General features: G+C 39.9%; 2 protein-coding genes across 2 annotated transcripts in view; one reads left to right on the plus strand and one right to left on the minus strand.

Annotated features, from left to right (window-relative positions):
* The window catches only part of NBAS (neuroblastoma amplified sequence), a 381,012-nt gene extending 379,990 nt beyond the window's left edge, over window positions 1-1,022 (minus strand). Inside the window, exon 1 of the mRNA XM_026655553.2 lies at window positions 889-1,022. Within this exon, the coding sequence (XP_026511338.1) occupies window positions 889-1,017 (129 nt within the window). The 5' untranslated portion in view covers window positions 1,018-1,022. The remainder of the gene's footprint in view (window positions 1-888) is intronic.
* A 3,646-nt stretch (window positions 1,023-4,668) lies between these two features.
* DDX1 (DEAD-box helicase 1) lies at window positions 4,669-38,676 on the plus strand. The gene is made up of 26 exons (XM_024198619.3): window positions 4,669-4,862; window positions 8,226-8,277; window positions 8,968-9,031; window positions 10,736-10,765; window positions 11,647-11,743; window positions 12,639-12,686; window positions 15,536-15,619; window positions 15,945-16,028; window positions 16,505-16,581; window positions 17,845-17,917; window positions 18,011-18,087; window positions 19,062-19,176; window positions 19,825-19,963; window positions 22,450-22,510; window positions 25,334-25,432; window positions 26,814-26,903; window positions 28,150-28,338; window positions 31,150-31,201; window positions 32,384-32,530; window positions 33,133-33,224; window positions 33,949-34,021; window positions 34,612-34,684; window positions 34,782-34,824; window positions 35,080-35,175; window positions 37,199-37,319; window positions 37,987-38,676. Exons 1-26 carry the CDS (start codon window positions 4,847-4,849, stop codon window positions 38,115-38,117), a joined length of 2,223 nt encoding a protein of 740 aa, XP_024054387.1. The 5' UTR covers window positions 4,669-4,846; the 3' UTR covers window positions 38,118-38,676.
* The last annotated feature ends 17,597 nt before the right edge of the window (window positions 38,677-56,273 follow it).

Consider the following 56,273-nt stretch of genomic DNA (forward strand, 5'->3'; position numbering starts at 1 on the left):
GACAAGCTCTGTAAACACACCAAGTATTTTATGCCCTCCCCACTCAGTACACATTGCACATGTATCAAACCCTGCCAGAGCTTTAATACAAAATAATTTCATTTGCATCATACACTGTTTACTTGACAGAGGGCCTGGTTTTCATAAGAACTCCCACTGAGTCCTTTGGTGCTCTGAGCACTTAATATTTCTGGAGATCATGCCCAAAGGAAATTACACAATGAATACTTCTCCCTGACAACTTTCTGTATGTTTGTTAAGAAGTAAAAATCTAATCAATATTTGTTAATTTTAAAAAAATACCTAAAACCATAGGTGCTAGTACTAACGGTGCTGGGGGGGAAGCAGCACCCCCTGGCTTGAAGTGGTTTCCATTATATACAGGGTTTACAGTTGCATTCAACTGCTTTCAGCACCCACACTATAAACATTTGTTCCTGCACCTGGGACTGAAACAGCACACATGCCAAAGTGAGATGACAAACTGGAGGGAACTCACTTCTCCCTCTCACTGGAAGCAGCATTCAGCGGTACGGTACAGGTGTTTTGTCCGACGTGCCCTGGCTGCTCGTTATGGATTTATGATCCGCTGCATATAAGGGTGGCCTCAGCAGCTTGGAGAGAAGGAATCCCCGCACTCAGGATTAATGTTAGGGCTTGGTCTCATTTTGTCCGGCTGAAGGGTTTTGCTGCGTGCCTACAAATTTCATCCGTGCAAGATGCCTCGACGTGATCCCGAGCCCCCCCTCACCGCTGGGGTGGGGAGACCCCGCCATCCACACGCCCCTTTCCCCTTCCCCCCGCCTGGCAGGGCTCTACGTGGCCATCCGCCTCCCCGCCCCCACCTGCGGTCATTCCCACCCGGCGTGGGGGGACAGGGGGACTGACCTGCACCTCGGTCTCCGGCGGCCACTCGGTGTTGATGAGCAGGTCGTAGAGGATGTTCTCCTCCTCTTCCCCACTGACATCGGCCGCCGCCTCCACCTCCTCCTCCCAGCTCCCCCAGGCAGCGGCCATGCTCAGCCCGGACCCGGATCGCTGCTACAGCCGCTACGGCGCCCGGCAGCGGACAAACCGGCGGGTGGGGGGGGAGGAAGAGAGAGGTGTTTAACCCTTTCCGCTCTGCTGCTGTCTGCGTAGAGCAAGTTGGGCTCGCCCAAAAGCCTTTTGCTCTGTAAGGAGATGGGGCCAAAATGCTTTCCAAAGGTCCCAGCATGTTTATGGAAGAGAGAGCATATTTATTTGAGTATTTAGGCCCCTACCTCCAATTTCATTGGGAGTTAGGGGTCTGAATACCTTTCAGGAGCTTGGCCTCAGGCCCCAGTGTATCAGCAGGGCTTTGCTTAGGCACAGAGGTCTACCACCCCCACCGTCATGCTACAGGATCAGCACCCTAGAATGCAAAATCATTGGGACAGGTAGCATTAATTTAGGAGCAAAACACAAAGAAGTTAATAAATTAAATGGCAATTTAAAAAAACAATTGTGTGTATAGTATTTTTCGATAATGAAGACTTCTTAGGACAGAACGAAAATGAGCTCACACCTCACTGCTAATCTTATTTTCTATTTTAGCATGATTTTAATAACCTCTTTTTTTAATTTGTAGTTATCTGTGTGGTCTAGTTTTAGATACTGACAAAAGTGTGAAATTACAAGACCTAGCATTCTGTGCTGTTAGATAGCTTGTGTTAAACATTAAGGAAATAGTTCCATTTGAGAAGAAATTACTACTGATTTATCATTGTTTATTTTGCTGAATATTTTTTAGTTGAATTCTGTTTAGCAAGGTAAAATGGTAACATCAGCAGTGTATCAGTCCAATGTTCATAGTTTACAGGAACTATATGAAGTTCACAGTAAATTTCTCCTTCAGAGCTATAGGCTCCAATCTGTCAAGGAGCTCTGCAAGGGCTTCACATGGGCACTGCATCTTTTAAACAAATAATTGCATTAGTATCATATCTTATGATCCAAAAGCAAGGCAGAACATGATGATGATGATGATGAAGAAGAAGATAGATTAGATAGAAAATGAACTAACCACTGTAATGTACATGTTCAAAATAAGAGAAACCAGAAAATAATTAACATCATACAAACGAACTATATTAAACTGATCTGATCTGAATATAACTGCAAAAATATAGCAGCGATGAAACTGATGCCCCTTTGAACCTAGATTCCATGGCCTTTGGTTACTATTAAAAGACAACTCCCAAAAAGGACTCAAAATAATACCATTGATGACACAAATGAAATCTGGTATTAAGGTACTAATATACTTATTGCATTATTTCTAATATAATACTTCCTATCTCATATGTCATCAGCATAAGCCAGTAATAATCAGTATGCCCCAATGGTAACACACTTGGACAGAAGGCTCTGAACTCAATTCCCATGACAGGAATTAGTTTAGCCACCATTCATGATACAATGCAGTAGGAGATGCTGCATTGTTACAGATGCTGTCTTTCGGATGAGATCTAAACCAAAGTGCCTTTTTCCTCTCTCTGAGGACAGTCCCAATGGAAGTTAAACATTCTGTGTATCAGTTTAACAACAGTAGGGAATTACTATGATGCTATGCTCTCTCTTCCATAAACTAACTTATAATGGGCCAAATTCACCACTAATGTAAACTGGTGAAGTGGAGTTACACTTGTTTTGTTCCCAGTCTGGCATTAATCTTATACTTACTTCTTCAGTAATATGTTACTAAAAACATGTTAGAATTCCATATGTGTAAGTAAAGATACTTTCAAACAAACATGCTGTTATAGAAGATTAAATAACTATGAAACCAGATTACACCAGTCCAGTTGTCTAGAGGTGACAATAATTGCATAATTTAAAGACAAAATACTCATTGTAAACAGATAGTTTGGGTTTAGGTTCAAGTAAAGAGTTCAGTTTCAGATTTGGGTTAGATGAGCAGTGTTACTAATTCTCTAAATTTTATTGCAATTCTCATTATATTTGGTATTTTTTCTTAAAACCCTAGCTCCCAGAATCCTGTGATTATGTGAGAATCTCAGCTTTAATTTGAGTGATAAAAGTGTGATTCTAGCTCTCATGGTTATGGAAAAAAGTTTGAAAATTTGATCTGAATATATACTAAAAGATAAAAAACAAAGGGCAAATAAAAAGTGTGACAGATAATACAACTTCCTGCAATATCTTTGGAAGACCATATTATTTTATGTATCGTTTATGTATTATTTTGGGCTGCGATTGTATGTAACCCCTCCAGAGGTGAGATGTGACAGATGTGAGACCTGGGAGTTCAAAAGACTATATTTAAAATATGCCAGACAAGTAGGGTGACCAGGTGTCCGTTTTTTTACCAGAATACCCGGTCAAAAAGGAACCCTGGCGGCTCTGGTCAGCACTGCAGAAGCTAGTCCCATCCTGTCCTGGGGCACCATGCTGCGCCCTGGAAGCAGCCAGCCAGTCCGGCTCCTAGGCGGGAGGGGAAACAGGGCTCATGCACTGCCCGAGTACCGGCTCCGCACTTCCATTGGCCAGGGGTAGGGGCAGTGCCTGCGGGTGAGAGCAGCGCATGCCACAGAGCCTCCTTCCCCCGCTGCCAAGGAGCCAGATCTGCTGGCCACTTCGGGGCACAGCATGGAGCCAGGACAGGCAGGCAGCCTGCCTAGCCCCACTGTGCTGCTGACCGGGAGCCACTTGAGGTAAGGCCGCGCCTCAACCCCGAGCCCTAACCCCTGCGCTCAGGGGGGTGTTTTTTCACACCCCTGGGCAAGAAAGTTGCAGCGCTGTAAAGTGCCATTGTAGACAAGTCCATAGACTAATGAACTCATAACTAAGGGGGAAACCCAGTTGTGAGTTTTGAAGGACTAAAACTTACCAGAGCCCTAGGTTCGAGTTGGGGGTGACTACTAGTAAGCTTTATAGCATGCATGTAGATAGATTTTATTATTGTTTTAATGTGTTTTCTCTGTAAAATTTTTATCTTAAGAATAAATGTGCTTGCTTAGAAGAATCTGTGTGGTAACTGAAAACTACAGGCCATAGCCCTTATCAAGAAAGTGAAGTGCAGGCACTTCCCTTTTTAGGCAGTCTGTTTTGTAGCAGATATCACAATGTACAACATGTGTACTGCCTTAAAATCCGTTAGGAGGGAGCAAGACACCAGTCTCTGCCCAAGAGAGATGATGACTTGGAACACAGAGTGCAGTTACCCTGAAGTTGTGGCAAAAAGAACCAGTTTTTAAAATTAATAATTTCAGATTGGGAGTCTGACTCTTCAGTTTTGAACTCTTGGTGTGGGCAACACTGAGTCTGACTGAGGGTTCAGAACTTGGGCTCAGTTTGGTTTATGGTCTCAGGCTTACCAGCCGATTTAAAATCCATGTCATGGTCTTGGTTTTGGATTAGGTACAGGGTTCATGATCAGGGTCAGTCTGGGCTGGTGAGGGTTCATAGTTTGGACTGGTCAGGGGGGTCATGTCCAGCCCCAGTCCGGGTGAGGGATAGAGTCAGACAGGACAGGGTACTGGGTGAGGATCCGGACCAGGAACTCAGCTTGGGGGTTGGTCGGTAGCCAGCGATCCGCGTTACAACTCAAGCCACGGGCTCGCTCAGGGAGCGGCTCGGATTAGGCTCGGGGTTTGGGTCACGGCTGGAGCCCCAGGTCACGGTTCAGGACAGACTCAGTTAGGCTGTTTGGGGATTCAGGTCGGACTCACTCGGCCCGGGTGATTTCCGCCGCCGGAACCGGTGCGGTCTGGCCGCGGAGCAGCCCGGAGGGATAAAGCGTGGGGACCGGCTCTCCGCGCTCTAGGCAGCGGGCCGCTCACGCAGCAGTCTGCGTGGCGCCGAGATGGCGGCTTTCTCCGGTATGTGGCACCGGGGCAGGGGGAGGCCAGGAGGTTTCCCAGGCAGCGGGTGCGGCAGGGGCTGCTGCTCGGGGAGTGGGCCGGGGGGAGGCGGGCTCACCGAGCGCGACCCTGGGCCCAGGGCCCAGCCAGGAGGCCAAGGCAGGAGCTCGCGCCGGGGAGGGGGCCGATAAGGAGCCGCGGACTCCCTTGTTACATGGTCCCCAAGGGAGCCGGGCGTAGGTGTCGCTGTCCCCCGAGGAAGCAGGATCTGCTGTGGCTCAGGCCCGTCGCGTAGGGGCCTATTGCAGCCCGCCTTCCTCGCCGCGCTTAGCGCGGGGGGCTGGTGCAGCTCACAGGCTGCTACCCCCGAGGAGGGGAGGGGGACTTATGGGGGTAACAGCTTGTGATGAGGTAAGAAAAACAGTAAAAGTCGGTGTCAGTAACAGCTGCCTGTAGGAAATTGCTGCCCCTCACTGCGCTACAGCGGCCCTTTGCCCTTGGGTTGAGGATGGCGAGTTTTCGTCACTCACAGGAGTCATAAGGGCCTAGGCCAGGCTGGCTGCAGTTGGGTGTGATATTCCTTACGTAATTTGACTTGTTACAAATTAGTGTTAATTAAATTAAGGGGGTAGCTTTTCACATAGCATAGAAGGGCTGTGAGTTTTTCAAGTAGGTGTTGACTATAAGGTTATACCATGTAAATATTTGTCAGATATTCCTCCTCTCTCTCCCCCCTCTTCCCCACTTCAATGTTCTGTAAACTGTGTTTCATGATAGCTGAATTCCACACTACAGTGGACTATAGCTATTTTTTTATTTTATACTATTAGGTGTCAACTCCTGGTCTGAGCACCCTTCCAATAAATTAAAATACATAATTTCATGGAATCTTAAAATGTGTTTATATTGACAGATGAAAATTATCAAGCTAAACAAAATCATATTCACAAGAAGACTTTTGATATTTGGTACTTTAGTTCTACTTCACTGCAGAGATTTACTATAGACTCCTTCAGGGCTCTCCTGTAATGCTAACTGTATCTTTGGACACCACGGAATAAATCAGAAATTCTTCTCCATATCATGAAGTTTTCATAACTTTAATCCAGGAATTAGACATAATGATACAAAGACGAAGCTAAAATTTCATGGCTCTATGACAGGGCCGCCCAGAGGGGGGGCAAGTGGGGCAATTTGCCCCGGGCCCTGCAGGGGCCCCCATGAGAGTTTTTTGGGGCCCCTGGAGCGGGGTCCTTCACTCGCTCCAGGGGCCCTGGAAAACTCTCGCAGGGCCCAGGCCCCCGGAGCTTCTTCCACTCAGGGTCTTTGGTGGCAATTCAGCGGCGGGGACTGCCGCCGCTGAAGACCCCAGGCCCCCGGAGTCCTCTGGGCAGCCCTGCTCTATAATGTACTTTATGACGAGAGTTTAGTTTGAAAAATCATTTCTATTTTGAGGGGAGGAACCTACCATTGCTGTTGTGAAACCTCATTACTTGAGACTGACACGTTGTTTATGTGGTCTGCAATTATAAATTTCAGATTAGGTATATCTCCATATATTAATTTTTTTATTATATAACTATCTCATAGAGCTGGAAGGGACCCTGAAAGGTTATTGAGTCCAGCCCCCTGCCTTCACTAGCAGGACCAAGTACTGATTTTTGCCCCAGGTTCCTAAGTGGCCCCCTCAAGGATTGAACTTGTCACAACCCTGGGTTTAGCAGGCCAGTGCTCAAACTGCTGAGCTATCCCTCCCCCTAGAACTAGATACAATCATTATAGTGCTTTGGTACAGCTAAGCATTGCCATTCCTTGCAAGGAGTTTGCACATCTTTCTTGAGTCTTGTAGTTTGCCTCAGAATTCTTTAAATCCCGCATCAAGTTTTGTGTTGAAGCAACTAACAGTCAGAAGTTTATGAGCAGGCAACTTGAAAATATAGTTAGAATTTCAAATTGAGTGCATTTTATTTAACTGTTCAGGAAATTAGGGTCACTTTTTATTTTTCAAAAAGAAATGTAGAATATTTCTATTTTTTTTCTTAAATAGAAGTACCTTGGTTTAAAAGGACACTAGCAACTTAAACATAGCACTAAAATACGAAAGTGGCTTACTCAAATATCAGTGGTGCTGAGATGCAACAGTGATTAGAATAGTTTTAAAACTTGGTGTTGAAGGGAGGGAGGTTTTTTTGGCTGCTTAAATGTCATGGGTCAAGACTGGCCTACTGTGAACCCCCAATTAGCCAGGCCCCTCCCTTCAGATAACTGTTTATGCCTCTGGTTCTTAGCCTTGGAAAGTTTGGGCACGTTCCATGATTAGATAGATATAGAATTAAGCGCAGAGCACTTGCACGCAGAGAGGTGGGCCAGCAGCTGAAGAATCAGGTTGACAACATGATGCAATCAACTGGTTTGGTTAGATCTTTGCATCTCATTCACCTTATTGAACTGCATGAGGGAAGGTAATGGAGTCCATCCATCAACTTATGAGTTTGCCCTGTTTGCTTGTGCATAATTCATAACCACCAGACACAGAAGTTGGTGTATATTCTGATAGTTTTCTTTTAAAAATCGTTTGTAGCAGAATTGGATGTGGGCAAAAACTTTTAATAAAGAATTTATTTCACTCTGACCTATCAGCATTGGTAAACTCACTGCAACTCTGTTCCTGTCTTCATGCTGGAGTAATGAGAGTTTGGGACGTGAAAGGAAACAGACCAAGCATTGTGTTGCAGAAATGTTTTTTTCATTTTGGCAGTGTTACTGTAAAAATACTTAAATGGAGCCTCTGATGTTAGTTTACATTTAGTTGGACAAAGCCACTGTAGAGTGATGTGATATATGGTGTTTCCTATTTTATGGCTGAGCTCCCTTCAGTGGCAGTACTCCTGGCCTCTTCTGTCTTGGCACATTTAGTGCTTGCTATAGGAGGAGTAAAGGTCTGAAGTCTTAAAAACCTGAATCCCCATATAATATTGGTAGCTTTGCTTGTCAGAAAATAACTTGCATCTCTGTCATGGTCAGAGTTGAGATTTTGGAGCATAGAAAAATTCTACCCTCTGATATGCACATGTAGTTCATATTGATGTCAAAGTGGAGATACGCTTGCACATCAAGGATAAAATTGGGCACTAAAAAAGGCGGGGCTAAAGAACTTGGAGTCCTGCCATCTTCACTTTACCTTGTCAGCCATAACAGAGGAAATGGACAAGTAACATATTTCATGCAAAACATTTTGGTGCTAAAGAAGACAGTACTGTGTTGACAAAAATATAAACACCTTTTTTCTTTTTGAACTGCATGAAGGGTTGGCATTTGAAAATAATGCCATCAGACTTATGATGAGAGATCTAATGCTTTTGTTTGTTTGTTTTCTGATAGAGATGGGTGTTATGCCAGAGATAGCTCAAGCTGTGGAGGAGATGGACTGGCTGTAAGTATGAGTGCTTAGATATCTAATAAGCAGGAGATCTCCATCAAGATTTGGTCTGTCTCTCAGTGATGTGTAATTTAATTTCTGAAATATCCAGTCTCTCTATTCACTTAACAGCAAAGATGCATGTTTTCCTTTTTATCCGTATCTTCAGTTGCATCTCTTGTATTCCTTTTATCATGAATGACTGAAAAATCTGATAAATGTAATTGCAGAGCTGATGTTAGCCAGGTTGAGGAAGTCAGCAGTAAGGTATTGATTGCAGCCAATGTTATGATGCCTTTTTCTCTGCAAAAAGCTTTTTTCTCGCCTTACTTTCATTGTAATTATGGTGAGCTTACTGAACCAGATAACTAGTATATCTTAATCACTGAAGTTAGTGGTTTTCGAACTGGGGTTTCAGGTGTTAGGCAGCTTATTTGCTAGCTTGTCTCATTCTGCTGCCACTGAAGTTGGATGGTTGCATAATTGTGGCTTCTCCCTGTTTCTAGCTTCTAGTTCAGTTTTCTTTGAATACATTTCCGCTTGTATGGACAAAATTCATACATTGCAGGTTGAACACTTCATGACATTGACTGAATTGGTTAATTTGACCTCCTTTTGCAATTATAATCTTCCCGTAACCTGATATGCAAGAGGACTGACACTTTACTCTGTCAGCTCTTGTGTTTTACGCTGAGGGTTTTGCAGTCTTCCCACAGATATTCAAGCTGAGTCTATCCCGTTGATTCTAGGAGGTGGTGATGTGCTTATGGTATGTATGTTAAACTGTTCAGTTTGCATAGAAATAAAATTAACGGTTTTACAGTTCTAAAATGTACAGTAGAGGGATTATTTAAATCTGGTAAGTAAGCACTGACAAACGAATTTGGAGCATATTTTGTGAAAGCTTAGTTACAGTATGCAATTAATCTTTATCAGAAGGTATAATCAAACAGTCCATTTACTCAAAAACTCACTTTTTTTATGTTCTGTGGATTGTATTACAACACACTTATGTAAAATTGCATTTAATTTAGGGATGTCAATTAATTTCAGTTAACTCAAGTGATCATGATTTTTTAATCTAGTTAATTTTTTGCATTAATGAGTTTTAATCACACTGTTAATAATAGAATATTAATTTAAATTAATATTCTTGGATGTTTTTCTACATTTTCAAATATATTGATTTAAATTACAACATGGAATACAAAGTGTTCAGTGCTCATTTTATATTTTTCATTACAAATATTTGCACTGTGAAAAAGATGAAATTGTATTTTTAATTCACCTCGTATGAGTACTGTAGTGCAATCTCTTTATTGTGAAAGTGCAATTTACAAATGTACAATTCTTTTTTTTAACATAACCTTAATGTAAAACTTTAGAGCCTACGAGTCCACTCAGTCTTACTTCAAGAAGCCAATAGCTAAGACAAACAAGTTTGTCTACATTTGTGAGATGCTGCTGCCCGCTTCTTATTTATGTTAGACATAATGATGCATTAGTTTACTAATGTTTTCAGAGCTCTTGCTCTGAAATGGTGAAACAAAAGCAATAATAATGGAGTCATCCTTTATATCGTATTTTGTATTGTCAAAGGAGCACGAAGAATATAGGATTTGTCCTTATATTTTAGAAATCTAAAGAGAAATAAAAAATTATAAAACTTAAAATGTGTCCTCTTTTAATACACCACTATTTTGGGTATTTTTTTTCTTGGGCTCTTAATTTTTTTTGTAATTGATTAAACTCAAGCTTTGAAGATGTTGCTTAAATTCATGCATCTCTAAAGAATTCAGAGTGCTTTAGTACTCAATTATTTCTGGATAACTAAATGAGACTATCTCACAAGTAGTGTTGTTCATCCCGCTCATCTACGCAGTCCCTCTTGGGTACCTTTAGTAATGTTACATTACACACATGCAGTGGCTTTCATTGTAAAGGACACCAGAGCACTTCACAAACTACATGCATGCAGTACAACAATATTGGAAAAACCAACACCTTGAGTAGTGAATGTCAGACAAGCTGAAAAATAGTACATTACAGTGGAAAGAGGAGCAATTAAACACTTGCAGTTGAGGGAATCTCTTCTTACGGAGTACTTATTTATCATGTGTTGGAAGTGTTCTCAAAAAGAAGGGCCTTTCCTCATAACCAGATCAGTACATTAACAATGAGTTAAATTATGTTAAAAACAAACCTAGTCTGTAGCACCTATAATCACGGAAGAGCAGAAAATCTGTTGGAAATGTTACTGTCTTGCTCTGCCTTACATGGAAAGCATTAACCTATACTGATGTGTACTATAGAAAACTTTAAACTTATGCCTTCACTATTTATTTTAAGTGGATGTGCTATAAATTTTAAAAAATTGGTATAGTTGTATTATGGAGCAATATTTAATGTAGCTTCTGAAAACCCTCTTTTTTCCCCCCCGCCTCTCTTCTCTCTCCCTCCCTCCCCCCCCCAGGCTGCAGAAACTGGGAGTGGAAAGACTGGTGTAAGTAAACAGGCTTAATTTGAGTATGTAGATGAGAGATGAAAAGGCACCCTGGCTGCTCCGGTCAGCACCGCCAACTGGGCCACTAAAAGTCCAGTCGGCGGTCCTGCAGCACCAAGGCAGACTAGTCCCTACCTGTCCTGGCTGGCACCGCACTTTGCCCCAAAAGCAGCCAGCAGGTCTGGCTCCTAGGCGGGGGGGGCCCATGGGGCTCTGCAAGCTGCCACCCCGCCCTGAGCAGTGGCTCTGCAATCCAAGGAACAGTGCCTGCGGGCAAGAGCAGTGCGTGGAGCCTCCTGCCCCCTCCCCCCTCTGTGCCCCTGAACCCCTCATCCCCAGAGCCTTCACCCCCTCCTGCACCCCAACCCCCTGCCTCAACCCGCAGCCCCCTCCCACACTCCAAATCCCTCAGCCCCAGCCTGGAGCCCCCTCCCATACTCTGAACCTCTCATTTCTGGCCCCATCCTGGAGCCTGCACCCCCAGTAGAGCCCTCACCGCCTCCTGCACTCCAACCCCAGCCCAGTGAAAGTGAGTGAGGGTGGGGGAGAGCGAGCCACCAAGGGAGGGGGAATGTAGTGGGCGGGGCCTCGGGGAATGGGTGAGGGTAGGGTGTTCGGTTTTGTGCAACTAGAAAGGTGGCAACCCTAATGTAGACTAATACAATTCAGATGTGAGAGGTGTGTTTTGGTGTGTTGCAGTGTTTGTTTACTTAAGAATTAAACATTTCTATTAACAAATAAAATGGTTTACAACTAGACTAGACGGCTTTGATTTTTAAACAAGGATTGGAAGATAACATTTGTCTTTTGTGCATAATTTATTTTTTGTGGCTTAACTTTTGATACTGAAGAAATACATCAAATGATCTCTGTATTTTTAGGCTTTCAGCATCCCAGTTATCCAGATTGTTTATGAAACACTTAAGGACCAGCAAGAAGGCAAAAAGGGGAAAACAACTATCAAAACTGGTGGGGCAGGTAAGTCCGTTCACTTAACTACATAATTCTTGTGGCATTTGAAATATTGGAACTGAATATACTTCATTCTATTTCTTAAGTCATGTTTTAGTTAAAGTACAGCTCTTTTTTAATAAAAAAAGAATTTGGGCCTTTATTTAACTAAGTCCTATGTATAGTATGTTCTACAAAATGTAGGGATGACTTTGGAGCTGTCACAATGTGTTTATGTTGCAACAGTTTTCAATCTCCAATTATGATTTGAGCCCCAGATGCACTTGGGACAGTTCAAGTGCGTTGGGGGAGGGGAAGGAGGGAATGGTCCTACTTGAGAACCAAACCACTTTAATGCATGTGGAAAGGACTTGTAGACCTAATTGCCATGGAATTTTGTTTTTAAACTTTTTTTTTTAATGGCCGATTTAAACCTGCAAAATACAAGATCCCTTTTTATTGTAGTATGTGCACAAAGTCTTCACAAATAGCTTTGTGTGTCTGCAGAATGAAATCAGAAACTTGACTTGTTACAGCTATCTCTCTGAAAGATACACTAGAATATAAATAAAATGACACTGACTGGAATATTTACTTTAGCCAATACAAGATACCTGAAAAGTGAATACTCAGCATATACAGCAACAGCATTCAAAATTCCCTTCTTATGTTTTTAGAATATTTTCTGTATGACCAAAACCATGACAAAAAGCCAGGAGGTTTGTAAGATCTAGGCCTAACAGTTCAAGAACTTATTCTCTGAACTCAAATGCAGTAAGACCATGTACCAAAATACCATTGACTTACATATTTACAACTTGTAGATTTTAATGCTAACTGTACTGACTGACCTTATTGGTGTGGGGTGTGGTGGGGTTTTTTATTATTTATTTATTTTATTTATTTTATTTATTTTAAATAGTGCTCAACAAATGGCAGATGAACCCATACGATAGAGGATCAGCTTTTGGTAAGTTGTCTTCTCAATGCTGTAAGAGTGAGTAACAAATACACCTCTACCTCGATATAACGCTGTCCTCGGGAGCCAAAAAATCTTACCACATTTATAGGTGAAACTGCGTTATATTGAACTTGCTTTGATCCACCGGAGTGTGCAGTCCCGCCCCCCCCCACCCCGAAGCACTGCTTTACCGCGTTGTATCCGAATTCGTGTTATATCGGGTCACGTTATATCGAGGTAGCGGTGTATTATTAAATTGTAAAATGCAGTCTGTAAATAGAAGTATAAGCTGATTTTGAATGTAACTGGAAATAAAAGATCTAGGCCTGCATCTTTCATTAGAATCCTAGAATATCAGGGTTGGAAGGGACCTCAGGAGGTCATCTAGTCTAACCCCCTGCTCAAAGCAGGAAATTCCCAACTAAATCATCCCAGCCAGGGCTTTGTCAAGCCTGACCTTAAAAACTTCTAAGGAAGGAGATTCCACCACCTCCCTAGGTAACCTAGAGTAAGTAGTTTACTGATTTCAGTGGACTGCTTAAGGGCTCTAGGGTTCTGACCAAAATCTGTAACTGCTGTTTGGTATCAGCTGCAGGACTTGGTTTTGGGATGGAGTGTGGCATGTTTCTGAGGTATTGTATGGGTTATTTATTTATTTTATTGTTACTCTAAATGTTACACGTTAATTTGACTTTTAATATAGACTCCTTGTTCTCAAAAACAGATTTACAGAAAGAGCAGGTTGGATATGGTCCATGGGAAACATTCAAAATTATAATTCAATCTGAAGTGCTTCATTTTTAGACTCACAAAAAAAGAAACAGTTAATATTGCTGTATTGGCCATGTATATTAAGGGGAAACTAATGCAGATACGATAGTTTGTGAAATGTGGACCAACAATACTATATTATCTTTCTAGTCATGGGGTATTACTAATAAAATAAAAAAACCTTTTAAAAGTTCAGGCTGCCTGTCCTTGAGAGGGTGACTTTTTCCATGATGAAGGAAGATGTTAAATCTTCCTCTGAAATCAGGATGATGTAGATTCCCTTCAGTATATCAATTTTATATAGTGATGGCTCAGAACTAATTTTTAATAAGGTAGTAAGTTCATTATCAAGACCGAGGAGGCGGAGTTTAGCACAGAGGGCTTTAAGGCAGATAGTGCTTATGAAATGTGAGTAGAATGGTTGCCCACATTGGATCTACCATATGGCAGTTCCAACGGATGAGTTATAAGTAGTGAACATGGCAAGGGTTCAGCAAAGGGTTCAGCAAAGAGAGATGAGAATTATTAGGGGTTTGGAATCATGCCTGTGGTCAGAAACTTTTTTTTTTTAATAGTTTTATCCGAGAGAAGGTTAAGAGGAGATGTGATCAGTCAATAAGGTTTATAAGTACCTGATTTCTGATAGTATATTTCTCTGTTTAATCTGGCAAAAAAACAAAGGCACAGCATAATGACTTGCAGTACTTGGAAGATTAATCTAGACACATTCAGACTAGAAATAAGGTGAAAAATTTTAACAGCAAGAGTAACTAACCATTGATACTACTTGCCTAGGAGTATGGTGGATTCTCCAGCATTTGAATCCTCTTAGTCAAGATTAGGGCCTGGTCTAAACTAGAAAATTTAAGTTGGCTTAACTGCGTCGTTCAGGGGTGTGAAAAATCCCCACTCCTGAGCAGCATAGCTAGACTGACCTAATCCAAGTGTAAACAGCACAAGGTCGATGGAAGAATTCTTCCTAACTTCCACCTCTGAGGGCGGTAGATTACTTACACCAACAAGTGAAGCCCTCCTGTCGGCATAGGTAGTCTCTATGCAGCAGCACAGCTGTGCTGCAGCAGTGCTTCTGTAGCATTTTAAGTGTAGTAGACATACCGTGGATATCTTTCTAGGTAACTTCTGTTTGAACTATGGCATATTATGGGCTTAATGTGGAGATTAGTGTCTGAAGTTCTCTGGCCTGTTATGCCAGAGGTCAGACTAGGTGATCATACTTGTAACAGCAGAATGCACCAGCTATAAATTACTCTTGTTGAAAATTGAAGTGTCAAAGCAATGTTCAGATACAATCCTGGCCATAGCATTTCTCCACGTGGGTTCGTTGTAAAAGGCTGAATCAAGTTTCTGTCCATTTTAATAGTGGATTAGCAATGTGAAGAAACTGCAGTGTTTGAACAATTTTTAAGCACTATGTATTTTTATAAAGCAGCATTAAAGTAGGATACAAACTTTTCACAGTCTGATACTTGCCTTCCATACTGATGTTGTCAAACGTCAACTTGACCTAGGTTGAAATGGAGCGGAGTTTCATGCTATGCTTGTTGCAGGGCAACCATTCGTGTCTTTGCGAAGTGAATATATAATTGTTGTACTGTGTGCTAAGGATTGCATTGTCCGTGTAGCCATAAATAACACTGGCACGAGAGAATTCTTGCAGATAGAACCATGTTAACAAACATCATATGAGTTGTGATGAATTTGTCTGTTTTCTTAACAATTGTAATAGAGGATAGGCTAAAACTGTCCAACCACTAACAGTTCTTGTACCACATACTTGGAGTTGTGTGCACATTTGCTGTACCTATTCACACCTGAAACATGTCTGTGAAGAGATGCTGGTTAAATGCCAGTTAATACAAAATATCATTGAACTATGATTGTTTTCCAAAGGATAGGAAGCTGATCAAAATATAGTGGGTTTTTTTTCTTTGGGAAGGAATAAAGAATAAATTAGATTCAAGTTGGGGCATAATTGCTTTTCAGATCTATGGTCTCGCCTGTAGAGAAGAAGCATTTATGAAAGCTACTCTAAAATGTTTAAGTTCTCATTGTTTTGTCTTGTTCAGCAATTGGATCAGATGGTCTGTGTTGCCAAAGCAGAGAGGTAAAGGAATGGCATGGATGCAGAGCAACTAAAGGAGTGACTAAAGGTAGCTATAAAATGATTCAGTATGCATTTTGAAAACAATGTGAGTTTCTGAAACATGAATATCTTTGACTTTCTACCTTGTCGACTATCCTCCGTTTAAGTTGGTTGCATTCAGAATAGTCACTATGGATCTGGCTGTACACTGGCTCATAGTCTTACACAGATTGAAGACCTTAAGAAGAAATGTACTTTTGCATATTTAAGTTCAGTTTTACTAATATCTTACCAAAAAAATCCTTCAGTCTTCCTCTTGAAGTAATGAAGCTGAACTGCTTTGATGAAACTGAAATTTAAATGTTGTATGTGGTGGTTTTGTTTTGTTTTAGGAAAATACTATTATGAAGTATCCTGTCATGACCAGGGCTTGTGCAGAATTGGGTGGTCCACTATGCAGGCTTCACTGGATTTGGGTGAGTTTTCTTCATAAAATAGAAAATTCGGACGTTCAGCTGGTCTACAGGGGTTCGTGTCATAGAGGGCATATAATCTCCTGCTCCAGTCTTCCAGAGAACAAGTAGAGGGGACATCTGTGTGGATTGCTTTGGAGGGAGAGCAAGCCCATGGATGTGCAGCTCGTTTCATCCAAACACTGCTAAGCATGCAGGAAGAGATCTACCTGTAGAGGGTATACACTCTAATTTTCTGTTTCTATTTTCATAGTTTATTAAAATGTAGATGAGTAGAGACTGAAAAAGTCAGCATGCGATCTTAGAGATGGTGTTCGAGAGTGCACCAAGGCAATGAAAATTGTTTAAGAGCAAGTGTTGTTCCCTTGCATGATGGCAATCCAAACAGTTGAGTCTGACATGGTTTGAGATGGTAGTGAAAAAGGATCTGTGATCTGCAACCTGAACAGTAATAATGATATTGTTTAATTTGAGTTTAGGCACTGACAAATTTGGCTTTGGCTATGGTGGAACTGGAAAGAAGTCCCACAACAAACAGTTTGACAGTTATGGTGAGGTAAGTTTCAATCACTAAGTGGCTAGAAATGTTATTTCTAGTAAATAACAGCATCTGTTTTAGAAATTAAAATATTTGTGTTATACACATACTGTACCATGTGTATAATATAGATTGCTGCTTTAAAAACCAGGCATTGAATTAGCACAAATCTGGAATTTTTATGTTTATATTATTTACACAAACATACTGACCCAACACGCCCACATCTTAAAACTTACAGCTATGTATAGAGTGAAGAAATAGTCTCATCTTCTGGACTTATTTCTGGGGCTTTTCTTTCCATTGGCCTCTATGCAACTGACCTACTTATGGGTATTCACCACCACCACCACCACCACCACAATGAGGACCTTGTATTGCATTGAGCAGTAATTAAGGAATTTGTCTCACATTACCTTATTGCTTCACTTACTGCACTCTTTTTGTCACACTATACCAATACAATGAAGTCAGTCAGACCTAAACCTTTTACATCTTAGCTGTTCGGTTGAGAATTGGATTTTTGTTTCCCCTTAAAACTGGTCTTTCCTCTTTCCTGTTTCTGTTCTAGCCTTTTTGAAATTGTAGTTAACTTCAGAAGCTTACATGCCTATCTGAATTCCTCTGACACAATTTATATGAAGCCAAGTAGTTCAGCAGAAACCCAATTTTAATAATTCTTTAATATTATTGGTGAACTGTCCAAAGCTTATGCATTGCAGCTTTTGCAGTTGTTTAAAAAAAATATATACTTTCTGATTACTAAAATTGAAGTACTTTATAATAACCCAAGGGTGATTGAAGAGGTGCTACATCAAATATTTTTGAAAGATGTTCAGTGCAATCTCTTGTTTGTACCTGTATAAATTGGCATGAACATAGGCTTGCATGTTTGTCATAAACTGAGATTGCTTGTCTAATAAATCCACATTTACTGCACTTCCACTCAGACTTGAATCTAATCCAAAATATATTTTTGGTTTTATGAACAAACTAATTATGTAAAATCAAACTTTCTTGTAATGTTAAGTATGTTAAGATGCCAATTTTGTCTGTTCTAACACACTTATTTTCAGGACAAGTGTGTGCTGTTCAGAGAAGAGGCTTTGTTTGTTTGTTTAATCAAATTTAAAATTGTATCTGCTTTTGAAGCTGTTTGGGTCAGATAAACTATGAAGATGAATAGAATCTGAGCAAAAAAAATTTTTATTTATTTATTTTTTAAACAATGTAACTACTCTAAATCAGTTTGTTCTGTTCTCAATCTGTCTTCCATTGTAGGAATTCACTATGCATGATACAGTTGGATGCTATCTGGATATAGACAAAGGGCAAATCAAGTTCTCCAAAAATGGTAAATTCAGATTTTTATTTATTTATTTTTCTCCTTTTGACAATCTAACTGAACATTTCACCCTAATTGTGTTTAAATGTATTATGTTCCCAGGGAAAGACCTTGGCGTTGCATTTGAAATCCCACCACATATAAAGAGCCAAGCACTCTTTGCAGCCTGTGTTCTGAAGGTAACTTATGAATCTGTCACAAATATATATATCACATGTGAGAATTGTTCCAATCCAGTTTTAAATATCAAATATTTATCATATTCCATAATGACTCTTTATATAAAATCTTGTGCATTCTTGCCTCAGTTACTATCTCCACCTCATTGGCCACCCTGCCCCTTGCATCTTTTCTATCAGCAATCTGCTGATGAAGTTGTTCTCTCACAGAAATGAAGTACTGTGTAGAAGGGTTAGGGTTTTAACTTTTCTCAGATTCAGTAAGCAAATTAGTGTAAGTTTGCATTTTACAATGTTAAAGTTAAACATTTAATTGTCTCAGCACTACTGTCTTGTCCACCTACTCTATAACACAGTTCAGTAACTTAACAGTTAAAAGAATAGCCAGAAATGCTAGTGTGTAATGGTGAGAAAACTTTAAGAACCTTAACTCTTCAATTTAAATTCTCAACCCTAATGTTACAACAGTGCATTAGTGTAGCATTCTCCACTGATTTATTAAATGTTATAATAATTGAAAGCATTTATATGATGCCTGTCTAATGTATGAAGTCCCTTCAGTGGAACTTTCAGGACAGCCAAAGACTGAATCATATCTTTAAATCTATTGATGCAGTTTAAAAGGCAGTACTACTCAATGAGTCGGGCATGGTTAAAATATTGAAGTTCACAAGGGGCCTAAATCATAGTTAAAATTGGAGACATTGATTCAGAAAACCAATATCTTAAACACCCCACAAGTAAGAGCAGGAAGTAAACAAATGAATCCAAACTCTCCATCAGACAATTTTATGTTCAACTTTGTTTACAACTCACTTTTGGGGAGATGTGTTTTTAAAAGATGAAAAAGCTTTACTGTGTTACTATAAGCTTATGGCTGATTCCCACCGGAATTTTTTTATGGAAGTGTTGATAAAGACAATATATATCTAGAATCAATGTCTGAAATGTTTTGTGAAACTTACTTATTTCAGAATGCTGAATTGAAATTCAATTTTGGTGAAGAAGACTTTAAGTTTCCACCAAAGGATGGATTTATTGCTCTTTGCAAAGCTCCTGATGGAAATGTTCTGAAATCGCAGCACACAGGTATGTTTTTGCAGGGATTAATATTAGAATTCCTCACGGATAGTCTGGAGACTAAGTGGGATTTTTCAGAAGGGCTTTGAATTGGCCTAATTGTGCCTATTAAAGACACTTGATGCTTGACCATTGACTTCAGTTGGAGCAGAATTAGGTTAACATGGAGCACTTTTGCAAATCTCATCCTAAGTCTTAACTCTATATATAGTCTAATACTTAATGTGAAGTTGCCATGTTTTGGCTATTTAGTCTATGCATATCCAACTCCTAACTTATGGGAATTCAGCTTAATTATAAAAAGACACCCACTTCAAGAATTAGCAATTTTCCATTAAAGGATGACCAGTGAATGGTTCATGCTATATCGGTAATATGAACATTTGTCTTGGTCTGATTAGTTTTTGAGTGGGGAATTACACTTTTTTCAGTTCCAAATGTATATCTGGAGGTGAAATCTACTAGCTGCAAATGAGTAAAGTTGTTGGCCATAGCAATTATTTTTTTTTTTAAATGTAGTAAATAACGCCTTTAAAAGTTGCATTCTCAAGATTTTTTTTTTTTTTTAACTGGGAAGTCTGGAAAATTATTTCTAACAATGAATTTAAAGATGTGAAATTTAACTTTTCTCTCAACTGCAAATGTTTTCTTCTCTAGGAAATGCACAAGTGGCTCAAACAAAGAACCTTCCTAATGCGCCAAAAGCATTAATTGTGGAACCATCCAGAGAGTTAGCAGAACAAACTTTGAACAACGTAAAACAATTCAAAAAAAATGTTGATAATCCTAAATTAAGGTAACAGCTCTTCTAATGTTATCTGCAATCCAGGTAACATTCCAGTTACTTTTGGTCTGTATGGATGATGTCATAGGTTGTATAATTTCAGGGTCAGCCTTAAGATTCATGTGCCCCCAAGATGAAGCAGATGGAGACACGGACAGATTGTAGAGAGGAAATTTGGGGGATAGTTGCAGCATCAAGGCTAGATCATCAAACAGTTGATATTTGTTTAGGCCATCTCTGTCTGATGTGGTGTGTGTTTTGGGGGTTTACATTTGACAACCTCAGGTATGTCTAATGCTCCCTTAAGTTTGAAAAATGGAAGAAAGAAAACCAGTAATTACAGTATCATAGAAGTGTAGGGCTAGAAAGGACCTCGCGGTCAAGTCCCACTTCCTGCTCTGAGGCAGGACCAAGTATACCTAGAGACCATCGCTGAGAGGCATGTTTTCAGCCTGTTTTTAAAAACCCCAATTATAAGAATTCCACAACCTTTTAGATAACCTGTTCCAATACTTAATTACCCGTATAGTTTAGAAACTTTTCCTAGTACCTAGCCTAAATCTCTGATGTTGCAGATTAAGCCCATTTATTTATTTTTCCTAATATCAGTGGACCCTGACAATTAATTGTTGTTCTCCTCTGGACTCCCTTCAGTTTGTCCCCACCTCTCCTAAGGGGTGATGCTCCGAATTGGACACAGTGCTCCAGCTGAGGCCTCACTAGTACCAAGTAGAGCAGGACAACTACCTCTCACATATGACACTCCTGCATGAATACAGCCCAGAATAAGAGATTTTTTTCACAACTGCATCACATTGTTGACTCATTCAGTTTATCCACTCTAGCCTCCAGATCCTTTCCTAAAGTACCACCACCTAGCCAGTTATTCCCCAGGTAGTAGTTGTGCTTTTGATTTCCGTCCCCCACCAAGTATAGTAGTTTGTACTTGTTGAATTCAGACCAATTCCCCAGTTATCAAGGTTGTTTTGAATTCTAATCCTGTCCTGCAAAGTGCTTGCAACCCCTCCCAGCTTGATGTCATAAGCATATTTTATAAGCTGACTCTCCACTCCATTAGCCAAAACATAAATCCACTAGGCCAGTAACCTTGTCAGAGAAGGGAATTAGGTTGGTTTGGCATGATTTGTTTCCAGTAAATCCATGCTGATTATTCCTCATAACCCATTATCATCTAGGTGCTTACAAAATGTTTAATAATTTGTGTTGGTATGTTTCCAGGTATTGAAGTTAGGCTGACTGGTCTATAATTCTTTGGATCCTCTTTGTTCCCCTTCTTATAGCACCTATCTGTGTTTGCCCTTTTCTAGTTCTCTGTTTCAGCTAGTTCCTTAAGTATCACAGGATGAATTTCATCAGGTTCTGTCTCCTTAAATGTAGATATAATTAACCTAAATGTTCTTTTGACCTTTTCTTTCCCTATTTTTATATGTGTTCCTTCCCCCTTGTTAATATTAATTATATAGAGTAAGTAGCCACCATACTTCTTCTCATTGAAGACTAAAGCAAAATAGGCATTAAGTACCTCAGCCGCCTTAATGTTATCAATTATTAGTTCTCCTTGTTTTGCTTTCTCAAGTTATTATAGCACCATTATAAATGAACTAGTACAATAGACCTATGTTTCTTTTGCTTTAATGCAATCCGAGCAAAGTCTCTTGGTTTGTATGTGGATGCTCATTGTGGTGGTGGTGTGGTTTTAAGTTGGTGGGGTTTTTTTTAACCTACAAAATATTTTCATCAAATGAAGAAACATTAGAAATCTCAAGATTACATTTAAAAAGAGGGAACTGAATTGTAGAGCTATAAGATATGATTAGTGTATGTATAGCTCACTGCATTCATAATGATGCATTTGTTTCCTAACTTCTGAGAACATAATTTAACATGCTATAAAAAGTTATATAGTGTACGTTTTATCTTGTACATCTCTTTTGAAAGGATAGGAATATTTAATGCATTTGTCACTCTTGTAATTTCACTTTTTTTTTTCGAAACATTTTTGCTACTGTTTGACATTCATGCTCCTGGAATTCAACAAAATGAATCACATTCTGGTCTTTAAATATGTGCATATGTATTGTAGGCCACAGTTTTGTCCAGTGCTATTAATTGTTTTAAACTAAGCATCAAGGGAAAAAAAGAGTTTCTTTAAACGTATGCAGTGTTACAGCTGTCTTGGTCCCAGGATATTAGAGGGGCAAGGTAGGAAAGGCAATATCTTTTATTGGACCAACTTCTGTTGGTGAGAGAGACAAGCTTTCAAGCTCACATAGAGGTGAAGAAGAGCTCTGTATAATCTCCTTAAACACAGTTCTCTAGCGTAAGGTACATATAGATAATGGTGTACAGACTACCAAGCCAGCTGGTTAGTTACTCTGTTGGATATGCAAAGGTCTACAGTCTGGAGAATAAGATGTCTAGAACATACAAATATAAAAGTTTCAAAAAATTGTTTCCTATTTTCTGTTCTATTTTAGGGAGCTCCTAATTATTGGTGGTGTTGCTGCAAGAGATCAGCTTTCCGTTCTGGAAAACGGTGTAAGTTGTGTGCTTATCACTAACTTAGTTTATAGTTGTGGTGTTCCACAGCCCAAATTCCCTGACAATGTTGCACTCCATATTGCTTCTGTAAATCTGATCAAATGAAATGAGTGGTATGTTGCCCAACTACTGTGGTATTCTAGTGTTTTATTTCCCTTCAGACAGAGAAATTGATCAAATTAAGCCAGGTAAGGCAAATAGTTTTTAATTTGTATTAAGCCTGTTAACTTTGGTCATTCAGTTCTTGAAAAAAGGTTTTTCTCCAAAAACCTAAAAATTCATAGCTGTAGCTGTGTACCCGATATCTAAATGTGTACTGCTTTTCAGGAATTGTGTTCTGTCTCTAGATTATTTTGGAAACTGCATCTATTGGTTTTTCACCAAAAAAAGATCCTAATTTGTCATTTCCTCCTCCCTATTTCCCCTGTTTTGGAGGAGATGTGAGGAAGGGTTTCATTAGATAAGCTTTGCTATCATGCTGTTGTTGTAATACCCATGTAGGCCATGGTAACGCTGGCTTACTGTAACACTAAATAAATAGTTTTTTGCTTTGGGCATTGAGACACATGGGCCTGAAAACTTAGAGCCTTAATTGGGTGCCTGGAAACTAGCAGAATTAAACCTGGCGGGTGGTTGGGCGGGGGAATACAAACCTTACGTTCTGTAAGAAAAGCTGGTGCATTGATGAGTAAGGTAATTCATAGACCAAGACAGAATTGTATCGCCTCCAGCCATAATCCTGTCAGATCTCCTAAGCTAAGTGGCATCATTCTTGTCAGGGATACATTTAGGGAAAATATAGGCACTGAAGGAAATGATGGTTTTTTTTGTTTTGTTTTTTTGTTTTTTTTTCTGAATTGAATCAGAACCTGAGCCCCAGCATGGTGTTAAACATTGTGCTGCTGAAAATACCATCTTTCAGATGAGTTGTAAAAACCAAGGTCCTAAGCACATACAGTAATTAACAGTCCTATAGCACTGTCGTTATTAGTGTCCTAAAGCTGTTCTAACTTCTATAAAGCAGGTAGAGCATAGTAAATTTAGTGAAAAGGACAGTTTCCACCTCTTCAAACACAAGAGACTTACAAATTCTAATCCTCTTTCTGGTGCATACTAATAGATACAGTATCTAACATTTTGTTTGCCTAAATGTTCCCTGCAGTCTATTATTCATTTTCAGTCTTAAGCTTTTGTTGTGTGTCTGTGCTAACCTGCTACTGTTTGACCCCAGAACTGACTACAATTCTTGATGGGGGAAACAAATCCCATATGTATCTGTAAAATGCATTGGAATACATTTGGCTTTGTGCCTAGAGAGAACAGCCTCATTCATTACTCCACCCTGGTGCATTCCCTGAACACCATACATCCTGCTCACTAAACAAGGCTAGGATCCTGTGGGGAAAAAATAGTGTGTGGTCATGTAATTTAAATACTGTATTGTATAATGCATACATACCAGGGGGCCAAATAAGGTTGCACAGGCAGCCTTAATGCTGGCTTTTCCTGGCATTTGGGTACTTGACTTCGCAATCTTTATATTAATAAAAAAAACTGAAAAAATGGAATTTCTATTGTGTAGGTTATAAACCGTGTTTGAACCCTTAGAGGCCACAGCAGACCTTCTCCACTTAAGCAAATGGAGGAACTGATAGCAGAAGTGGATCAGCCCCTGGGGGGGGGGGTGCCATGTACAGTTTATGAATGGGTTTCACAGGTATTTGCTGACTGAGTGTAGAGACTGAACATTCTTGGGTTCAAATTCTGGCTCTGTAGGAGAGTGTGCTCTATAGCCAATAGAGCATTCTGCCCAAGTGCTATCATCTGGCCCCACATCCCCTCAACTCCTATCCAAGCCCCACCCCCATATTACTCTCCCATCAGCATTCAAACAGGTGCTTTCTCCTCCTTTTCCTTGCTGCCTGTGCACTAGCATTGAGAGCACAATAGAGATGGTTTCCCTGCTTTCAGTTCCTGTGCCCAGGGCACCAAATAGCCCCAGCTGATGCAAGGAGCAATTGTAAGGAAAGTCCTGCTTGGATGAAGTATGTTCAGCCATTCTTTAGTGGATAGCATGGATACAGTATGTCTGGCTGGTGTATATAGGAGCTTTTTGGTGTGTAGATGAATCTTCAGTGAAGTTAGCTGCCAACCTCTAACAGGTCTCTACAAAGCATGTGTTAACTGAGGTGGGTTTGGAGCAGAGCCCGGAGCTGGAGCGCAGAGCAGCTCCGGAGCAGTGGAGCTGCAGGTTTTTGCCTGGAGCTGGAGCAGAGCCGGAGCACAGCTCCAAAGCCCTGTTAAGGGGCTTTTGTTTTTATTGGGAGGGGTGGGGGGTGTTTGTGTTTTTTGGCTTGGCCAAATTTTAGATATATTGTTAGAGGAATGGCAAAAATCATGTCGCTGATCACAAAGGTGATTCTCCCCCTTGTAAAATATCCAATCTCTGCATCAATGCATAGAGGACTTGGAGCTTCTCAGTTAAATGACTGGCGGTTGTGTTTTTTAAAAAAAAAAAAAAAAAGTGGGGGGGGCAATACCTCTTAAGCTCATCAACCTTGTTGTCTGAAACAGCTGAACCATTGTAGCTGAAATTTTCCAAAGATATTCCGTGTGAACCAGATAGTGGGAATGGCAAATTTCAGCTGATATGATTAAAGCTTGGCAAAGTTATAAGCAACTGAAAACCGGGCCCTTCAGTGGGAAGGGTTGTGCTACCTTAATCACTACACTTGGCTCTGCATGGAACTTCCTAAATTTAGTATTCATGTTAAATTTTGACTTGCTAAATGTACTTAAAAACCCTTTTATATTTTATAGGTGGACATAGTTGTGGGAACCCCTGGAAGATTGGATGACTTGGTGTCAACTGGAAAGCTTAACTTATCTCAAGTTAGATTCCTGGTTCTTGATGAAGCTGTAAGTAAAGAAAATAACTAATATTTAGCTTTATACATTGTGGTATTGTTTGTAAGAACAAAACTTATCTGTGGCAATTTGATTTACTGTTAGAAGTTAGATGAAGGTTTTCATTGCCCTAGAGCAGGGGTCGGCAACATTTGGCACACGGCTTGCCAGGGTAAGTACCCTGGCGGGCCGGGCCAGTTTATTTACCTGCTGACGCGGCAGGTTCGGCCGATCGCGGCCCCCACTGGCCACGGTTCGCCGTCCCGGGCCAATGGGGGCGGCGGGAAGCGGCACGGGCGAGGGATGTGCTGGCCGCGGCAAGCCGCGTGCCAACGTTGCCAACCCCTGCTCTAGAGTTAAAGCAATTATGTATTTAAATGCATTAGTGACAGTTCAACATCCTTGTGTTTCAGGGTTAGTTATCCTGGTTAGTGTTTTGTAAATGCAGCATGCTCAATGCCTGCACTTGCATTGCATCCAAGGCGTGGACTGAGCTAGTCATCTACCTGAAATGGGGAGACCATGAGTGGTCACAAGGCTTTCAAAAAGCTTCACCTTCAGAAAAACTTAAATGGCTACTCTCCCTAAAAAAAAAAAAAAAAAAAAAAAAAAGTCATTTCACCTTGTAACAGAGGAATCTTGCATGGAAGTAGCAGCCTCAAAGGCAGCTTTGTGAACGTACAAAGCCCTTGGGTAGAAGCTGGTATCACAACATTTGATGTGGTAATACGATTTAATGCCAAATTCCAAAAAAGTACTATGGAAAAATACCTAATTTATTAACTTTGAAAATACTACCTAGGCTGAGTTTATACAACTGCAGTCACAAGCGTCGCACGTCTGACTTTAATTCATCTTCTAAATCTAGCTTTGACACTAATTTGGGTGGTTTGAAGGAAATTAAGATGGCCCTTTTTTGTATTTTTTTTTTTTTTTTTTTTTTTTGGAAGTGGGTTTTAGGTATTGATTAAAATAAATTAGTTTTTCCTAATTGTTGGCTTCTTTTTTTTTGTTTTGTTTTGTTTTTTTGTTTTCCCCAAAACCTGATTTTTATCAGCTCTTGGAATTGTGTGGGCTATTCTGAACTTCTGCTCTACTCAAAAAGCTACAATGGTGCTATTTCAGGTTTCCTAGTTCACTTTATTTAAGTAGAGTAAACTTTAAAGTGCAGCAGCTGGTCTGGAGGGTTTGTTTGTGTCCACCCACTTTCATTTTAGTCAAGATCCACTTTAAATAAATTTGAGTTTTAGGATTCTTCCCTTTTGGTAATGCTGTCCTAGCCAGACAAGAGAGTTTTAAAAAGAGCATCAAAGTCTATATCCTAATATTTGTTTGTCTAATTGAGTAGATTAGCAAAAGGTGTTGTAGCTTCTCTTTTTGATTCCCAATGTAGGATGGCCTCCTTCTCCAAGGTTATTCAGACTTCATAAACAGAATCCATGGTCAGATTCCTCAGATAACTTCAGATGGAAAAAGACTGCAGGTATAATGCTCTCTATTGTAATCAGCAATCATTTTTAACATGTTACAAGATGTTGAATATAACAGTTTCAGTGTGATGCACTTTTTTCTTTTATGGGGTAATTAATACTTTTCTGTTCACTTTCTCTTTTATTTGTTTAAGGTTTGTTCGCAAGTTGTTGGGCTCAACACAGGGGTAACTGGGTACTGCTTAATAGCCTGTGATATACTGGCATACAACTCTCTGAATCTACCACCTTCCACCATAAGTGGTTACCTACTTCTATATTTTTCTAACAATTTTTTATAGATGACTGTCTGCTAATTAAAGGTATAACGTGGGATTTTATTTAGAAAGTCAGCAATTACTATTTCTCCTTCTTAGTGTTTACAGAAGATACTCTGGGGTTTAATCTGCTGGTCCTTCATGGCTTTCATTGATGGGCTGAAATGGTTGGTTATCTTGAGTAATTTTAAGATGCTAGTTTTGAACTGAACTAAAAAATGTAAAGCGAAACATACATTTTTACATTATATTTTTATTTTTAATATACTCTTACTAAAGGACAGCTTTCTTTCGATTTGAAAAGAAAACATTTGTAGGCTAGAAACTACCTACAATGCCATCAAGAGTTGTGTACTTCCTCATTATGAAAAAAGAGCATGACTTTTCCCTTTTCTCTTCTCTTCTTTTGCCCGCGCGCGCGCACACACACACACACACACACACACAACTATAGTCTGCTACTTGGTTCTAGGTGTAACTCAAATTAGGAGTGTGATAAAACAACTTTCATAATCTGCAGTATTACTGTAGGCATTTTGATATGAAAATTATACTTGAAACAGATACATGACAACCCTGAAGTCCACATTCAGAAATCTGTAAAATTGTAAAGTACCCATGTGATGTATATATCTGAGGAATTGTTATATTTCATTTCTGCTCTGTGTTGCCTCTTTTTCAGCTGCCAATAATGCTGCTTTCCTTGACCAGGAATGACTGGGCAGTTGATTTTTAGAGAAAAATGGAGTAATTATTTGACTTGGCCAGAAAGATCTTCATATGGCTGGTTTCCATCAGTCTCTCTAGTGTCAGAAGTAGGGAGGCAAAAAGTTCTCTGCATGACACCACACTACTGTCACCAACCCACAAGACCCTTCTGGATTTTATTCTCTCCACCTAAACTCTTGACCAGTAAGAGTCACCTGCTATGGTGTTTGTGGCTTTGGTAAAACTTCCCTAAAGTGCCTGTATTTTTCTTAAGGTTATTGTGTGTTCTGCAACTCTACATTCTTTTGATGTGAAGAAACTGTCTGAGAAGATCATGCATTTCCCCACTTGGGTTGACTTAAAAGGAGAGGATTCTGTCCCAGAAACTGTGCACCACGTTGTTGTTCCTGTGAATCCCAAAAGTGACAAACTATGGGAAAGGCTTGGCAAGAATCATATCCGGGTAAGTGGTTTGTAATTACCTATTCGACCACAGTAGACGAAACTTAATTTAAAAAAAAAAAAAAAAAACACTCTTGCTTTCAGGTTACACAGTGACTGCTAGAACCTGAACTTAACCATATGGGACCAACTGCCACTGTAGCCTGTTGAAATGGCTGCATGTATCTGAATATAGAATTTGGCATATTGATTGTAGCGTGAAGTCCATGTTGTCAACATAATATTGTAGATCTAATAAAACTCCAATTCTGCAAGACTTGCAATCGCAGTGCTTGACTCAAATAGAAATCTGGATGAGAGACCAGATTGCCAGCAAACTTTAATGAGTTTGAGTTGCAGAGGACAGCATTATACCTGATTTTTTTGCTAGTGTGTTCCATAGCCCCAGACATGTGGCCTATATTATCTTTCATCTGTGACTGGTCAGAAGTCTGTAAATAAGCCTTTCTAATGTAGACCTTGCTGTGGTGGTCCATGCCCTTATTGAGTCCAACTACCCTAATGGGCTTTACAGATGGAGATTGGCAACTGCCATGTGTTTGTCAATGTAGCTGAAACTTGCTTTTAAAGGTCATTCCCTAAATTTACTGTGTGTGTGTGTGTGTGTGTGTGTGTGTGTTTTCCCCCTCAACTTCTTGTTTGGCTCTTTCAGAAGAAAATGCTTTTAGAACACAAGGATTTTCCCTTTTGCCTACACACTTCTCCATAACTAGCATACCTGTATACTTTTTTGAATAGGTTTCTACAAACTCCATGTTAGGGGGCTTATTCCTTCACCCTCTCACTTCCCTGGTCCTTCTTGCATGAACAGAGAGCAACAATGTCCGAAGGTGCAAACAATTCAATGTTTATTTGGGTGAACTTCCAGCAAGCATGATTCCAGTTTCCTTCCTCAGTGTCCTCCTTCCCAGCTCTGACACCGCAGAGCTTTGCCTGTGTCCCTGTTCCCAGTCCCTGTTCCTATTCTCTCCCTCCCCCCTTAGCAAAACATGATTCCAATTTCCCACCCCCCACTTCCTGATTTACTATATAGTGTGCTGTCAAACTTGAGTTCTGCTTAGCTATACCTTAACCAATCATTTTACTGAAACTTAACTAACCAATCCTAACATATTGTAACATGATTATCTAACCAATTATATCCCACCACCTTAATTGGTTTACACCCAACAAAATTAATTATACAGCAGACAGAAACAATCACAGAACCAGACAGAGACCATGCAAATAATAGCAAAGTGGAAACTATAATAATAAAACAATACAGAAGTGAGGATTTCACAACTACATCTATAAAGACATAAGGGTTTCCCAGCTGTGTCTATTGATAAGTGAGTTCTTACCAAACAGAAAACTATCAAACTAAACTTCCTTTTACATCTTCTAGGCTCTTCCCTTTATCTGGAGGCAATAGATCGAATCACCTTTTTAACAGCCCAAAACTGCCTTATTTCACTGTGACTGGTGAGGACGTGATCGTTCGCTTCCCAGCTTATGGCTGCCCCTGCTGTTTAGCCAAAAGCCTTAGCCTAAGAACAAGGCTTTAGACTATCCTAGTGAGAGAAGGCCTATAAACAGGCAGACTGTGATTTTGATTCTTGTTTTGTACCTCTATAATTAGCTAAGTGATAAGAATACACCTAAATTCTTAAAGTGTAGGCCTTTGCAGACAGGCCTGAATATCTATAGCCTAACACTCCGTAAAAATAAATACTTGGCAATGGTAATATAAACTTTCCTGTTGCTCTCGTGTAGCTGGTCATGGTGGAGTTGGGGTGTGGTGTTTTTTTGTTTGTTTGTTTTTGTTTTTTCTGCCTTGGCTAGAATTAATGTGATTATCTCAGTATTCAGCTTTCAGGAGAGTTGCTTTAGTAACCAATGTGGACTAGCTTACCTCACTACTTATTACTGGCTTCTCTAGTTGAGTATTTTCTCCTGATGGGCTTTGTTCTGGTTTAAAAATAAACAAAGCTGGTTTTGACCATTAGCTTTCTTGTGTTTTTTGTTGACTTTGAATTTTACTCTTTTTTTTGTATTTAAGTACTTCCAAAAAAGTATATCTTTAAATCCTGAATCAGCTAAATTTGTAACTCTCTTCCTCAAAATACTGTAGTTTCCCTTTCAGCAGTCACAGAGAAGCAATTTAAGTTAGAGAAAGGAGCATGGGACTGAAAGTCAAGAACATGAGAATTTTAATTCCTGCCATGCAATTGATTTGCTCTATGTTCTTGGACTAGGTAAACCGAAACATAGAGGTAAAGCAATATCTATAAAATAAGCATTGACTTTGAGAACTTGGAATGAAAAATTCTGTAATTGTGTGCATTACACACTTAAAAAAACAAACACTAAATGTCCTCAAATTAAAACTACTTTTGGCCTAGAGATAGGAAAATTGATCTGAAAACTCTGTGCAAAAATTTCACTTCAGATTAAGTTGATAGCAATTAGTGTTGCCAATTTTGGTTGAGCATATTCCTGGAGGTTTCATCACATGACATAATCTTTAATGAAAGATTGATCTTTAATTTCTGGAGATTCCAGCACAATCCTGGAGGGTTTGCAAGTCTAATAGCAATACTCCCATTGATTCTATTGGGACAAGAACTTCACCTGTGGTGCTTGCTAATGTTAGATAAGGCCTTTGGAGCAGTGGCTGTCTTATTGTGTCATAGAACACCAAGTATATTGTTGGTGCTTAATAAATTAAATGCAAATAGCAAACTATTGATGAGATTGATGCTACTTGTGTATACTATCGTAGTTATGAAGGCACTGCTATAATTAACTTTTTTTTTTTTCCCCTTTCTAGACTGATGAGGTACATGCAAAAGATAATACAAGGCCTGGTGTTAACAGTTCAGGTAATTGAACTTACCTTGAGGTCTTAACAACATTTGGTATCCAAGCAATGGCTTTTTAAATAGTATTCTTTAGAACAGGGGAGGGCAAACTATGACCCATGGGCTGAATCCAGCCGGTCAGGGCTTTCAATCCAGCCTGTGGGATTGCCAGCCCCATGGCGCAGCGGGGCTAAGGCAGGCTCCCTACCTGCCCTGGCCCCGTGCTGCTCCCCGATGCGGTTGGCACCACATCTCTGCAGCCACTGGGGGAGGGGGAGCAGAGGGCTCTGTGCGTTGCCCTCGCCTGCAGGCACTGTCCCCTGCAGTTCCAATTGGCCAGGAATGGGGAACCGCAGCCAATGGGAGCTTCAGGGATGATACCTGCAGGCGAGGGCACCGTGCAGCGGAGCTGCCTGCCCCGCCCCACCCCACCCCACCCCCAAGAGCCATTGCCAGACATGTTGGCCACTTCCGGGAGTGGTGAGGGGCAAGGGCAGGCATGGAGCCTGCCTTAGCCCCATTGCGCGCTGCTGCTGCTACCCCAGAGCCACTCAGTGTAAGCGGCGCCAGGCCGTACCCTGCACCCAACCCCCTGCCCTGAGCCCCCTGCTGAACCCCTCCTGCACTCCAACCCCCTGCCCCAACACTAAATTCATGGTCCTACATACAATTTCTCTATCCAGATGTGGCCCTCGGGCCAAAAAGTTTGCCCACCCCTGCTTTAGAAGATATCATGAGGCAGAGTTGGGCTGCATTGAGAGAGAGCGAGAGAGAGAGGCCCTACAAAAAGGTATAGCATATCTCAGCTCCTGGAGTCAAGTGATTAGGTCATAATCAAATGGGGAAAAAAGCTTGAGTTTCTAGTCCTCAAGTTTGCAAAGAAAAGCTTGAAAACGAAATCTGAATATAACTGAGGCAGGGATGTCTGCCTGAGTCTGCAGACACCTTCTCTCAGCCACTCAGGTTAACTTCCCCATGAGAGGTATTTAACTCTTGCTGGGGGAAGAGAATTCTTTGCCCTTTTTCTTTGGGGCAGGAGAATGTGAGTGCTGCAGACTTGGCCTATTACACCCATCCATACTAATATACCTGGTTTCCGTGATAAGTGTTCAAAGCAGCCTTCAGAAAACTGTATAGTAACAAACTTGGAAAATAGCATTTTTATAAATGGTTTGAGTGAGAAACATCTCTTGTTATACTCAGAAATGTGGTCTGAAGCTATTAAAATACTAAAGGGAGAGTATGCTGTTCGAGCAATTAAGGAACACAAGATGGATCAAGCAATTATTTTCTGCAGAACTAAAATAGACTGTGATAACATGGAGCAATACTTTATGCAACAAGGAGGAGGTAATATTTCTCATCTTAAACTTATTTAATCCATTTTATTGATGTCTCAAAATTGACTGTTTAGGCTTGAAATAGTCTTTCACTTTTTGCTTTCTTTAAAGAAATACTAACACTTGAAGATGTTTATATCAAATGGTTTTTTTTGTTCTTTCAGAGTGTTTCAGATCTTAATTATAAAATTTTCTGAAAGCTGTAACATTACAGTTAACCACTAGTTGCTCACCTGTGTTGATGGCATACTGTGATCACCAAACTTTTCTTGGCCTCTTGGCACCTGAGATCCATGTACTGTAAAACGTATTTAGATGGTGATAAAACTTACTTGCTGTGTCACTTATACCTGCCAAAAAAAGGCTTAAAATGACAGCCCTGTAACAAAATAGTATGTTACTGTGATATGTCTGAACTGTATCTTCTGCCTGACATTTAAAACCTCTTCTCATAGAGGTCATCTTTGTTTGTACAACATCTGAATACTGTCACCCATAAGTTTTGGACTTAAACTTCTATACATTTGTAGTATGCTGTCAGTGTGATTATTGAATGGTTTGTATATTTTATTCTCTGTTTAATAGAATATTAATAACCTAACTTTTTTTCAGGCCCAGATAGGAAAGGACATCAGTTCTCATGTGTCTGTCTGCATGGTGACAGAAAACCTCATGAAAGAAAACAAAACTTGGAAAGATTTAAGGTAAACCAGGCTATGTTACGGTGCTTCTTAGTCACCAAAAAATCTGAACCAGGATGACTTGATGTGGAACTGCAATACTCCCAGACCACTGCAATAAGGGTGTTTTATTTCATATGAGGATGTCTGATGCCAAAGGGCCTTGTAATATCTGGATTGAGAGAACAGTATGCGAAGTGTACCTGCCATTTTGCCCAACTACTTCTCCGTTTCATGCTACTCAGAGTTCCGTAGAGGGGTGAACAAGTCCTTCACAATGCAGTATGGAATGTGGAAAGATTACTACTTTTAGTAGCCTGCCTACTTACCTGAAGTTATAAGGAAATAGTTTGCTCTTGTGGCCATGGGATAGGGCTCGTAATGTCATGTGGTGTCTTATTAATAACATAAGCCATGCTTTAAGGTGTATGGCCAGTCCTCCAATTTTAGGAGCATCCACATTAAAATGGCTCATCAAGCCAGAGGCCCAGGATGTAATTGTTCACTATTGTCTAAACCCTTGTGACATGTTGTTAGTGTAATTGATTGTGTATAGCTTCTAAAGACTAGGACCAATTTCTTTTTTTTTTTTTTTTTTTTAAGGAACCTAACATTAGGCTAAAGAAGTAACCCAATTCTCAAAGGATACTCTATTTAAAGGCCATTGCAGTGACTGTGAGGTGGGAGGGGAGGATTTTTGTTTTTAAAAACTGTAGTGGGTTTAACTATGAATTCAATTTTTCCTTAGAAAGGAGATGTCAGATTCTTGATCTGCACCGATGTAGCTGCTAGAGGAATTGATATCCGTGGTGTTCCTTATGGTAAGAAGTCTAAATATGATTAACACATGAATTTTAGCTATGGAACTCTGTAAGGATTTGCTTAAGTATGTGAATATGCAAACTATTTAAACCGAATATATAATAACTACACTAAGAGAACTTTAAGGTTACAAAATGAAGCACTTGAATATTAGGAAGTGCATGGGCAATCGTAATTTGGCCATCTTGTATTTGTATGTGTGATGTTGCAGTCTTTAACTATGAAATCACTTATATTTTTCTGGGGGGGCCCAGAAAACAGTCTTATACTGTGAAGTGTTGAGCAACCTTAACTATAAGTGTTGCTACCTGAGCTGGCTACAATTTTGGGGGGCGGGGGTTTGAAACAAGAAAAAAATACTTTATTTTTTTTATTAAAGGTAACTTGTCCTGTCAACTGTTTTGTTACTCTGTAAAACTGTGTGTTGCATATGCATGAAAAAGGGATTCCAGCAGAGTTGAGGCAGAATAAGTTAACAGTATGTATGATTACTATAAGTAATTAGTACAACCTGGGTTGTGTGCTCCCGCTATGAATTGTCATACTTCTGTATGTGGTAACGTCCACGCTTTTTTTTTTTTTTTTGCAGTTATCAATGTCACGCTTCCTGATGAAAAGCAAAACTACGTTCATCGAATTGGGAGAGTAGGCAGAGCTGAAAGGTATGTTGGAACCTTCATCAGTCTTATGGGGTTTGTTTAATGCTTCAAATGCACTTTAGAAATATTTATTTAAGTACTTTTTTTTCAAACATTTCAGAATGGGTCTGGCGATTTCCCTCGTGGCAACAGAAAAAGAGAAGGTAATTCTAATCCAAAAGCAGAGGCACTGGGCAGAACAAAAGTTGTTTGGGTGAAGTTTATTGTGGCTGATATCTAACTTAATCTCTTGCTTTGGAAAACACTGGTTTGTTTAGTATACAAACTTTGGTTTAGTGCATCTGTATCTTTAACTGAGTATTGCAGTTCTTACACTGGATTTAATGAAAATAATAATGCATTAATATATGTGATTAAATTGTTTTTTGTGTGTGGCGTATTTTTCACTTCTTGTCTAGGTGTGGTATCATGTTTGTAGTAGCCGTGGAAAGGGTTGCTATAATACCAGGCTGAAGGAAGATGGAGGTTGCACTATATGGTACAATGAGATGCAGGTAATCTTTCGTTTGGTTTTTATTCAAAAATATCACCTTTTTATTTAAAAGGAAAAATAGCTGATATTAGTTTCTCAAGGATTGAGAGGAATGTACATTATAGTTTGTCTTGTTTAATTGAAGCATAAATCATGTTAGTTTCAAAATCCCATGGATGAAGACTTTAAAAATAGTTTTATATAAAGTGAAAATTGTGGTGGTTGGGAATATATATTTCATTTTAATCTAAAAATTCTGAAATTCATTTTGATTATTATATTATCCTGTTAATAATGATATCCAAGAACTCTTTTTTTTTTTTTCCCCTTCTTCTATTGTCTTAGTTTTGGCACTGACTTACATCCAGTGTCTTCACAGATAAAATAACTCTGGTGATTCCATTGTGCTAGGCTATTGCTAGTGAATGTTTAATTGCATCTTAACTGTCCTTTTTAAAAATGATTAATACATAGTAGAAAGCAGAATGTCTCACTTTTATGGTCTTGTCAAATAGACTGGTGACGATTAGTTTGCACGTCCATTTCAAGAATGTAATATCGCTTCATACAATAATTCCCAATCAGATTTTGATAACTTAAAGTGCAGCTGATTATGCTGCTATTGCACAGACTGATAGAATCTTTTATTCTCATCTTGCATTCAGAATCTGCATGTTATTCTGGATATGGATTTTATCACCTTCCTAACCACATGCTGTGAACTGTTATAAAATGGGATTAAAAATCTGATATCATTCAATTCATTTCATTTACTAAGATGAAGTATCTCTTAAGACTACTAATCTGTCATTCCTCTTAACCTGAGAATATCACTTTTATACAAGTACAGATTTTTGAATGGGATACATCCAATATGAAATAGCTGGAAATTCATGGCAACTTGCACTTGTGAAATATAATTAAATACCTTGTATGTAATAAAATAAGCAGTTAGGTTTAGCCTACAAGTTATTCTGTGTGGGTCAGCCCCATTAAAGTCAGTAGGGAAGGGGTTCTCAAACAGGGCATCACGATCCCTTGGGGTTGCAAGCTGTCAGCTCCATGGGGCTGATAGCCCCGAGCTCCAATTAAATTACCTCCCCTCCCCATTTTAATTTATAAGGGGGAGTCCCAATCAGAGGCTTGCTGTGTGAAAGGGCTTACCAATATAAAATGTTTGAAAACCACTGCAGTAGGGGCACCGTATGGATGTAGGGGTCTTCCCATAGAGAGTTACTTGTAGTCTCAAAGGTGCCTTGATTTATAACCGTTATGGTTATTCTGGGATGTATTAAAAGGAGTGTCATATGTAAGACACGAGTGGTAGTAATTCTCCTTTCCTCACCATTGGTAGGGCCTCAGCTGGAGTACTGGGTCCACTTTTTGGGCACCACCCTTTAAGAAAGATGTAGACAAACTAGAGAGAGTTCAGAGAGCAGCAAAAATAAGAGGTTTAGAAAACATGACCTGTGAGCAATGGTTGAAAGAATAGGCCATGTTTAGAAAACACGACTTTGGGGCGGTGGGAAAGAAGTCTTCAAATAATGTAAAAGTTGGCTCTAAAGAGAACAGTGATCAGTTGTTCTCTGTCCACTGAGAGTAGAACAAGAACTAATCAGCTTAGTTTGTAACAAGGGAAATTTAAGTTGGATATTAAAAAGTGTGGGGGGGAGGGGAGGAGATTGTTAAGCAATAGAACAAGTTACCTGGAAAGGCTGTAGAATTTTTGGCACTGGAGGCTTTTAAGAACAGGTTAGACACAAACAGCTGTCAGGGATTGTCTAGAGAGAGGGACTTAATCCTGCCGGAAGAGGAGATAAAATCACAGAAGTGAAGGGCTCGAAGGGAACTCAATAGGTCATCTAGTCCAAGCTAGTATGGATACACTTCTGGGCCTTTATTCCTTTCAGGGCAAACTCCGTTCTTGGGTGTATGCCACTCCTGTTGGAACCACTGAACATAATCACTGGTTTAGAACAATATAATATCTTTTGTTTCAGAAATGGAAGAATCTTTAAGACTGAATTGTTTTTTTTCTTTCTTAGTTGCTGGGTGAGATTGAAGAGCACCTGAACTGTACTATTTCCCAAGTTGAGCCAGATATAAAAGTACCGGTGGATGACTTCGATGGGAAAGTTACATATGGACAAAGAAGGGCTACAGGCGGTAAGCAACTAATTAGTGTTTGGTAGTCTAGTTAAGTTTCGGTCTATTAGCGGAAACATTTGAAAGAGTGACTTAATAACGGTAATAAATTGACAAAATGGTCCCTATCCTAAGCCTTGTAATTTTATGTAACCACTCTATATGTAACCTTTTGGAAGAGCCCATGTTGCTAAACAAAGCATCCATGATTATTTTCACTCCGCCGCCAATATCTGACTGTGATACATGGCAGGCCATCAAATGTAATGTACCCCTGTGTGGTAATACAGGATCCTGTTTTTTCAGAATAGAAATTTATATAAAAATGTGGCTGCTCCCACATAAGGACGTGGGTTCTTTTCAGGCAGTTGCAAGCGCGGGTATGTATTTATCTATGGCTGGGAGCATGTGTTTAACCATCACAGAAATTTGGTTAAACAAACTGACCTTCTAAACTCTGATTTTATTAAAGGTATTTTTATTGGTTTTTTTCTAGATAATTAAAATTTTGTTTCTAGCTTAGTTGCAACAGATAGGATTTACTGTGTGTGGTGAGGGCTGCAAGTTTGCCAGTAGCAAGTTAGTAAGGTTGGAATAGCTAACTTTCTGAACAATTGCAACTGAACATAAGTACTGCTGACAAGTTATTTCAAGCATGTCCTTTAGAGTGTGGTTCTTTTTTTGGCAGGTGGAACCTATAAAGGCCATGTGGATATTTTGGCACCTACAGTACAAGAGTTGGCTGCCCTTGAAAAGGAGGCTCAGACATCTTTCTTACATCTTGGCTACCTTCCTAACCAGCTGTTCAGAATGTTTTGAATGTGCCACACTTTAGGCAAGACTTGAAGAAGAATAAAATAAGCTTCACATTGAAAATACTATAATCTTGTGCTGCCTCTCGGCAGTAGTATTTACAATAACTCTTAAAAACAAGGCACTGTTCTTGCATGTCAAGCAACCCTGTTCAAGAATGTAGACTCCCATGTTTTAGCTGTCATAAATGTTGGCCTAATAAAAGAGAACTAATCTAAACTTGTGGGGTTTTTTTTTTTACATTTTTTCCCCCCTCACCCTTGAGTGAGTTTCCAGAATCACTAGTTATGTAGCGTTTTCATTTACTAAAAATGCAAATGTAATTTACCCAGTTGAGTGAGAATGTTAAGTATCTTTGTAGTAAATATAAAATGATTTGTCCTGGTACTATTTTGTCAGATTAAATTCAGTTTTCAGTCAGTCAACCTTGACAAAAACTTTTGTTCACTTGTGTTCTAGTTCTTTTTAAAAAATACAGGTATTTTTAATGCATGTTATAACAAACAACTGTGACTTTTTTCACAAAGTACATTGTTTTAAAATAAATATTGTGGGGAAAAATCCATCAAGTTTCTTTTAAGTATCTTAGAAATTAGAGGTTCTGACTTGTATCTACAAAACCATGGAACTTAGGTCCTCTTAAAGCATCCTGCTTTGCTTGAATATTGCAGAACATTGAGTCTTCTGCAATTTAGCATATGTAATCCAGTTTATTGGGGCAAGTAAATGAACACTGAATTCACTTGGCTAAACAGAAGTCCCTGGGACCAGGAGCCTGCAGCATTAATAAGCATTAAAAGTGACCGTCTTCATCCTGCAGACCTTATAAATGGTAATAGTTGAAAGTGCTAGTAGGGAGGCTTTTCAATAGCCCTCTGATATCCCTGTGGATATCCCCCCCTTTTTTTTATAGTAGTTATAAATTGCATGCGCACATATTCAGGTAAAAATCTGTCTAATAGCATTCCATTTAAAAGTTCGGATTTCTTCAATTTTGTGGCTTCAGGTAAAAACCTTAATGTTACTTTAAAATTATTTTCAGCGGCTTAACAAAGGAATTGCTGCTTTGACACTTACAATATCAGACACTTCCTGTAGCTTTGGCTTTTTATGTGTGGGGGCATGTGTGAGTGGTGGTATTGTCCTGTTCCCCTGAATATCTTCTCCATTCTTGTGAGCAGAAAACCAATTTCCAGAATTGGAGTAATGTCCCTGCTTCCCAGAATGGAGGAAATGGCCCAGTGTGCACTGGGATGAGAACCCAGCAGCCTAGATTTTGTCAAGTTGTCCCACAGAGAAATATGAAGTATTTCAACATAGAGGCTATGTTGTGAGAGTGGGACCGGGAGAGGGAAGAGAACTTAGTTATTTTTGTCAGTAACTTAAAACTGATTTGCAAAATTGATCACAGATTCATTAGAACTCGATACCATAACTGAATTGAGCAATGGCCTATGAGTTCTCTTTTTATCTCTGAAAATCTTTCTAGTATTCTTGTACTTGATACAAGCAAAGGTGCCACAAGTCAGGCAGGCTATCACCAGTGTGCGTTTCCATGTGGCAATGGAAGCCCACCATGTGACTTCACATCAGTAAAGGTAATAATGGTTCCCCTTCCTCATCCTCAATATGACCTACACAAAGCAGGTGCACTTAACTGAACAGTGTGCCTTAAGTACTTCAAAAATTGTAGGTGTAAGTGAAATTTTCATTTTGCAACACTAAAATCACTTCATACAAACACACAAGCATCAGAATCATTCAGTGGGTGGAGATTTTTTTGTCAGTAAAGTTGTTCCCTAAACATTCATCCAAGTGTAAAGCGCATAAAAAATTTCTGAACAGAACTAGCAAAAAGACCAGATGTCTCAAGCAAGAGCCTTGTTTAGGCACCAAAATAAAAATGGAGAGGCATTAAATATTCACAATTCTGAAGTCCAATCCTAAAACTGAAGATGGCTAAATAAAGCTTTAAGTACATAGGTTTTAGGCACTCGGGTTTGGAAAACATTGGCTTTCTTTTTCCAGTGTCAGCCTCTCCCTTATATTTAAGAGGTTTTTTTTCTGGTAGTCTCTAAGTATGTACTCTCGAAGACTGCAACATGACTTAGTGAAGGATTCCCGACTATGGAGTTTATTCCCTGTGGTAATCCTTCAGAACCTGGCTATGCTAAACAGAACGTAGTGCAAGGTGTACAGCTTTCTTAGTAGGCATTTATGTAGATTGTTGCTGGGGGCAGTTGTGTGTTTTGTTGAGGTGGTACATTGGCAAGGCGTTTGTGCTCCCTGTTACAAGGAATTAAACTATTGCTTATATTAAATCAGGCTGCCGGCTACAGCAGTGGTAGTTTATAATGTTACTATAACTTTTTTACTGATCATCTATCTCAGAAGATAAATAAGACCACCTTTCTAGTGAGTCCATAAAGCTGAGAAAGCTGAAATCAACTAAGATGTTTAGGTTTTTTAATCAAATTAGCTTGCTCTATTGACAAATAAGAGCAGGTGCTTGATGTTGGTTGTAGGTTAGGAGTCTTTGGGAATAGGCAAAGACTGATGCTGTATAGGCAAGCAACCCAAGCTACCTAGCCAAGGCCCCAATTAAGTGCCCTTTTCAAACAGGGATTCTTTCTGAATCAGGCAGTGTTGATTTGCTTTTGCATCTATGGCTGAGAGATGATAAAGATAGGTTTTTGCCACCAGTCTAAATCTGGAGCAGTTCTGCTGGTTTTAAGTGTAGTCACATCAGTGCAAATGAGGTCAGAATGTCTTGGGGTTGGGTGTTTGTTTTATGTGTTTTGTTTTAAGTTCATTGCTAAAAACAAAATCTATTGACTGCCTCATGGTGGTGCTAATGTTTCATTGATGCCTAAGGGGCACAAAATCTAAACTAGTCTGTTACTGCCACTTGGCGTCAATGTATTTTTTTTCTTCCCTTTTTTTATGGTGAAATTGTTTCAAGCTAAATTTTTTTTTTTTAATCAAAAATATTGGATCTTCATGTATGGAGCTAAACTTAGTGTTCACAATGAAGAAACTTTGCTTCATTAGCTGACTTGTTGCTACAACAGGATTAAACATGCAATTTAAACTGTCAATATTTTTATCCACCACTAACTATTTAAACAGTCTGTACCTTGTTTTGGGTACAATATGAATTCCTGCTGTAAACAGATCACCTGTACATGTCAAAACTGTTCATGTTCATTGCTGTTCTCAGTAACTCTAATAATCAGCATGGAATAATAAATGTACAACCCTGTATGAGTAGCTCTGTTAATAAATGTCTTTAAATTTCAGAGCTATGAATGAAGAGGTGGTAATGTTGGCCAGCAAATCAGTACACGTACACACTAATTGTTCCTGGCCAAAAGTGAGTTGTTATATTGGATTTTAAAACTATAGTAAAATTTAGCAAAGAATACTAGCTTTCACTTTTCCTGAACTACTTGTTTTAGAAAAAATTTCTTAAAATGGGTGTAATTGGGAGGAGTAAAATGTGGAACTGTGTATCACAGTTCCACTTATTGGGCACTTTTGTATAGTCAGAAATAAAACAGTCAGAAATACAAAGCTGTTGAATTAGTACGTCTCATGAGAATTCATGCTCTTATTGGATGATTAACTATTGGAGTATTTATAACTACTGGTAGTAATCTTTCTTTGTTTTCCTTTTCTACACTATAAAGGTTCCTTTTATGGAAGGGAAAAGGATACAGATGGTGTTTGCCACTCTGTCCAAACTGCTTAGTTGGGGCCCCTTTTTAGTGTACTCCAAAGGCAGGAGTTCAGTGGTCTCTTACACTTTAAGTATGGTTCTATTTTGCTACTGTGAGGGCAGACAAAATTGCTTCTGGCAATACTGTGTTTTGCTTCAATGTTCTCATGTTTATGGAACCACACATGCAAATAAATGTGCCTAGTCTACTTGAAGATGTAATTGGTCTGTGGTAACTTCCATATGTGAATATCCATATAATGCTATGTATCTAACTTATTTCCCGTCATACTTAAATCAGTCATCAAAATAGCTTAGGGCACATAGTGCTAACAAAAACTTGGGGATGAAACAAAATGAGCTGAGAGCTACAAGTTTATATTCTTGATTGGGGATTGCATGCATACATTATGCAACGTTTTAAAATTAAGATTTTTATTTTTGGTGTGTGTGGGGGGCGGGGGAGGGGAGAGAAATAAGGACGTGAGGTGGGTAGCTGTTTGGGTTGTTTAGTTTTGATTTTTAATCCTTAGCCAGTCACAGTTCTACCTCTAGTCACCTGTGGACCAAGAATAACCATGAATTATGGAAGTTAAACCTGGAAGAGACCTTATTAGCACCTATTGTAGGGGATCCCCTTGACAATTAAAGTTTGTTCTCAATATATTGTATTCACCAGACATTTCAGCACCAACTTTATAGACAAGTTTTATAACTGTTTGAAAGTATTTCCTTATAATCATAATGCTGAATGATCTCCTTCCATAACCTTGCTGAGAGCTTCATAAGGTGGATGAGTGTGATTTCTGTCCTAGCTCTTTATGTATAGTGCTTTTCATCAACATATAGTGCTTTTATCTATAAATTTTTAAAGCCCTTTACGGAAAAGGTCAGTATCATTATTCCCATCTTACAGATGTGGAAATGAAGGCAGAGATGCAAAGTGACTTGCCCAAGATCACCCAGCAGGCCAGTGGCGGAGCCAGGAATAAAACACTGATCTCCTGAGTCCAATGTACTGTCTGCTAGTATAAGGCCAGAAAGGGTCAGACTTGAGACCGAATAGGGACTAGGTCTCCTGATTTCATAGACCTCTGCTCAAGCCTGTATATCATGCTCCCTCTCTAAACATGATGATCTTACCAAGAATTTGTCCTAGTAATGCTTGAAAAATACACACTGTGCTACCTAAAATATTTTATCCATATGGGCCAAAAAAAGTAATCTTTGTAATGACCCATTAAAGATATCTAGTCGCTAAAGTCTTGAGTATTGTTGCTCATAGCTGATATACCATTATAAAGCAAGGTATTAAAAGTGCTATATTATGACTGAGTTAATTAGTAGAACATGTATGTACTTATGCTGAACTGGGGTGTTATACTGCAATACCCAAGAGGCAGGGCCGGCTCTGGCTTTTTTGCCGCCCCAGGCAAAAAAGCCTCCCGCCGCCCCCCACCCCACCCCGGAGCGCAGCAGGGGAGGGCGGCGAGCCCGGCCGGGGCTCCGCTCTCCCCGGTGGCCGGAGCCCCGGGGGGAGGGCGGCGAGCCTGGCCGGGGCTCCGCTCTCCCCGGCGGCCCCCTCCAAGTGCCGCCCCAAGCACAAGCTTGGTGGGCTGGTGCCTGGAGCCGGCCCTGCCAAGAGGGCATTAGACGGGTGAGCCATACTGTTTCTAGTTGGCTGAAGACTTATTTTGCCTACAGTTATAGACAAAATTAATGTGATGCAGCAAACTAAAGCGAGGAAATAGTGTATGTTCAACAAGTCAATCAGATCTGGCATGTATGCAAATATCCCACCAGTTAAAATGTATAAGCTAATAAAAGTACCCTGGCCCACCAGCCTTTGCCTCCTGATTTTTATTAACTCTTGTCTGCTCTGGGCGAAAACCCAGCAGATAGTCCAAGCACAACAGGTAGCATCATCACATCTAACTTGAAACAAAACTAATTATCTCTATTTGATGCTAAAAGCCACACCATGAACACAGGCCAAAATGATCAGTAAAATCCCATTATAAACACCTGTTCTCCACACAAGCTATCTTTCTACTTCTTTTGAGCACCAGCACCTTCTAATGAAGCTTCATCTTATTATGTAAACTACATCCAAGATACTCTCACTTACATACTTGAGTAGCTGACATATTAGCAGCTGCTATATTATATATGTAGTGTCTGCAGCATGGTCTTCATAAATTTGTTGAGAGATGGTTGTGAAGGACAAACATGCTTTACTAAAGTGAATGAATAATTATTGTAAAACAGTGGTTATGAAATTTAGCTGCAGCTCAGTAGCCATATTTTAAATCAGCTGCTTCAAAATTCTAAGCCATTTGTGTACATTAGGTTCTTTAATGGTAGGTTACACTTTTGCTGTGCGTGTGTGTGTGTGTGTGTCTCCCAATTCTGGGTAATATGACTGTGTGTGTTTGTTTGTTTGTTGTTTTTGTTTTGTTTTTTGTTTTTGTTGGTGCTATTTAAACTTCTAGGCTAGGGGTTTTTTTGGTAATTAAAAAGAAAAAATTGTATCCACATTGTCCTCTTGTATCGTAAGTTACAGCCCAATGCAATTTGAAATAGAATATTAGACCTTCATAATTGGGTTTACAATAACTGTCAGCTCATCCATACCTACAGTGCTGCTACCAGTACTTTTTGGGTGCCAAACTAATGAATAGAACACTTTTTTCCAAATTCAAGGAAAAGAGTCTCTAAAAGCTTTAAAATGAGCAGAAGCCACTTAAAGTTCTCTGACAACAGTCCAAATTACATAAAAATCTTGCTATGACAGCTTGATGTGCAATATGCTACTTTTTCACTAGTGTCTTTATTTAATCCAATTTTCTAAAGCACATAGTACCTTGAAATATACAGCAGCCACACTTTTCTCCTTAGCATCCTACTGAGTTTAAAAAATTAAACAAAAAAACCCACAAAACAACGTGTGCTTTCAACCTTCCTTAACTGCTTTAAAGGACACAATCTTTGCATCTCACAACATAAATTTTTTACCTCCTATTTTTCATTTGGCAAATGAACTTTAAAGTGTAAATATGTTTTGTAAAGCTGAATGATTGACCAAAAATGAAAAATAAGTTAGCCAGGTTGACCCATGGTGCCCCGTCTACCTAGGCTGCAAGGGGTATTCTAGACCCATTTTATTTAGTGTGTGATCTTGCATGCAATCTATACTCAGAGAGGTGTCCCAGCATGCACCATTCTGCAATTTATTGAATACAGCAAGAAATGCCCAGGACCTGGTCAAGTTAAACATAAGATAACCCAAACAGTCAGGGATAGGGGTTTGCAATCAGAACACATCCTCCAATTTCATCTTGCCTTTGCAATTCCCCCCTTTTTAAAAAAGTTATTTTATTTTGAGGAGAGACCCTGTAAAACCCTTTTCCTACTCAGACTGCATGTGTCCAGAATCATACGTGCCTTTTGTCATTAAAGTAAACAAGTTAGTTGCCGTTTACTCCTGTTAAGCCTGCATGCTGAAGAGAGCAAACTGTATATTGTTAATTCGCCACACATTTGTTTGCAGGGTTCCAGTTAGTTTACATCTGTTGTTAAACAGTTAAGACCATGGGGTTTGCACAGGGGTCATTGAAAGCCTAATTTGGCCTGCAAAACTTGTCATGAGTGTGAGAAGGGGAATTTGAAAAAAAAAAAACTTGCAGAGCCCATGCTCAGTTTGTATGGCTGCCGGTTAGAAAACAATACATCTTGTAAACACAGCTCATTGGTAAAAGTTTTCAAAAGTGACCAGTGCGTCAGGTGTTTCAATTTTAGGTGTGCAACTGAAGATACTTTTAAAGGGTCCTGATTTTCAGAAAATGCTGAGCCCCCACCCTCTGAAAATCAGGCCCCTTCCTAAGGTGTCTTAAAATCACTAATCACGTTTGAAAAACTTAGCTACTGAGAGAACTCTCTCCTCCACTCACATGCCATCTTTTTATAGTCGCTCTTCAGAGCAGAATCATACTTTAAACATTGCATATTAAAGGTAGCCTGTCTTCCTGAAACAGAGCGAAAAGTTACATAAGCTCCCTACCGTCTAGCATTCTGAAGTCCCAGTTTTAGTTGTAATCTGGCTTTAAACATATTTCATAGTTTATGCATTAAGAGAAATGCCTTTCAAAACCTGCATTGAGCCTAAGTCAGCGGTGAACCTCACCATGCTTCAACTATTCGTATAGGAGACATCAAATGGGCCAGTACTAATTTTGTATTTTTGTTGTTGCCTGATCATTAATTATGTATTAATTATATTGATTACTTAAGAATCCTCTGTTATCATTTTTAGGGTTGACAGGTTCTTGCCCCAAGATCAGGCCCAGTATTATTCAAATTATTATATAGTTGGGAACCCCGATGTGCACAGTTCCAATACTCACACTATAGCAACTCTTAAATGTATTAATAAACTATAGTTGTAAATATATCCGTCACAAACACCCCAACTTAGTAAGATAGAGATACTACAGAATGTACATCTACACACCCATATACTCACACCATCCCTTGTAGAACAACCTGAAGTTTTAGCCATCATCTTCCTCATCACCATCACCTTCCCCATCATTACCAGTGGCCATCATTCTGGCACCTCCCAAGGACGGACTCTCTCTCTCTCCTACTGCCCCTAGGCTGGGATGCCACTTTTGTAATATTTTACGCTGATGCCGTTGTGTTTGATGCATATTCAGTAGGGGATTTTTCCCCTTTTCCTTATTTGTATTTCCTCACCTTACTAATGTTGGAGTGTCTTTTTCCTATAGGTTACTATATCAATGATCCCAACTTATTATCATATACATCAATTCGTTACCATGGCCCTTTTGTGAGTAGGTATCACATTTGTTAATTTTGTCCAAACCGGTTATTTTGGTTCTTTCCAAGTTGCGGTGTACCTGTTAAGTTTAAAAAAATATGAACTTAGGAAAGCCCCTATGCCAACCTGCTTTAATGCATCCTCTATGTTAAAGGTTGCAGCCATATATGAACCTTCTGCTTTAGCTCATCACTGTCTATCTAGATGAAAGATCCCAAACATATGTATGCTAACCTTGTCGTAGCTCAACATACAGGATGTGGCCTCCAGGTCCCTTGTGTTACAGCCAAAATATACTCTAATATAAACCTATTCTAATAAAACAAAATAAGAGAGCACGACACTGTATGATTTCTAGAGCTGATATAGGGCAATTTGTTCAGCAGAGTGATGTAAGCTTTGTTATGATTGCATCATCCATGACTTCTAGGAATAACATGATGCAATTCATATCATGTATGATGCAATACCAGCTTCAGATTGCATCATTCATTGTTTTGCCTAAAAAGCAAGTACTGTCCAAACCCAGTCATAGATTTATTCATAGATCCAGTCAAAGATGTATTTTAGTCATTTCTGGTTTAAATTGAGATCCCTTCCCTTTATAACTCACTTATCCTCCGCCATTCCCAAGTCAAGGGTCGTATATACTGACCCAATAGCATATCTTGAAAACTAGAGCCAATCAACAATTTTAAGCATCATTTTCGTTCTCAGTGACCCAGAATTAGTAAAGTTTGACTACATTTATTTCAGAAGCATTTTGGCTGTAGAGCAGTGTAATCAAACCCATAATAAAAGATATAGAGGCAAGCAAGCAGGCTAGCCTTAGATATATCTCATGTACCTGTTCTGTATGTCCGTTCGTTGCCAGGATGATTCTGTGGTTGACTCATGTACCTGTGGTCAGAACTTCCCCTCTAACTCTATTTGCAGCTCCCCAAATACTTGGAGTTTTCCACTGGGCCATTTATCTGTTCAAAGTCCATAGGCCTCAAGCCTTATGCTAACTTGCTGAAGCTAATGTCTTACAGGATACAGGCCTGTAGGTCCTTGCATTACTGTTGAATATAATGCAAAGCAGTGAATATAATAAAGGCAAACTAGCCCACTGGGCTATGTTACGTATGTTTATAGGATACTGATCAACCCATTCTACCTACAGTGGCAAAAAGTTGTGTTCTCTCCCTCATCCTGTGCCAATTCTTTAGAATGATGGCCCTGTGCTTTGTACTACTGTTGTACCTATTGGATATTTTGCCGTGGCACATCTTCCCAGAGAATTTTTACTATATCTAGAACTTCCATCTTAATTATTTAAAAAAGAAACCCCAAACTTCACTAGTCTGTGTCCTATATTAAGCTAATTAACTTGAGTGCAAGGGCCGCTACATCTCCAGAGAGAGGAATCTGCAGCTCTCCAACCGTTGCTTAGTAGAGAGCATTTAAGAAGAGAAGAATGAGTTCATTTAGTGAGGTGCTGCTGATGTGAGAAACCACTTCAAGGATCACAAGGGCTCATTATATGGCTTTTCTTTGAGCCATCCTTTTTAATTTTGGTTTATTTTGAAATTCCTGTTGTAGCAGCATGAATGTTTATAATGGCTGTTGGTTTGCTTGCAACCCAGTTGCAAAAAGCTTTTATTTTACAAGTACATTGTATAACAAAGTAAAATCTAGACTTACTAGTTATGAAACCAATATTAAGATTTTGCTTCAGTTTCAAGAATGAAAAAGTTCCTTATTGTGTCTAACAACGTGATCTGAAATAATCACACATTGCATTGAGCTCTGAAGGAGAAATTCAGGTCTCAGTCCTATTCGTACAAATATGCCATGCTCAGATGGTTGTCCCGTTGAATTCCACCACAGGATAAAGACCCTACCTACTTCATGCTTTTCTTAAGACAAGTTTTTCTAATGTGTGTACTCAAGGGGTTGCAATCTGCCCCCAACGAAGGGGACAGTCCCCTGTTGATTCAGCTGTATTGCTGCTTGGTACTGTGCCACTGCTACCTCCCTTTCATGGTAGAGAGGGTAGGAGGAAGCACAGCAGAGGTGAAGAGACAGGGTGGCCAACTTCCAAATTTATGAGGACTGGACCCCCTGCCCCGCCTCTTCCCATGAGGCTCTGCCCCTGCCATGCCTCTTCTCCCAAGGCCTACCTCCCACTCACTTCAATTCTCCTCCCCTCCCCTCCTCGCCATTACTTGCTGCTTTCCACTTCCCTCCTCCCAAGCTGGACTTCCTCTGCTCCAGGGCTGGGATGGGAGCTGCAGCCCAATGCAGAGCCTGCTGCCTGCCTGACCATGAGATGCCGGTAGGAGGCAGCCCCAGCTGAGCAGGGGTGGGCGCGGGTTGATGACCCAGCGCTTTCCCCCTCACCCCCACCCACAGTAACCAGACTTTTAGTGTCTAGTCAGTACATCTGACCAGACACTGCCAGGTCCCCTTTTTGACAGGACTTTATAGTCAAAAACCGGACACTCGGCAACCCTACGGAGAGAAGGTGTGGCATAGCAGCACTCTACTACATTAATCCTCACTGGTGCAGGACACAATGAGAACCCAGTGCCAGGTATATGATTTAAAACAGCTGCTGGGCTGCTCTAAGTCACCTTGGAGCTGGGGTGGGCAGCCAGAATCAGGGAGCCTATTCCGTTTTTTATAGTGTTGTCCCTTTTTGACCTGAACGGCAAGTAAAATTTTGGGGCTCAGGCAATATTCAAGTTGGATGTAGAATTGATGGATTCTGGTCTTTTTCTTTGATGCAATTGTGTTTGTTTCCAACGTAAAAGTCCTGCTCCTCCAAATGCAGGAGGAATCAAGAACAGAAAGCAGTTCTAAACCTCTTTAGCCAACGCCAGACATAAAAGCTCTCTCTCTCTAGGTTTTCCAGGGTCACACTGTGCTCGCAGGCTGCTGCTTGGCTTTCTTGCTTTTTTGCATCTGCCTCTGTTCTTGTCTGTCCTCAGTTTCTGTGTGCTGTCTTTCCCCTCTCCACCCCTAACACACCTACTCAAAATAATACTAACCCAAAAAGTCCTGGGTGGCTTCACACCCCCCTTTTGTCTTAGGTGGGGATTTATGCTTACAGTTATATTAATGTAACGGTGACTTCACACCTATCAATCTCAAAGGAGTTTTAACTCAATCCATAACCAGGTTTCACCCAGCTCACAAGAATAGGTCCTTGTATTGTCCTCATTACTATAGTGTCTGAGCACCTTCCTGAGGTACATGAAATGGTGTGACTAACATCAGGTCACATGTGGATCATTTGTTCTCTCATTCTCTCCAAATTGGGAGAATTATGTGTGTAGTGGAGTGAGGTTTGGGGGGTTGTTTTATTATTTTTTAAATGTACATGCTCTGTCTTTGTTAGGAAAGGCAGATTGATTCATAGATTTCAAGGGAAGAAACACAATAGTTATTTTCAAGAATAGATTCTGAAGGCAATAATTTTAAAGTATCTTTTGTTTCATCCTTCAATTACAGCACATTGAGCCCTGAACTGAAATGAGTCTCAGCTCAAGGGCTGAAGCAGAGTTCAAAACAACAAAGTCGCAGGCAACTGTACTGCAAACTGTAGCTGAGAAACCCGATCACTCTGATTCATGCTCTTGATGGCATTAGCATTCTGGTAACCCTATCCCTGTCACTTATTGATGCTTTTCACACTCCGCAGCAGGCTCAGGATCAATGTGAACAGCTGAATATAGAATGCACTGAGAGGTTTGATTTTATACACAGATTGATAGATTAGGAACAAGAGATCAGCCTGCATTGGACTAAACCAGGGTCACGGTTCATACTGAATAAAAATCTCCCAGACGTTTTATAAGGGGTGAAATTGAAAGAATGTTGATTTTAATTATTTCAAGTGCACATTGATATGTCCTTAAAGAACACAGGGAGGAGGTGATCTGTTTGTAGGGCCACCAGGACCCCCAGGTAGATTATACGCTTGACTGCTACCATATGTTCAGCTGGGAGTGACATTACAACCTATCCAGGGGAGGGGACCTTGATGTGAGAACCATAACAACCAATTTCCTTTAAATACCGTTGTTTGCTTTATTGTTACACTGAAGCACTCAACTAACAGTTATACTTGCTGACTGGTTTCCAAAAGGGTATATTCCAAAAGTTAGTTATTGTTTAATAGGACACTGTACAGTTTGTTAGGCCCCAACATTAATTTACTCTGATTTTATTCTAAAAAACAAACAAACAAAACCCCAAACAGCACCTTGCTTGTATTCACTTGCTAAAACAGAGTGGCAGAGCAACCCTACAATAATAATCCAATCACCACTTTGTATGTAGAATGCAAAGAAGATTGGTAGGTTTGAATTTCAGCTCTCCAAATATTTATTACAAATAGTGGGATAATGACATAGTTTGACATGTTTAAAAGTTAATCTTTTAAAAACTTGTAAATAGCACTTGTTCAGTTTTGTGGCTATAATCATGCTGCTCTGGAATTAGCCACAAGTTGATCCTGAGTTAGTGAAATTTTGTGCTATTCCTATCTGACGGACAATAACAATCATTTCACTTTGCTTTCTCAGTAGTGACTTCTTTCCAAGTCACACAGACAAAGAAGGTGCAAATTCAGTATTGTCAGAATTGCTAGATGATGAACCAGAGTGGTTCTACTGCAAATTAAATTGCTTCTTTTATTGCTAAACAAATATTAAAGCAGCTTTATGCTGGGACATGCAGTTGATCATCTTGAAACAACACTAAACCAAATTATCAAACATAAAGAAATGAGAAGTAACATTTTCTTTTAGCTGCTGAAGGAATCACCCTTCTATGATCTGTTTCGTGAAACTTAATTTGCACAAAGTGATGGGGGGACCACCCACACTTCTTGTTTATGTGTTGGGCTCCTGTGAGGTTGAAAACAGGTGAAGGATTTTCCCTAGCTACAAATGTAGTCTCTCCATGAAATGTGAGTGCATAGAGTACAGAAAAGTCCAATTCATAGGTATTCATCTTCTTGTATGTCAACAAAACTATTACTTTCAGATGTTTTTATGCTTTTCACACCGTTGGATAATAGTTCTGTATATATTAATGCTTACATGTGTTATAGCTACAATAAAAATACATTTAAATAAAGTTTAGAATGTGAGTAAACACAGCCAGCCTGCCTTCAATTTACTGAAAGCACATTGAACTGTCATTCTGCACCTGCTGAGCCGGTAGTCAAATTGTTCCTTGGACTGTCAACATGGCCTGCGTACGGCTTCATGAGCCAGGAGAGCAAAAGGTAGGCTGGGTCTCCCAGGATCAATATTGTCATTTCAACACTGCCAATGGTAATCTGCTGGTTGGGAAAAAATGTCCCTTGCAGCTTTCTGAATAGTCCTGTGTTCTTAAAGATGTGATCGTCATGCACCTTTTCTGGCCAGCCCACACCGAGATCAGTGAAGCGTTCCCGGTGATCCACCAGTGTTTGCATAACCATAGAAAAGTACCCTTTTCTGCTGAACCATAGAAAAGTTGCCACCTTCTGTGGCAAGGTGGGGTGGAGCCAAAATAGGGATATGCAGGCTGTTTATCTCTCCAACACAGTGTTAGGATCCCCATAGCTGCAAATCCACCCAGGATGTTCTGCACATTGCCTAGAGTCTCAGTCCTGTGTAGCAAGATACATTTTATGGCCCTATGCACTTGCATGACAATACCCACACTGGATTTTCCAACTCCAAAATTATTTCCCTCTGCACTGTAGGAATCTGGCATTGCAAGTTTCCCCAGTGCAATCGCCACTCGCTTCTCCAGTGTCGATGCAGCTCTCATTCTAGTGTTCCTGCTCTGGAGGGCTGGTGCAGATTCAGATATAAGGCCTTTCACATCTGAAAGTTCTGCAGCCACTGCTCATCATCCCAAACCTGCGTTATGATGCGATCCCATCAGTCAGTGCTCATGTTTTGCCAGAAGTGGTTGTCCTCCTTCTGCTGATGCTCCGTTGTAACAAAGCTGGTTCTGGCGGGACCCAACTGAGAGTGCCAATTCAGGATACATTGCTTAAAGCAGGGCAGTTACAGCCCAAGGCTGGGGTTTTTCCACCTCTAAGGCAAACCAAACCAGCCAGAGAGGACTTTGGTTTTACCCCACTGGCTAACCACAAGTCACACAAGCAATTCCCTTAGACACTCCAGTTTCCCAGTATCACCACCAGTGCCAGTTGTTATGAGGACAAATGGTTATGAAAACCAATGCCCTAGTAAAAGAAAAAAGGTTCTCCTGATCCCAAATGACCAAGCCCCAGACCTAGGTCAATATACAAGTTAGATCTTACCCACAAATCACGCTGTTGCCAATCCTTTAGAATCTAAAATCTAAAGGTTTATTCATAAAAGGAAAAAGATATAGATGAGAGATATAATTGGTTAAATGGAATCAATTACATACAGTAATGGCAAAGTTCTTGGTTCAGGCTTGTAGCAGTGATAGAATAAACTGCAGGTTCAAATCAAGTCTCTGGAGTACATCCCCAGCTGGGATGGGTCCTCAGTCTTTTGTTTAGACTAAGCTTCTGTTTGTAGCAAAGTCCCTCCAGAGGTAAGAAGCAGGATTGAAGACAAGATGGAGATGAGGCATCAGCCTTTTATAGTCTTTTCCAGGTGTAAGAACACCTCTTTGTTCTTACTGTGGAAAATTACAGCAAAATGGAGTTTGGAGTCACATGGGCAAGTCCCTGCATACTTTGCTGAGTCACAAGGCATATCTGCCTTCTCTCAATGGGTCAATTGTATAGCTGGTGGTCCTTAATGGGCCATCAAGCAGGCTAGGCAGAGCTGACACCAACTTATATAATAATAATAATTAATATTATTATTATATATTATTATAATGGGCCATCAAGCAGGCTAGGCAGAGCTGACACCAACTTGTCTGGGGTGTCACCCAGAAGCATAGCAGAAGTTTGAAATACAGACAGTATAGAGCCAATATTCATAATTTCAACTACAAAAATGATACACATGCAGATAGCATAATCATAACCAGCAAACCATAACCTTGTCTTAGACACCCTATTTGACCCCTTTTATACAAGATTTGGTGCCACTACAGGAGTTTGATTGCAACAATGATCTATACGGTCCCAGTTCATGTCAGTAATGTCACATCCATGAACACCATTAACAACCCTGAATTGTTTTTTGTTATGTCCCTTAACAATCTGTCCTCAAAGAAATTGTCATGTCCCTCATTGTTGGGGTATTTCCTGAGGTGCTGCAAATACCGAAGGATCATTTATCCTGTGTTTGCAATGTTCATGACAACGCTGCAGAGCTGTGCGGGTTACATGTTTCTGTCAGAAATGGCAGACAGTGACAAGTGCAGCATGAGTTTGTGAGATTCTTTAAAAAGGCATGAAAATTATGGGCTGGAGATGGCATTACAGAAGGGAGAAGGTTGCATGATGGGAATCTGACCTCTTGCTCCCATGTGTGGCTCGTGTGTGCCCCCACAATACACTATGAAAATTTCCCAAAAGACGTTGCACGGGAGGGGGCATGTGGCACACTGGGATACCTACTTATGGTGCACTGTATTTTGTGTCAACACACACACTCTTGGTGAATACATAAAGCACCAACACAAGCAGCCATGTATGCATGCACACAAGTGATATATTAACTGTGGTGGCTTTACAACAATGTAATTTGTGTCGACCAAAGTTTTGTAATGTAGACATGCTTGAGGAGCTGCATTGACCCAAAACCATTGAATAGAGCATTAAAAAGAAGTCACTTCCCATTACCAATGATTAAGGACATATTACTCCATTTATCCAGGACAGGTGTTCACTATTTGTGATGTCAAGAATGGGTTCTGGCATTTGGAGCTAGATGGGCCATCTAGCCACCAGCCAATCTTTGCAGGCACTATTGGATACATGCTTCACACTTGGGGATAGAGGCATGCAAAGAGTATAGTGATCCACAACAGAAGGAGACTCCGAGACTCATGAAATCCCAACCTCACCCTGGGAAAAGGTCAGAACAAGCCTGTTCAATTTTAATGACAGGAACTACATGGTCACAGTAGATTACTACTCCTGTTTCTGGGAGGTGGACTATCTGGAGGACATTCGGGCAAGAACTGTGATCAAGAAACTGAAGGTACATTTTGCAAGGTATGGCATATCTAACAGGCTATGCTCAGGCAATGGGCAACAGTACTGTGCACTATAATCAAATCAACCTTTAAGTCTTCCCTTTGATAAGCTAAATAGATTGATCTTCTTGAGTCTTTCACGAGAAGGCATGTTTTCCAGTCCTTTAATCATTCTCATGGCTTCCCAGGCTAGAGTTCCCAGTCCTGTAAGTGCGGCCTGCATTCTTTGTTCCTAGATGTGTGGCTTTATGTTTGACCATACTAAAATACGTGTTGTTTTCTTTCACCCAGCTTACCAAGCAATCACTCTGTTTTAGTAACCTGTCCTCTTCATTATTTACCACTCCCCCAATCTTTGTATCACCTGAAAACATCAGTCATCATTTTCTTTCTTTCTTTCTTTCTTTCTTTTGTAAAAATGTTAAATAGTTTAGGCCAAGAGCTGATCCCTGCAGAAACCCACTTGAGAAACACACCCATTCAATGATGATTCACTGTTTTCATTTACAATTTGAGACCTATCCAATTGCCAGTTTTTAATTCAGTTAATGTGTGCCATGTTGATTTTGTATTTTCTAGAGTTTAATCAAAAAGTCATGTGGTCCCAAGTCAAATGTCTTACAGAAGTCTAAGTATATTACATCAACCCTATTACCTTTATCAACAAAACTTGTAATCTAATTATAAATATATGTATATTTAGTTAGTTTGACATGATTTATTTTCCATAAACCCATGTTGATTGGCATTAATTATATTACCTACCTTTAATTCTTTATTAATCAAGTCTTGTATCAGCTGTATCATTATTTTGCTTGGGATTGATGTCAGGCTGGCAGACCTATACATACCTGAGTCATCTTTTTTATCCTTTTAAAATATTTTAAAAGTTAGCTTTCTTCCAGTCCTCTGAAATTTCCCTTGGGTTCCAAGACTTATTGAAAATCAATATTAATGGTCCAATGAACTCTTTGGCCAGCTCTTGTAAAACTCTTGGATGCAAGTTATCCAGAACTGCTGATCTGAAAATGTCTGACTTTAAGTATCAGAGGGGTAGCCGTGTTAGTCTGAATCTGTAAAAAGCAACAGAGGGTCCTGTGGCACCTTTGAGACTAACAGAAGTATTGGGAGCATAAGCTTTCGTGGGTAAGAACCTCACTTCTTCAGATGCAAGTAATGGAAATCTCCAGAGGCAGGTATAAATCAGTATGGAGATAACGAGGTTAGTTCAATCAGGGAGGGTGAGGTGCTCTGCTAGCAGTTGAGGTGTGAACACCAAGGGAGGAGAAACTGCTTCTGTAGTTGGATAGCCATTCACAGTCTTTGTTTAATCCTGATCTGATGGTGTCAAATTTGCAAATGAACTGGAGCTCAGCAGTTTCTCTTTGGAGTCTGGTCCTGAAGTTTTTTTTGCTGTAAGATGGCTACCTTTACATCTGCTATTGTGTGGCCAGGGAGGTTG

This window comes from Terrapene carolina, unplaced genomic scaffold (assembly GCF_002925995.2).
Source record: "Terrapene carolina triunguis isolate 2854851 unplaced genomic scaffold, T_m_triunguis-2.0 Scaffold42, whole genome shotgun sequence".
NCBI classification, from domain to species: Eukaryota; Metazoa; Chordata; order Testudines; family Emydidae; genus Terrapene; species Terrapene triunguis.

Excerpts from the sequence above, each read along its gene's own strand:
- DDX1 (XM_024198619.3), top strand. Across the intron at positions 18,088-19,061 it reads TTGCAGCCTGTGTTCTGAAG|AATGCTGAATTGAAATTCAA; the intron begins GTAACTTATGAA and ends TACTTATTTCAG. Across the intron at positions 34,022-34,611 it reads TATCCGTGGTGTTCCTTATG|TTATCAATGTCACGCTTCCT; the intron begins GTAAGAAGTCTA and ends TTTTTTTTGCAG.